The 72,089-nt window shown below is 33.0% G+C and overlaps 5 protein-coding genes across 24 annotated transcripts; 1 reads left to right on the plus strand and 4 right to left on the minus strand.

The window, feature by feature from the left end:
• Positions 1–14,431: 14,431 nt before the first annotated feature.
• LOC123895785 (secreted RxLR effector protein 161-like) lies at positions 14,432–15,151 on the minus strand. Its single transcript, XM_045946270.1, has one exon. The coding sequence runs from the start codon at positions 15,149–15,151 to the stop codon at positions 14,432–14,434; it is 720 nt and encodes a 239-aa protein (XP_045802226.1).
• Positions 15,152–26,514: 11,363 nt separating this feature from the next.
• LOC123895786 lies at positions 26,515–27,015 on the minus strand. The gene has a single exon (XM_045946271.1). The coding sequence runs from the start codon at positions 27,013–27,015 to the stop codon at positions 26,515–26,517; it is 501 nt and encodes a 166-aa protein (XP_045802227.1).
• Positions 27,016–28,626: 1,611 nt separating this feature from the next.
• On the plus strand, positions 28,627–31,705 carry LOC123898551. Its single transcript, XM_045949537.1, has 5 exons — positions 28,627–28,874; positions 30,190–30,304; positions 30,813–30,902; positions 30,985–31,083; positions 31,218–31,705. The coding sequence occupies exons 1-5, from the start codon at positions 28,807–28,809 to the stop codon at positions 31,317–31,319; spliced, it is 474 nt and encodes a 157-aa protein (XP_045805493.1). The 5' UTR covers positions 28,627–28,806; the 3' UTR covers positions 31,320–31,705.
• A 6,224-nt stretch (positions 31,706–37,929) lies between these two features.
• On the minus strand, positions 37,930–44,206 carry LOC123895284 (transcription factor EMB1444-like). Its single transcript, XM_045945539.1, has 10 exons — positions 42,897–44,206; positions 42,093–42,263; positions 41,886–42,009; positions 41,348–41,407; positions 40,606–40,725; positions 39,363–40,511; positions 39,156–39,263; positions 38,923–39,063; positions 38,707–38,835; positions 37,930–38,252 (listed from the first exon to the last, which is right to left on the minus strand). Exons 1-10 carry the CDS (start codon positions 42,989–42,991, stop codon positions 38,163–38,165), a joined length of 2,187 nt encoding a protein of 728 aa, XP_045801495.1. The 5' UTR covers positions 42,992–44,206; the 3' UTR covers positions 37,930–38,162.
• A 6,724-nt stretch (positions 44,207–50,930) lies between these two features.
• On the minus strand, positions 50,931–68,083 carry LOC123897764 (SCF E3 ubiquitin ligase complex F-box protein grrA-like). 20 transcript variants are annotated; one of them, XM_045948520.1, is made up of 7 exons: positions 66,196–68,083; positions 65,917–66,002; positions 64,864–64,990; positions 59,815–60,067; positions 58,067–58,860; positions 57,785–57,935; positions 50,931–56,441 (listed from the first exon to the last, which is right to left on the minus strand). In XM_045948520.1, exon 1 carries the CDS (start codon positions 67,981–67,983, stop codon positions 66,202–66,204), a length of 1,782 nt encoding a protein of 593 aa, XP_045804476.1. In that variant the 5' UTR covers positions 67,984–68,083; the 3' UTR covers positions 50,931–56,441; positions 57,785–57,935; positions 58,067–58,860; positions 59,815–60,067; positions 64,864–64,990; positions 65,917–66,002; positions 66,196–66,201. The 20 variants fall into 20 exon arrangements, with proteins under 20 accessions (XP_045804476.1, XP_045804481.1, XP_045804492.1 ...); XM_045948525.1 differs by lacking the exon at positions 65,917–66,002; XM_045948536.1 differs by having other exon boundaries at positions 57,785–59,890; positions 60,012–60,067; positions 64,908–64,990.
• Positions 68,084–72,089: the final 4,006 nt, after the last annotated feature.

Genomic DNA, 72,089 nt, shown 5'->3' on the forward strand with positions numbered 1-72,089 from the left:
TTAAATTTACAAAATAAAATGTAAATAGATTATCCATGACTTAACCGTGGGTAAAAAATAGTTAACTAAAAATAATAACTTCAATCTATTAAAACACTGCTAGCAGGGACGAATTTAAGGGGTGGCAAGGGTGGGCTTCGGCCCCTCCCTCCCACCCCCAATGGTGTATATATTATATCTTCAAAGTTGTTTTTTTTTTATATATAATTATTATTAATTTGTATGTATACTTATAGTGTAAATTAATTCCAATAAATAAATCAGTGTAAAATAATTTTATATCAGTATAATTTGATTCATATTCATAAATTACAATTAAATTTTATGTAATATTTATTAGAAATAATGGTCAGCCCCCCGTCCGATTAGTTTCTGGATCCGTCCCTGACTGCTAGCTAAAATAATTATGATACAATAGTTATCCAATGTTGGCCCGCATCGAATTCCCTCCTCAATCTTTTCATCTTATTTTTTAATTTCTCCATTCCCCCCAAATCAAAACGAAAAACACACTCAAACCTTAACTTTATAAAAAAAAGGCTTAACTACACATTTGGTCCCTTACGTTTATTTTAGGTTTCAATTTGGTCCCTTACGTTTAAAAAGTATCAATTTGGTCCCTTACGTTTATTTTAGGTTTCAATTTGGTCCTTTCCGTCAATTTTGTCACTAACACCGTTTGAACAGTACACGTGTCAGTGTGTCCAAGTGCCACGTGTCAGTCCACATGTGCAAATTGACTGCCACATGTGACAAAATTGACGGAAAGGACTAACTTGAAACCTAAAATAAACGTAAGGGACCAAATTGATACTTTTTAAACGTAAGGGACCAAATTGAAACCTAAAATAAACGTAAGGGACCAAATGTGTAGTTAAGCCAAAATAAAAAGAACAAATATGTACATTTTTAGAGCGGATCAGGTCCTGTCGGGTTAGCCCGCCATTTTTAACGAGGTGTGTTGACATTTTCAATCCACAAAAGCACGTAGCAGGCCGCACCCCGTCTGACCCGCAAAAAAGCGGGATGACGATGTGATGAGGCGGGTTGGCCCGCTGGGTCTAACCAATTTTTATTTTGAAAAAAATGTCTCGGCCCATTATAAATGACTCTTCTATTTTGCGTGCATATTAGAAAATACAAACTCAATTAACCTAATCTACATTTTTATTTATTGCTTACCTTTATTAGTGTAAATTTAGAGTCCGTTTGTTACAGATTAAAAAAATAGTGATTTTGATGTAAAATAATTTAGAGATTAATTTTTAGAGATTTTTAGAAAAGTTGAATTTACTTTGTGTTTGTTTATTATAATAAAAATCACTTTTTTAAATAAAATAATCTTTAGTTTGTTTGGATACAACTTATAAAAGTGATTTTTTTTAATTACAAATAACTTTCTTATTTTAACATTTCTTTTCTCTCTCCTCTAAAAAAAATCTATTATTTTATAAGCTACTCTTAGTAGCTTCTCATTTTCAGCTGTTTTTTGATTATTTTTAGCTTCTGATTATTTTAAAAATCTATAACAAACAGATGCAAAACAATTAAAAGTGATTATTTTTATAAAAAAAATGATTTTTTTCTAAAATAAGTTATAACAATCGGCCTCTTAACCATTGAATCCAATTGTGGATTTAGCATTTTAGTGGATTTAAATGAAATCCAAATTTTATTTGTTTTGGATTAAACTGAGTACTTTCTTTCTAATTAAGGTTTTATTGGTTTTATATTTTGACATTTTTGAATGATTATTAATTTTGTTCTTTTACAAATTTTTACGTTGCTTTTGCAAATTTATTGGTTTTTTATTTATTTTTTTGATGGGGCACCCCCGCGCCAACTCACAATCCACCATAAAAAGAGGCAAGTGAGATTTTCAACCCACCACCACTAGTTAGTCGATCGGCCCCACCCAACCCCTTTTTAGACGGATTAATAACAGGACGAGACGGATTGGACCGTTTTGTCATCTCTAATTTTTAAGGACAAAAATGATAGTGTTCACATTTTTAATGTCTATATATTCATATATCCGATATTTTTCTTTTGGAGCCGTATCCAATCATTATTTATGTATTAGGGAGTTAGAAATTATTTATGTACAATACAATTAAGTTTAAACTTTAAACAAATAATTACTCTGGCAGTCACTGTAAAAGCTCAATAATCTGGAGACACACTTTCCTCTTTGAGGGACTCTAGAGATAGTGGGGACTGATGTTTTCAGTGAACAGACACCAATTATATTTGTTAATATGAATTAAAATGATTAGAAATTAAATAATGATAAGTCCTATTGTTTGATTAAGGAAATAATAATTGTCCTGTAAGTACAGGTAATCAAAATGTAAAGCAAGACTATTCCAAAAAAAAAATGTATAACAAGCCAAATTAATTAAAGAATAAAAAGGACACACAAAAAAGATGATTATTCCAAAAATGAATGAAACAAACGATGGTGACAGTAGTTTAAATCATACACATGAATTAAGCTAAATGTAATTAATAGAGAGAATGGACCCTATGTTTTATTTTCCCTTTTCATATATACTTGAAATTGTTTAATCTTTGCAGGTCATTATTTGTCGAGCAATACTGAATATTACTTACTTTATAAATAATATTGTCTATATTATACATGTACTCTTTCAAAACTTTAGTTTTGTTGTGTTACATATTTGTGTCGAGTATAAGTACCAACATGTAGACCCGCCCAAATGTTGACATTCTAACAAAAACTCACAAAACTAAGATAAAATTATTGGATATCTTATTCATAAACATATATTACTTCAAAATAATGAGAAAAAATGAAGAAAAAAAATGAATATATTGGGAATGGAGATGATGCTACGACATGTTTTCTTACTGGTGGGGATTTTTTAATTTTACTACATAATATTTTAAAATAGAATCTAAAATTTTATAATATATGATAGTCAATTCTAATTTTTATCAAAAATGTTTTGATATCATACTAGGATTATTTGAATTTTGAAAAGATGAGTATGTTTGTTGCAGGTTTTTTATCAATAAAATATGTTTTCTAAATAATCACTATTTTTTTCAATGGCATATATATATATATATATATATATATATAAACAGAAATTAAGATCCCTACAAATATTTTGGAGTATAAACAATACATCAAAAATAAAAACTAACAAAGGTAAAAGATAAATTGAAAAGAGAACTTGACATCCAACGACGATGAAGGCTGACCCCTCCACACTATTTTATTGGCTCTAGCATTAAATAGGTTTCACTTCTCACTCATAAAGATACCAGGTGTGACCAAGATTCTTATCACAACCATTTTCAAGAGTATAGTTTAATCATATCCACATCAGCATTTCAGCAGAGGTTAACTGCCCAAAAAAGATAAAATCATTGCGAAATAATCATATGGACCACACAACATAAGTGCGAGTTGAGTCTCACATTAGATAGAAAAGTGAATGTTGAACACTTTATAAGTGAAATGACCTATGAACCTACTATGCCTTAGACCATTTACAATGGGCTAGTTGGTTCATTTGATTCGGACACAGAAAAAAAAAATTTCATTTTAATTTTTCTATTTAGCTTTCAATAAATTCTTATTTGTAACTTTAAACACCTTTTTAGTAAAATGAATCCTTGTTTGATGATTAAACTCAAATTATATACGTAAAGAGTATAGTTTAATTAATGCCCCAACAAAATTCTATGAATATGAGAACGCTCTATCTTTTTGTATGATCTTGTAATTAACAGCATTGGTTAACAATTTCTGGTTTATTTAATGTTTTGTCATTCTTAATTTCATATTTTATTTAACATATCATATCCAACCATGCATTATATATTTTAATTTCCTCAAATTAAGAGGAATGGTTATGTCCTCCATATACATATACATGTTTGTTTGCCACTTACGCATGAAGAGTGTTGTTAGTGTAGCACGCATGTGCATTCTTTTTTTTTTTTGTTAAATTATTATAAATAATTATAATTTTCTTAGTGATTTATCAAGGTGTTCAACAAATTAAATATGTTTTTAAAGATAACGTCGGTATATACAATTTCCTAGACATTTGACATTCGTATCAAGATTAAATAAAATTATAACGACCATTTGATATTGTTTATCTAGAAGCTTTTCAATGTTGTATTATTTATTTTCAATTAATTAATTAGTGTAGTATAATGCTTTAGCTTTTATTATATGATGATCTTGCGAAGCTCATCTTTATCATAACATTGTTTTTTGCTATGGATTTTATGGTCTTCCCATTCCAAGACACATGAATTCAAAATGATTGTCACAAAACATCACACTTTCTAACTGATTTTTCTGTTTCTTTCTTCACCGGGATCACATGATTCAAAGTGGATATATCACTACAAAAGCTATTTATTTGAATATTAAGTCATTCCATAAAATTTGTTCATGTTGTATAATTTAAGTTAGTGTAATTAATTAACTCTTTATTATGGAAACAACATCCCTAAACAAAGGGGAAATAAAACAGGCCATGAGATTTTGATTATAAAAAATTGCTTCATATGTTCACAAATCCTATCTTAACTGACAAAAATGTTTCAAATTATTGTTCTTCTTAAAAAAAAAACTGACAGAAATGTCGAAATTGCTAGTGTCGAATATCATGACCGGGGTTCGAACACTGATTACTCCACTTTGTGTGTATGAGTTTTCAATGACTTTGTCATTTCATCTATCAACAAAAAAAAAATTGCTTCATATCAATTGCACCAAAGTTGTTTTTTTTTGTTACACTAGCTCATATCCATTGCATTTGCACCAAAATTGTTGAAGTAAAAATGTACTCTAGCTCATATTCATTGCATTTGCACCAAAGTTAATTGTTTTTTAGGAAAACAAAAGTTTTTTTTGGGAAGGGCAATATTATATTAAAAAAGAGGTCAAACGACCAAAGTACAACGAGTACTAGAGATACTCAGAATAAATACAAAAAATAGAAAAAACAGTCACTAGGAATGAAAAGCAAAACAAGGAATAGAAAATGATAAGCAGGGCTAGAAAACAACCCAAGACTATCTGTACAAAACAACCAACCCCAAACTGAGAACTCAATCTTATCCATCAATTGATCCACATCCACTGTCTTGTCGAAAAAAATAAGATCATTTTGAGCCTTCTAGATAGACCGAACAACAGAATGCCAAACCAAAATCAAACTTATCCTAATCCTAGGTCTAACCCCTAAATCTATGGAAAATAACCTTATTAGATATAGAGGTAAAACTTGCTCCCAACCTAACCACCTATAAACCTTATACCATACTCTAGAAGCAAAATCACAAGTAACAAAAAGATGGTTAACAGATTCCACCAAGCTCCCACAAAACACACACGAAGTACCCGAAGGCTCCACAATAACATTACGCCTAAAGAGATTATGTCGGGTATGAACCTTATTTTGGAGAAGTTACCATGAAAAAACCAAAACTTTTAATGGGACATGGCTCTTCCAAAACTTAGCCAGAAGACTGATCTCATCCTCAGATTGATCTTCGTCACTATTGGTCTAACAAGAGAGAATAGAGTGTAACAATCTAACCGAATAAACCTCAACCAAGCAATGCTTCCACGACCGAAAATCCACATCCAATTTAAAGAGAGGTGGATATTCTGAAGAATCCAACACGCCTTGTTCCTAAAGAAATAAACCCCTTCTCCATTTGAAATCACACTCACCCATCACCCACCGGCCCATATTCCCCACTACGAAATCTTTTAGTCAGACACTAAATTCTAGGAAAGTGCACCCTTAAAGGACTTACCCTATCCAAATATCATTCCAAAAAGAGACACCCTCGCCACTCCTTCCGCAATATCATTTCCAAATATCATTTCCCTAGTCAGACCATTCTTGACCACCCTCACCACTCCCTCCGCAAACCAATCTGAAGTGGAATCTGGTCTGGTCTCGACTAAAGAGACACCACTCCACCAAGATGAGATCGTTCTAAGATCCCCATTGCGACGACTTAGAGGCAATAAAGACGATGATGTTCCATATCTCGCAAACCAAAGTTAATTGTTATTAACTCATTTTAGTTATGTAAAATTAAATTTTGTTAAGGTCTCAATACTATAGCACTTTAAAATATTGGCATGAAATGTCATCATTCATGTATCTTCTTCTTTTTCATATGTTTTTCTTAAATAGTTTAATAACTAAACTCATCATTCATCTCATATTATTTTTTTACCATTTAAGTATTGATGCATTTATTATATACACATTTACTACATATACTATATATAGTATATAATTTTGTCTCCATTGACTGAAATTTTTGGATCATTCCCTATAATGGTCCACTTCTTTAGTGATATATATTAACTTTTTTTTTTTACATAATGGATTTTTTTTGACAGAATTACATAATGAAGTTAATACTTGTTTGTTTTCTAACCCATTACAAAGCAGACTATTTTCTTTTTATTAATGTTATGATTTTTAGGAAGGAGTTTCAATAATTTAGAACTGTTTCCACCAAAAATGAAAATTTGAATTCTCTCGAACTATTCCTCCTAAAAAAACTCATTAATTACTTGAATCTGATTACTTGATTTTTTATATTTCTTTTTGTAATAATCTGATTACTTGATTTACTCCCTCCAATTATTTTTATCAAACTCCCTCCATTTTTTTATTATAAGTAAAAATTTATTTTTTAAATTCGTTTGAATAAACTAAAGAATATATACAATAAATATGAGAGAGGACTAATTAAATCTCTAAATTATTCCTTGCGTTTGTGTATAATTCGTATTCAAACAAGTTTCTGAGAATAAAGAAACAATAAGATGCTGGCTTTGCATATGGTTATTATCTCATAAATTAACACAAATCATTTCAGAATTGTGTAAGCAGAATAATCGCATAACGATAAAATAATGGTCAAGCTTCAATATACAAAACCAAACTAGAGATAACAAAAACGACAAAAGAAGCATCAAGAAAGAAAAAAAAGTATCCAATCACAATTATCGTCTTCCTAAATAAATAATTTTCATCTCACATTTAATTAAGCGGGGTTTCTCAATCTCATTTCCAAATAATTTACCTATGAACTATAAATAATAAATATACAAAAATAAAAATGAGCTATATGATTTTTACTTGCGGTAGGTCAATTTGCAGTTGTACATTAAGTAACAGACGTTATAAAAATGAATTTTTTTTTAAAAAAATTACGTAAATGTCGATCGTTGTTTAAGTAACGACGTTATATATAAAAAAATTGATAGGATATCTTCGAGGGGTATCCGCTACCTTAGTAGCGGACGAGGGTATTTTAGTAAATTTGTAGGATGCACGAGAAAATTAATAGGATGGCAAAAGAAATTCTTGTAGTATAATATGTTAGCTAGGATGATATTATTTCGGAGGCCAAAGTTCGATACAAGAGGCTCAAATGCTTTGAGTCTAGCACAATGTCCTTTTATTCTGACGACTATAGCTTCTTAAGTAAATTATTGGTGACAAACGCTACTGTTAAATTGATTTCAACGGCTCCTCTTGCTCTATATATGACAGTTGTTGGCTTGTTGCCAGCTATTACTTACTGTTATACCATCTCCCTCTATATAAGATGTAGACTTTGACATCAAGGTACACAATTTAAGCATTTTTCACTTAATATGAACTGCCGTTTCAAAGGCCTAACATTCATAACTTCCTTGTGTTTCACTCTAATATATATGTTAAGAACAATTACTAATTAAAAATTTAAAAGCATGTTCTTAATACTTTTTAGAACAGAAGAAGATTAATTAAATTGAACACACAATCGATGATATACCTCAAATAATTGAAAACATCAAGTTTAATTATATCCACGAATGGTAGGACAATGCAAGAGATTTGTTGTACGTGTGAGATTGAACTTAGAATTATTCCTTAACCAAAGAAATTAAAATAGTCTACAAGTCAAGATTCATATAGCGGAAGCTTAGGTCTAAGAGGAATATATTACAATCCATATATTTCTTAATTCAATCATGCTATCTAAGCCTAAAGTTTTAATTTTGAAAATTAAATTGTTGTCTTTATGTAGCACTCACCATCAGAAAGATAATGCTGACAATTGTCTTAGCAAGACCGGTCAACATAATTACATAAACAAACACCAAAGGTTTAATATAATTTTTAAAAATCAGATCGAATATCGTACCAATGACATTTTCGTATCATGGTTTAATATAATCTTTTAAAAATCAGACCGAATATATTGTACTCATATATATCCGTGTGGGTGGCGCATTTTTTCAAACCGTGAATATAGAGATGATGACTATAGTACCGTACTCATACGCTATATTCAGCGTCTTCGTCCTCCCTAATTTTTGCTTAGCACTTTAAAATTAATTATCATTCTTTTGTATCATTGTTGGCTGTAAATTAAATATTAAGATATATTCATACAATTACGGTACTATATATACACCATGGTTAACTTTTTAAGTTGTATTATTAACTAATTAAGGCAATTCTGAAAAGAAAAAAAAATTATAATAACATGAAATCTAGAAGCAAACTCCCTCTAGATCCGAATAATTCCAACTACCAAAGAACAAGATGTTGCTTAATGATTAAGACATATCTGCAGAAAAGCTAATTGATTTAAGATACACACATATATTCGTCACAAAAAAAAAAAAAATACACATATATATATATTGTAACTAATGTTAGTACCACATATATAAACTAATTTATTCACAAGTGTTTTTCATTTTTAAAATAAAATCAAATGTAGTTTGAATAGGGAGCAATTGTTCAAAACGGGGCCATTATGGGATTAATTGGTTGAATCTATTCATTAGTTTCAATGGAAGCTATAGCTTGAATTTTGTATATCATCATTAGTTTCAAAAGGTTTAATAATAATATATAATTTGTATTGTCCTCTTCTTTTTTTAATTTAACTAAGGGGGCAAGTCCCAAACCAAAAAGAAAGAAAGAAAAACTAAGCGTCCGTTTGGTTTGGCTTTTGAAAAGCCAAACGTGAGTCTACACTTCTAAATGTGATTCTAGGAATTTTTTGCTTGTTTGGCTCAAAGGAAAACGTGATTCTCTACCACACGATTAGCAACCAGACGTGAGTAATTCAAAAGCCAGGATTCATATATAGCTTTTACGTCTCAGAAACGCGATTCTTATTTTTTGTGGTAGGTATGCTTTTCATTACTACCCATAAATTCTTCTCAATTTTCCAATACAAATTATTACTACTGCAAAAACTACACGCTTCTTCTTCCTTCTTCATTACTACACATCAACTCAACTTCAATTTTTTTTCCTGAAAAATGATTTTTTTGCATTTGTTTTCAGATTTGGTGAATCTTCATATCTCCTTTTATTTATTTCTGTCATTACTCATGTTAGATTGGTGTTTGTTGGATGAATTTATTGCATATTGTTTTTTCTCTATATATATGATGTGTGTGAATTATTTGTGACATACTTCCTTTCATTGTTCATCCAAGTTTGAAGGTGAGAGAGGCAGATTTATCTTTGGGCTACAGGTTGTTTGAAAGGTTACATGTTGCAGACATTGTTGGACCATCTGGCAAAAAGTCTGGTGACACCTTGAGTAAGAAGCAGATGACAGTTGATCTTGAGGATAGGAAGTTGTCTGTTGATCGTGTGATTCATGCCTTAGAGGCTGAAGTTATTGAGGAAGGACGAATGGAAGGTGATGGTGCTGCTGGTGAGGATGTGCTAGTGGAGGACTCTGATGAAAGTGCCTCTATTTGATATGTTTTCCTTGTACTTTGTTAATTTTTTGGATTTCTGTGATCTATTCTGTGTGGGCTATGTAACACCCAAACCCATTATTGCCTTTATTATGGCTTTAAAATTTTTCTTTTTCAAAAATGACGCAGCAGATGAAATAAGGTTCTAGACTTAATTCAATTGATTGATAAATTGTTGGTTCGAGATATTACACTCCTCTTTACAAAAATAATACTAATTTGATTAATTTGTAAAACTCGCTTTATACAAAATAAATCTTCTTTATAAAGATACATTTTCCAAAGTAAATACAAATAGTCGTTAAAGACCCTATATACTAAATACAACCTTTTTCCGGTGTCACAATCAGAGCGGAGCTTCACCGACGACTCGACATCGATAACCACAAAACTTGTGAATCTGGACCCCCAACGGTCCAGCACATAACACATAAAAGAGAGTTAGATAACATACTCAAAATATACAAGTGTAAGTAACGATACTTAAACACTTCATCACACATCATGCATAATCTAACTCATGCATATACTTCATTAATCACATCTAATTAGGAGTTACAACCTAAATGTACTCACACTTCATTTATAAGCATACATTATTAATCTCATTTAATTATAAGCTACAAGAAGTTATAATCAAATATCAATCATAATTCACAAGATATTGAAGCCAATTACATTTATAATCATCGGACAATCAACACATACAACAAGTCTAACACACATAGACAATTATCATAAATTCCAAACATATGTGTCACATATCAAATATCAAATAATGTACACATATCCTAATGCAATCTAATGCCACAATATTCATGTTATGTCCCCTTGACATATCTAATGCATGTGGTACCATCTTCTTTATTAAAGTATCTCACCTCTAATATCCTTCTTTATCGGATAAATATAATCTGATATTCTTCTTTATTGGAATATCCAATATCACATATATTCATGAATGCATGTATGTATTTCATGAATTCACTCACAATCATTTTAATTAGCATTAAGCTCTTCCTTTACTAATGTTGAACACTATCCAACATTACTTCTTTATTAAGATAACACTATACCTTAATATCCTTCTTTATTAGAATAATATAATTCTAATATCCTTCTTTATTAAGTTGATTAACATCTTAATATACTTCTTTGACATTTTAACAAACATCATCAACACAATCAACAACAATCATATTCCACAAATATAATCAACAATTCATCAACAAGCAATTAATTATGGTTAAAAACACTTAATTGCATGTTAGGATACCATTAATCCATGTTACAAGTGCCTAATTACACTTTAAAACATCAACAAAATAAGTCAGTCCAGTACTGGTCGCTAAGCGAACAGCTACAGACAGCAATTGCTCTGTTCGTGATTTTGGACGTAAATCCACCCAAAAATCTCATTTTTGATGTTCCAGACCCAAAATAAGTTTGTTGCCAAGCGTAATAGACATATATAAACACAAAAGGACGGTTCATTTCACCGATCTACAACATATATGTAACAGCCCAGGCCCCACCACCTTAGGTGGTCCCGGCACTGTCACCTCACGATCTTCTCCACCCCCCTCTCTAGTGGAGTTTTTGTCTTCCATGGGAATCGAACCACGTACCCTGGGGTTCAAGTACGTGTTCAATCCATTCCTTAATGACATGTATCGAATTTTCAGTCAATGATTTATTAGAAATCTTCCTTTAATTTTTCTTATGCAGTTTAGAGATTTTTAATTTAGATTCCTCATATTTTAAATTAACTGTTCAAAGGGGTGTTTTAGGGGTGGCTATAGATCATGGTTCCTATCTAAATTTCAATTTACTAGCCAACTATATTCAATTTGCATTCAATGTTTTTAAATTTATTATGTTGAGATTTCAAATTAATTGTTCCCATTGTGATTTGATAAATATTGAGAATGATTTAGGTAGTGTAACATGCGGTAATCAAGGTGTAGTGTAGACATGAGGGGGATAAGCATTTATGGTTCTATTTTTTAGGGATGACTATAGATCATGACTCGATGGAGAGGTTTATAGTTTTTATGCGATATTTAGATAGATGTTTATAATTTTTACACGCTACTCATATAAAGTTTTGTAATTGTTGTACGATTTATAAACCTCCGAATATCAGTAGAGATTCGTAATTTTTGTATCCTTCTAATAGTAAGGTTTATAATTTATGCACGCTGCTAGAGTTTCTTAATTTTTGCGCTTTAGGTCAGCCTCTAATAGAGTGTTTCTTAATCTCCGCGTCATAGAGTTTCATGATACTACAATATTTTAGCATTCACATAGATTCGTAATTTTTATGCGTTCTTGATACAAAGGTTTGTAATTTCTGCGCGTCGCGGATATGATTTTTTAGTTTTTGCGCCACAAGTATCCAAAATGGTTCACAATTTTTTTGTGTGCTTACAATATAGACATTTATGATCTCTGCGCGCCACTTATAGAATTTCTTAATTGTTACGCTTTAGGTAACCTTTAATAGAGAGATTCTTGATCTCTGCATCATATGTCAACCTCTATATATCGATAGAGATTTATAATTTCTATTCGATATTTAGATAGATGTTTATAATTTTTATGCTTCATTCACTTGACTTCAACCTATTTGTATTGACATAAATGAGTGTATATATGTTTGTTATTTTTACACGATACTTATATGAAGTTTTGTAATTGTTGCACGATTTATAAACCTCCGAGTATCAGTAGATATTCGCAATTTTTATTTATTCATCCTCTGAGTATCGATATATATTCGTAATTTTTTTATCCTTCTAATAGATAGGTTTATAATTTATGCGCACGCTTATAGTGTTTCTTAATTTTTGCGCTTTAGGTCATCTTCTAATAGAGAGTTTCTTAATCTCTGCGTCGTTTAAGTTTCATGATACTTCGATATTTGAGCATTCACATAGATTCGTAATTTTTATGCGTTTCTGATACAAAGGTTTGTAATTTCTGCATGCCCATTATCTAAATTTTTAGTTTTCACGCCACAATTATCGACAATGGTTCGTACTTTTTTTGTGCTAACCTATCATAATTTGTACACTTTATTACACTACATGTTATATCCATATTGCACCATATCCTTTTCCTTTGTAAGTTGTTTTCCTCAATTGACTTCTTTATGCTAATTTCGTTGTGCTTATGCCTAACCCGCTTGATTAACAGGATCCATGATTGACATTGTAAGGAGTAATTGTGTTAGCTTGCATTGATACTATGGGAAGACCCCATTATATAGTGTTTTACAATTGTTAAGCCAAGCCAACCTTTACTTAAGGCGCAAGCAACAAGCTTAGCAAGGCCAGGCCCAATGATTCAAGCCCATAGGCGCGCCCTGAGCTTTACTTACTCCTAACATATGCTCCCCTAATCTGAGCATTGTCTAATCAGATTACAACATATCACAGCTAAAATCAATACACGATATAACAAGCTATAGCACACAAAAACTAAGTGTTGGAGTTGAAGACATCACACACTCCAAGTTTTGATCTCAACTTTGTGAATATATGCTTTGACAGGAACGTTGTGGTTTTTGATGATTGACAAAAGAAGTTTAAGAATGACAAAGAATGCAAAAAGCGGAAAAGTGGAGTAAACTTTCAAGACTTGGATTATAGAATTATTGGATTGTAATCCATCTATTTTTAGGATCCTTATGTGAGTAGTAGAAAAAGCTCTCTTGAAAATATATCACACACTCACAAATCACAATGATCTTGAAAATTGCATATTTTTCTTATCCATTAAAAATATTGTTGAGCATGATAATTACATTATACCAAAGGCATTGTTGAGTTGATATTACAACTAGTATAATAAATCTCAGGATCAGGATTTGCTGTTTCTTAACGTTTATGCATTAAATTGGTTTCATCAAGTTCTTCAAAAGAATGCATAATCCGATTATGCTATTTGGTATAATTAATCAATTATGATGCAAAATTAATTTCAGCATGCCAACATGTTTTTGAAGTTACCGTTGGTATATATTTGGAAACTCATAATAGGTATATCAAATCAAATTGCAACGGCTATTTTCTTTAAACACCTCACTCATATTTTACACGATAAATAGGTGCTTTGTTGCAGCATTTTAAAAAACAAAATTTTGCTTTGAAATTCTATTAACAAATAATACTTATCACTCTCATTATTTCTATACTTGATAATATATTTACTTGAGAGATTTTTTTATACTACATAGTTTACTTGTAGTACTTGTGCTTCAATTTGTTTTATCTACACATATGGTGTAATATCTTGTAACTTAATTTATTCCACTTGTATTGGGTGTGATCCCAAGGTTTTCAAGAGAGGTGATATCTCTTGGTTTAGAGGCTCTTGCACAAGGGAGGTGATATCCCATTGTTTGTGTTGAGAATTCTCGGTTGTAAAGGTTATTAGCTTATCCTGTTATAAAAGCTTGGTTTAGTGAAATCTCAAGGTGCTTTCCTTGGGGACTGGAGTAGGCCCTTTGTTTTTGGCCGAACCAGGATAATTTCTTTGTGTTTTTCTTCTTACCATTTCATCTCTTTTATTTCTCGCTACAAGTTATTTTTATTTGGTTAAAATATTTTAAGTGCTTATTTTTAATCATTTTTTGAGTACACAATTCACCCCCCCTCTTGTGTCGTTTGGAGTCACTTGACTAACAAACTTCACAAATGATTTCAGCTTGAGAGGTTTGGTCATAATGTCAGCAGTTTGTTCACCTGTGCTGCAATGAACCAGTTCTACTATACCTTGCTTTGTCAAATCTCTTGAGAAATGGTACCTCACATCAATATGCTTGCACCTGCCATGCAAGATTGGATTTTTTGACAGTTTAATTGAGGAACTGTTATCACAGAAGATTGTATTTGCATTTCTTTGCTCTTGCCCAAGTTGCTTCAATATTTTCCTCAGCCATACAGCTTGACAAGCACAGGAGGCTGCAGCTACATACTCTGCCTCAGTTGTGGACAAAGTAACAATTGGTTGTTTCTTTGATGAACATGAGATTGCACCAGAGCCAACCTTGAAAATGTAGCCAGATGTGCTTTTCCTGTCATCACTATCTCCTACATAATCAGAGTCAGTCCAACCTTCAAGCTTGATACTCACCTCTCCTTTTTCATAGAGAATTCCATACTTCATGGTTCCCTTAAGATATCTGAGAATCCTTTTTGCTGCAGCTAAATGGATCTCTGTTGGCCTCTCCATGTATCTTGCAATTAAGCACACTGAATAGCACAAGTCAGGTCTAGTGGCTGTAAGATACATCAAACAACCCACTATCTGTTTAAACTCGGTAGAATCAATACTTTTTTCCATTTTCATCTTTGATTAATTTGGTTCCAGGCACAATAGGGCTACACACAGAATTGCATGAATCCATGTTGAATCTAGTTAAGATTTCAGTAGCATACTTTTGCTGATTTATGAAGATTCCTCTGTTGTCTTGAATTACTTCCACACCAAGAAAGTACCTCATTTTGCCTAAGTCTGTCATGGCGAAATTGTCTTTCATGGAACTCTTGAATTCTCTGACCAAATCATCATTATTTCCAGTGTATATTAAGTCATCAACATACAAACTTACTATCAGTATCTTCCCTTCAAGTTGCTTAACAAACAAAGTATGTTCATGTGAGCACTTTTCAAAATTTTCTTTACTGAATTATGCTTCAATCTTGCTGTACCTGTTGAGGCAAAATCCATTTTAGTATTTTAATGACAACAAACCTTATGGAATAAATGTTAAGTTTTATGAATGGTGATCTACTGATGTTTGCACTTGAGTTTTTGTTGAAAGATAGATATTAGCAAATGGATGAGCTAGAGGCCACTCACATCAACAAGTGCATTTATATACTCAAACAATGAAAGAATTGGAGTATCATCAGATAATTACAACAATAGATCACACGCATCAAGAAGATTTTTAAAGACTGTTGTTTTGAATCATAAAAAGATTCATCGAATGATCAAGCAAGAAAGTGAGCTTCATGTTTAATTGTCTTCCTCATCACTCAAGGATCACAACAAGTATTGAATAATCAAGGAAGAATTTGAGGATCATAGTTGAAGAATCAGGATGGAAAAACCTGCATCACAAGCTACTCAAGAATATATTGATTTTATGTGACAAGGGTTACAATGAGTTTTTGAGTTATATGCTTTGAGGATTTACTACTACAATTAATATTAATGGGAATGATGCATTCATTGAGGATCTTCAAAACCTACTCAAAGTATCATTTTACTAAAGCTTCTCAAGATGACAACGTTTGAGAATGATGGTCCATGAGTTTTTCAAAGGAGCTTATGCATAAGGAATAAAAGTTTTAATCATTCTCAATGATGAGTACTCTCATGCCTCCACTAAAGAATCTTAAAGATCATCAATGAGCAAGCAACCATGTGTGCAAAACATCAAAGAGGAATTGTGGGAAGTTTTGCAGCAGCAAGATTTCAAGTTAATCGATCAAGATCACGTGTCTCACTCCTTGAAGAAAATCTTGAATGTTGGTTCAAGAATGCTCTGAGAACATTCTACAGTTTATGCTTCATTCTCTCCAAGAACGAGCTTCATAGCAAAAGTACTTATTTCTTTAAGTCAACTATGTTCAAGACAAAGAAGCACTTTTATCTTGGTTTTAACTCACAAGATCACAACAGTTTATGATCAATTAAGGCAAGGAATAATTGGAAGGAAAGTGACTTTCCTCTTTGGACAAAGTTAATGATCAAGCATGTGCAACATGATAATTTCTCAAGGCATCATCTAATCAGGTGTATCAAGAATATTTGGACAAGAATTACATAGACCAATAAGGATGAGACAACACACATTCAACTCATAGTTGTCATGTACCTTCAATGTCATTATTTAATGAACATTCTCCAAGAGATTAATTTTTAATCAAGAAAAGGAAGTACATGGAAAGGACAAGTGAATAGTTATGCAAGGACATCACAGCTGCATTCCCTTCACACTACAGCTGGCCACAGGTCTGCATCATTCTCCATTTGAAGATCAAGTGCAAAATTCGCCCAGATTGGAGAACGATCTCAGAATGATGCTGAGAATGACTGTCCTTTGCTTTTGAAGTTGCAAGCTCATCTACAGCTGTCCAAAACGTGCCTAAATGGTCTATAACGGATATACTTGGTGAGGAAGCAAGGAACAACTATCTACAGCCCATTGCAAGCTGTCATTATGGCCCTTTTATTTGAAAACATGAAGAACAGCAGGGAGAACGTTATGAGAAAGATCAGTTTGAACTTATCCACTCAACAATTCAGCATGAGCTGTCTATTTTGAAGCAACTAGCCGTTGGAAAACTTCCTTTGGGACCAAGGAACTGAAGACTCAAGGTTCAACTATAAAAGGAAGGCTTTGGCAACATTGAAGAGCAAGAGTTGAAGCTACAAATCATCAATCACTTGTTTTTGTCTACAAGTCATAAAACTCTTCTTTTATCACTCACACTCAAGATCTACATTCTCATTATACTTATGAGTTTAGAGTGTTTTTATTTGCTTCTCAAACTAACCTTTGAGTTTCTAAAAGCAAATAACTCAAGAGACCATTTTTCAACATAACCCATTTTTAAGTGGTTACATCTTTGTCTCTTTATTTAAATCTCTCTCACTCCAAACATTGTAATCTCAATACTAGGATCAGTATATCATTTGAGTGAACTGAGAGTTTTTTCCATTGTAACAAGCTTCTCAATTGTTTGAGTTTTTGTAAAAGCTTGAAGATCCAAACCATCATCATTTGTAAAAGATTGGCTCAAGTCAATACGTAACTATTGATTGAGTGACACCTTATAAAGTCTGGAGGACTTAGGTAGATCAAGCGAGTGAAGCTTGGAAGATTATGATCTTGGACTAGATCAAGGAAGAAGTGTAATTTGAGATCGGTAGTATCTCATAGTGGATAATCTCACAGGAGCGTGAGGACTGGAGTAGCCCATACTATTAGGGGGTGAACCAGGATAATTGTTTGTGTGTTGTTTCTCTTCCTTATTCTCTTTTATTTACTGTAAACACACATCACACAAAGCACTTCATTATATTTGAATTCTTACGCAGTAGAGAACGTTCTCGGAACAATCTATTTTATAGTAAAGAACGTTCTCAGACCAAGCTGTTGCACTCATGTGATCAAGAGGCAAAGGAAGGGAACGCACACTTTTTGACCGGTTCTTTGATTCGACCCAACCGTGAGGTATTGAGCCAAACACTCTCATTCTTTCTATGTGTGATATCCGCTCATGTATTGTCTCTCGATTTTGCTTGTCGTCTTTTTATTTGATTGGTACTTTTGTAGCACACACGAGGCATGTTCCTTGGTACCTTTGAGCCTTTCTATCCACCCTTACTTATAATTATCCTTTGCTTAACCAATTTGAGCTGAAAGAAAATGTTATTTTTTGCAAAACCTTAAGAAATTTTTGATGAAAAAAGGAATGACTTTCTTGGAGGTTAGGCACCTAATTAGTGGTTGATGCGCATTGCTCACCACTAAGTTTGGGGTTGCTCTTTGGAATTAGCAACAAATAAAGTTTGGGGTGAGGGTACTAGAGAACTTATAAAAGTTTTTGATTGAATACTTTTTCAAAAATTTCAAAAATTGCAAGGCAAAGAAGAAGAGAAAAGAAATGAAATAAAAAAAAAAAAAAAAAAAAAAGATGAATGAATGTGAAAAATCAAAAAAATAGAGAAAAGAAGTGATAGCCTTGAATTCAAAGAATTGCAAAACTTTGTTTGATGTTTTGAAAAAGTTCTCTAGTCCACTATATTTCAAAAAGGGGTTTGGTTTGTGAAATGTTCTTTGATTAATAGGGGGATCTAACTCCAAGTTTTTCTACTACTTATCCCAAAATGTCACCATCCACCCTAGCCAAGCCACGTTATAACCCTAAAAGACCTCTAATGTGTGTGCACAAAGTGAACCGAATGAATTCTTAGACTACTTGCAAAATTATTGTTGACTTGCATTGATGTGTTGATTTGAGTGAATTACCCAAACTGAAGAGTGCATGTGAGTAGTGTGATGAAATCCTAGAGCTTTGGTCGAAAAGTGTGAACTACTTGAAAGTGTCTTGCGGGAACGGTTGTGCAATTGAGCATTGTTTGCAGGTAGATCATTGATCATCAGGTGAGTCTCACGTATGTATGATTCGAGTGAATTTAAGGAGAATGCCAAGGTCTTGACACGAAAGCTTGAGGTAAAAGTTGTTTCCTTGAGGACAAGGAAAGGTTTAAGTTTGGGGTTGTGATGACGAATCGTCACACTCTCTAATCCATGCCTATTTTAGCAACATTAGATGCATTTTAGTAGGTTTTTAGCAATAAATATAAGAGAAATCTAACCATAAGCTTGATTACTTGATTTGCAAGAAAACAGGAAAAATTGCAGGAAATGGAGGATTTTCACTACGCTGGGGGCGTAGCCCATCACGCGCCGCGTGATGGAGCTCACAGGGAGCCATGATTTTTACTCTGATCACGCGCGGCGTGATGCCTTACCACGCGCGGCGTGAAGCTTTGTTGAAGATGAAGATTGCTCTCTGACTTAATCACGCGCCGCGTGATTCTGTTATCACGCGCGGCGTAGTTGATGGATTTGCAACCACGCGCGGCGTGATAGATCTGGCGCGCGGCGTGGTTGCATTCTGTATATATAGTTTCTGCATAATTCTGTTTTCGGGTGGGAAAACTTCTGCAACTTTTCACTACATTCTGGTTTTGGAACTTGAAGATCGTGATTCAACACTCCAGCGGAGAGCTCCAAGCACATCGAGAGCATGGATTCACAAGCCATGGCGATGAAGCGAGGAAGCGACCGAAGAACGATGAGGAGCTAAACTCCTTGGAGGTAGGATCTAGGATAGTTTAGGATGTAGTTCAGCTTAATGTAATCTGCTAATGTTGTAAGAATTTACTCTCTCTATAGTGTTCATCCAATGCAAATCTGTTTTTAATGCTTTATAATCCTTCATTAGTGTTATAATGATTTCGAGTTAAGTCACGTGCGAGAGTATTGATTTAATGTCTGAACTGAATTGCATTGAGCACTCGAGTGTCTCCGGTCGAGAGATTGAGGCATAGAGTGTAGCGAACGATTGACGCGCGTTAATATCATTCGTTGTAGGTAGCTTCCGCCCGAGAGATCGGGGGAGTATCGACAACGAATAGAGTGGATTTTGACAAGAGATTGCGATTCACTAATTTGTCGATCTAGTTGTGAACACTTGAGTAATTCTTATGACATTGTAGGTTGCATGCGGTTAGCTATAGACTAGATGATTCCGATGATTCTACCTCGTTTTTCCATTATTCTCTAAGCATTCGTTTTCTACCAATTGATCACTCAATCAACCCCCATACATGTTCTGTTTTTGCATAATGTCTATGAACACGATTCGACTAGTTTAATCACACAATCCCTGTGGATCGATATTTTTATTACTACGTGGTAATTCGTTCACTTGCGAAAATTATCCATCAGTTGCACATCTTGATTAACCTATAGTTTGCTTAATTGATGATTAAGTAGAACTTTTTGAACATGGCTTCTAAAAAAAATTGAGATTTTGTTATGACTTATGTAAAAGATCCTCCTTCAAAGGTTTTAAATTAATATCCATTTTTTGTTGGATTTATTATTTGAAGGATTTTAACAAGAGAACATATGATTGGTCTTCATGAGAATAATTTGTGTGTCCACTCTCCATAAAATTAGAATTTGGTCTAAGAATAATAGTTCTTGCACATTGTATTCTTGAACTCATATTTGACTTTTTATTAACATAAAAGTGTTGTTTCTACACTTGCGTGTTAAGTTGTCAAAATAGAATTGTGATCAAATTTTTTTTACAATGAAGTATTCTTTGAATATTTTGCTTTGAAACATAATCATCTTCTTTATGAGAATATTCAAAAAAAAAGAGAATTTGTTTTTGACAAGATGTCAATTAACTCTGATTTCGCAGCTTCCTCATATGCGCAATTTTCTCTCTAGTTTTAAAAATCATTGGAAGATTTTCAAAAGATATTTTAGTCTTGTCTATCATTTCCTTATTTTAAGAATGATCATGTTTTAAAAGAATGTCCATCTCATAAGACTTAGGGGGAGTTCTCTAAATTTGAGAATGTTTGACTTGCATTGTCATTGAGGTCAAAATCACCTTTTCTAAAAATTGAGTGTTTAGCATCAATTTTTAAAATCAAATTATTACAAATGTTTTAGTGTGATTTAATCATTATTCATGTTATGATTGCTATATTGAATGAAATGATTATTGATCGTCATACATGATTTGTGCTTTAATGTTTGATATATGAATGAACTTCTTAATTGCATGATTTGTATATGCAATACATTTCTTCTCTTGATTCCTATCATTGCACTTCATATTTCATATTTTCCCAATACTTTTTGATAGATGACAAAAGGGGGAGAGATATATATGATGGGAGAGAAATGTTAGATCAAACTAATTAATGAAGAATGTTATGAATTAACCTCTTGCATGTATTTAGGGGGAGTTTAATTAGAATGATATAAATTAAACTCTTGCATGTGTTTAGGGGGAGCTTAATTGTATATCTATGAACATTCTTGCATTTATTATTATTTCCATCCATAAAACATAAAATTTATTCAAAAGGTTTGTCATCATCAAAAAGGGGGAGATTGTTGAGGCAAAATCCATTTTAGTATTTTAATGACAACAAACCTTATGGAATAAATGTTAAGTTTTATGAATGGTGATCTACTGATGTTTGCACTTGAGTTTTTGTTGAAAGATAGATATTAGCAAATGGATGAGCTAGAGGCCACTCACATCAACAAGTGCATTTATATACTCAAACAATGAAAGAATTGGAGTATCATCAGATAATTACAACAATAGATCACACGCATCAAGAAGATTTTTAAAGACTGTTGTTTTGAATCATAAAAAGATTCATCGAATGATCAAGCAAGAAAGTGAGCTTCATGTTTAATTGTCTTCCTCATCACTCAAGGATCACAACAAGTATTGAATAATCAAGGAAGAATTTGAGGATCATAGTTGAAGAATCAGGATGGAAAAACCTGCATCACAAGCTACTCAAGAATATATTGATTTTATGTGACAAGGGTTACAATGAGTTTTTGAGTTATATGCTTTGAGGATTTACTACTACAATTAATATTAATGGGAATGATGCATTCATTGAGGATCTTCAAAACCTACTCAAAGTATCATTTTACTAAAGCTTCTCAAGATGACAACGTTTGAGAATGATGGTCCATGAGTTTTTCAAAGGAGCTTATGCATAAGGAATAAAAGTTTTAATCATTCTCAATGATGAGTACTCTCATGCCTCCACTAAAGAATCTTAAAGATCATCAATGAGCAAGCAACCATGTGTGCAAAACATCAAAGAGGAATTGTGGGAAGTTTTGCAGCAGCAAGATTTCAAGTTAATCGATCAAGATCACGTGTCTCACTCCTTGAAGAAAATCTTGAATGTTGGTTCAAGAATGCTCTGAGAACATTCTACAGTTTATGCTTCATTCTCTCCAAGAACGAGCTTCATAGCAAAAGTACTTATTTCTTTAAGTCAACTATGTTCAAGACAAAGAAGCACTTTTATCTTGGTTTTAACTCACAAGATCACAACAGTTTATGATCAATTAAGGCAAGGAATAATTGGAAGGAAAGTGACTTTCCTCTTTGGACAAAGTTAATGATCAAGCATGTGCAACATGATAATTTCTCAAGGCATCATCTAATCAGGTGTATCAAGAATATTTGGACAAGAATTACATAGACCAATAAGGATGAGACAACACACATTCAACTCATAGTTGTCATGTACCTTCAATGTCATTATTTAATGAACATTCTCCAAGAGATTAATTTTTAATCAAGAAAAGGAAGTACATGGAAAGGACAAGTGAATAGTTATGCAAGGACATCACAGCTGCATTCCCTTCACACTACAGCTGGCCACAGGTCTGCATCATTCTCCATTTGAAGATCAAGTGCAAAATTCGCCCAGATTGGAGAACGATCTCAGAATGATGCTGAGAATGACTGTCCTTTGCTTTTGAAGTTGCAAGCTCATCTACAGCTGTCCAAAACGTGCCTAAATGGTCTATAACGGATATACTTGGTGAGGAAGCAAGGAACAACTATCTACAGCCCATTGCAAGCTGTCATTATGGCCCTTTTATTTGAAAACATGAAGAACAGCAGGGAGAACGTTCTGAGAAAGATCAGTTTGAACTTATCCACTCAACAATTCAGCATGAGCTGTCTATTTTGAAGCAACTAGCCGTTGGAAAACTTCCTTTGGGACCAAGGAACTGAAGACTCAAGGTTCAACTATAAAAGGAAGGCTTTGGCAACATTGAAGAGCAAGAGTTGAAGCTACAAATCATCAATCACTTGTTTTTGTCTACAAGTCATAAAACTCTTCTTTTATCACTCACACTCAAGATCTACATTCTCATTATACTTATGAGTTTAGAGTGTTTTTATTTGCTTCTCAAACTAACCTTTGAGTTTCTAAAAGCAAATAACTCAAGAGACCATTTTTCAACATAACCCATTTTTAAGTGGTTACATCTTTGTCTCTTTATTTAAATCTCTCTCACTCCAAACATTGTAATCTCAATACTAGGATCAGTATATCATTTGAGTGAACTGAGAGTTTTTTCCATTGTAACAAGCTTCTCAATTGTTTGAGTTTTTGTAAAAGCTTGAAGATCCAAACCATCATCATTTGTAAAAGATTGGCTCAAGTCAATACGTAACTATTGATTGAGTGACACCTTATAAAGTCTGGAGGACTTAGGTAGATCAAGCGAGTGAAGCTTGGAAGATTATGATCTTGGACTAGATCAAGGAAGAAGTGTAATTTGAGATCGGTAGTATCTCATAGTGGATAATCTCACAGGAGCGTGAGGACTGGAGTAGCCCATACTATTAGGGGGTGAACCAGGATAATTGTTTGTGTGTTGTTTCTCTTCCTTATTCTCTTTTATTTACTGTAAACACACATCACACAAAGCACTTCATTATATTTGAATTCTTACGCAGTAGAGAACGTTCTCGGAACAATCTATTTTATAGTAAAGAACGTTCTCAGACCAAGCTGTTCTATAATTCACTAACATTTATCCAAGTATACACTTGAGATCAATTTTGTAGAATGCAGGATTAATTTTTAAAAAGGGTCACAATTCAAACCCCCCCTTTCTTGTGACTATTTCTTCCACTTCAGTACCATGCTCTTGGATCTTGCTTTAATCCATACAGGGCCTTTTTAAACTTGTACACTTGACTTTTCTGACAAACTTGATATCCTAAAGGCTGATCAACATATACATCTTCACTAAGTTCTCCATGTAGAAAAGCACTTTTGACATCAAGTTGATATACAATCCAACTTTTGGATGCTGCAATGGAGATTATAGTTCTTATGGTGTCCCATCTAGCTACAAGAGCAAAAACTTCTTTGAAATCTATTCTATATTGTTGAGAGTACCCTTTTGTCACAAGTCTTGCTTTATATTTTTCAATCTTTCCTTTCTCATTCAACTTTGTCTTGTATATCCATTTTACTCCAATTTTCTTACTTCTAGATGGTAACTCAGTTAGTTCCCATGTGTCATTCTTTTCTATGGATTCAATTTCTTGATCCATTGCCTTCCTCCATACATCATGTTTCACAGCTTCATCAAATGTTGCAGGGTCATCATTATTACAGAACACAGCTAGATTGTGTAGCTGATCTTCTTCAAGTTCTTGACCAGTTACATAATCATTAAGATATCCAGGTCTTCTGATTACCCTAGGGGGCAACTCCTCTTCTGATTCATATTGCTAATCACTTTCACTATCTGGAACAGTGGCATTTTGAGGATCTACTTCAGCATTTTCACCAGTAACTGGTTCTTCATTACTTTCAGAGGCTTCATTGTCACTATTGTCATAATGAGTTGCTTGAGCTTGAGACTTTTCACCCCAGTTACAACCCTTTGATTCATCAAATACTACATCTCTGCTGACTATGATCTTCTTGTCAGCTGGATTGTAAAGTTTGTAGGCCTTTGATTCTTCACTGACTCCCAAGTGAACACACTTGATGCTTTTGTTATCTAGCTTCTTCCTTTGTGCATCTGGAATGTGAACAAATGCCAAGCATCCAAATACTTTGAAGTGCTTCACAGAGGGTTTCATGTCACTCCATGCCTCTTCTGGAGTTATATCTTTTACTGACAATGTTGGACTTCTATTTAGTACATACACAGCCCATTTGACACTTTCTGGCCAGAATTTCTTTGGTACTTTCTTGTCACTTAACATGCACCTAACCATATTCATGATTGTTCTGTTTTTTCTCTCAGAAACACCATTCTGCTGAGGTGTGTAGGCTGTGGTAAGTTATCTTTTGATGCCTTGTTCTGTGCAAAATTTGTTGAATGCTTCATACATAAATTCTCCTCCTCTATCAGTCCTTAGAGTGAGAATTTGACAGCTAGATTCCTTCTATGCTACAGCTTTAAATCTTTTAAAACTTTCAAAAGCACTTGCCTTGCTTTGCAAGATATCAACCCAGGTCTTTCTTGTGAAGTCATTTGTGAATGTAATAAAGTACTTGTTGCCACCATTTGAAGCAGGATTGATTGGTCCACATATGTCAGAGTGAACCAATTCTAACCTTTTTTTTGCTCTCCAATTCACTTTCTTTTGTATTACTTCTCTATGTTGTTTGCCTGTCATGCAATCAGAGCAAACTTCAGTGTCTTCTTTCAAATTTGGTAGGCCTTTCACCATCTCTTTCTTAACCAAAGTGTTCAGCCCTTTGTAACTCAAGTGTCCATATCTCTTGTGCCAGAGTTGAGAATCTATTTCATTAGTAATTTTCATGCACATAGGGACAAGCACAGTTGCATTAATCACATACATTCTATTACCAAACATTTGAGTTGACATAATCAAGCCTCTTTCTTCATGAAAAACTTTTCAAGTATCCTTCTTAAAGACAATGGTTAAGTTTTTTTGCTGCAACTGACCTATACTTAGCAGATTATTTTTAAGCCCAGGTAGATAGTATACTTCAATGATGACTTGAGTGATCCCTCCAATATACAACTTCAATTTTCCTTTTCCCATAACATTCATTCTAGAATCATCTCCTAATCTTACAGATTCTTTAAAAGTATCATCAAATTCAAACAACCATTCCTTATTTCCTATCATGTGGTTGCTGCAACCAGAGTCAAGATACCATACCTCAGTTTTTGTCTGAATTGTTGAGTTTTGCTTAGCCATCAGAAGAACTTCTTCATGCTCATTGAATTCAGCAAAATTGGCATCAGACTCTTCCCAACTGGGACACTCACTCTGATAGTGACCCAATTTGTGGCACTTGTAGCATTCAACATTCTCTTTGTTGCTACTTTGCCTTCCTCTGCCCCGACCTCGTGTGCTACCACGACCACGGCCTCTTCTACGCTCACCACGCCCACCACCAGTTACTTTCAAAAGTTGCTCCTCATCTTTGTCACTTTGAAACTTCATTCTTTGTTCTTGAACAATTAAGATGCTTTGCAATTCATCAATTGAAAGCGTTGTCACATCACTGGATTGCTCAATTGAACAAACGCCATAGTTGAATCATGATGTCAGCGAACGCAAGATCTTTTCAACCACATCCGTTGATTCCATTTTATGACCTTGAGCCGTCATCTTGTTAACAAGGGAAAGAGTTCTTGCAAAATAATCATTGATTGATTCATTGTCTTTCATAGCAAGAATCTCAAAATCACGACGCTGAGCTTGTAATTGAGCACGTTTTACCTGTATTGAGCCTTGATACTTTGTACGCATTGCCTCCCAAATATCTCGTGGACTCCCTTTGTCAAGAATGGTCTCCATTATCGTGCGATCAATGGATTGAAACAGAAAGTTCTTGGCTTTGAGATCATGAAGCTTACTCTCGTCTGCAGCACGTTGTTGATTTGCAGATGCCATGGGAGGTGCGATTGTAACCCCATTCTCAACAACACTCCAAAATTCTTTTGATCGGAGAAGATTCTCCATTAGCATTGCCCAATGATCATAGTAGCCATCAAATTTTGGAACACTAGGCTGCATGTAATTGCTTGATTCAGCCATGAATGAAAGAAAGAAACAGATTTGGGAATGAAAAAGATGATGGAAGAAAGAAACTATGTAACGATTTTGTAACTAACTATCTTTCTTGAAAACTGCGTTTCAATGCTCAATAGGTCCTTGGATTAAGGCCTACTGATACCACTTGTAAGGAGTAATTTTGTTAGCTTGCATTGATACTATGGGAAGACCCCATTATATAGTGTTTTACAATTGTTAAGCCAAGTCAACCTTTACTTAAGGCGCAAGCAACAAGCTTAGCGAGGCCAGGCCCAATGATTTAAGCTCATAGACGCGCCCTGAGCTTTACTTACTCCTAACAGACATATATATTTTGATGCTTAACTCATTTGATTAACATCATCCATGATTGAAATATATTTGGCGTTATGGTGATGTATTTTATTTTAGTAATTTTGATGTCTTTTTCATGTGGGTATGTACTTTATTTTGATGTTCTTTGGATATGGAATTTCGATGTCTTTTTGCATACGGTTATGTACTTAATTTCGACGGCAAGTATTGCAATTAAATTGCTTAATTTCCATACGGTTATGACTAATTTCCTTGGCTCGTTGCATCCATGATTGATATATAAATGATGCTCCCCCAAAGTAATTTCCGTATGCTTATGACAAGCTTACTTGGCTCATAACATCCATGATTGATATATAAATGATGCTCCGCCGAACCCGTGCAATGCACGGGCAGCCGTCTAATTTGGGTAACAACTATATATAAAAGTGATTCTTTATCACAAAATTACCATAAAGGGCACAAAGTCTCAGCCCACCAAGCAAAGACACCGTGATTCCGTGAAGAGCTAAGTACACCCCTATACAAGCACAAGAATATTATTAGAATATAAAAATTTATACAAGGATATTTTTGTCTAAAACAAAATATATACTTTTTGACCATTATTTTCGCTTTCCTTTTAAAAAAATCTATTTTATAAGAAGATGAAGTACTATTTTTAACTTCTTATTTTAGCAGTTATTTTAAGATTTAGATTATTTTTAAAAGTTGTAATAAACCGTAACAAATAGATGTAATATTCTTAAAAGTTTATTATTTTTTTATAATAAATGTTTTTTTTTTAAAAAAATAACAATTAAGCTCTTAGGGTTCGTTTGGCCTAACTTTTTTTGAGTTTATGCAAATAGCTTATGCAATATAAATTAAGTTTTATGTTATTTTATAAGTTCACACCGGTGAAAATTGTAATTTTATAAGGTATTTTATCATAAACTACCTTGACAAACTTATAATAATATATAAAAATTGCATAAGTTGTTTGCATAAGCTCTAAATAAGAAAAAAAAAATCAGGTCAAACGATACTTTAGTCTAAATACTCTGAAACCCCACAAATTTTCAAACTATTAATTCATGTGATAGTAATCTTAACCATTGATTATTCTCTCTCTCTTTTCTTTTTTGCTCTTTATAATTTATCAAGAGAAAAAATCTCCTTAGAGCATATTGAGGGCTAAAGAGAATTTTTCGTAGTATACCAAGAAAAAAAAGAGAATTTTTCGTATACCAGGAAATAAAAATAGTAAGGTAATGAATTTCCTTATATTGATTGTAGATATAAAGACTATATTACCCTTTTAGATCTTTAGCGCACACACTCTCTCGTTCGTTTTCAATTTTCGCTGGCGCTCTCTCTTTTCTCTTTGGTCTTTGTTCTGTTTCTCTGACCGGGAAAAGAAAACACAACAAAGACCACACCAATTTTCACTCAACCCTAGATTCTCTCTCTCTCTCTCTCTCTCTCTCTCTCTCTCCAATGGCTTTCGCTTCTTTTCTCGGAAGAGTCCTCTTTGCCTCCGTTTTCATCCTCTCTGCTTACCAAGAGTTCGTTCTCATCCTTCTACAAATAAATTCATGCATTTTTTTTTTAATTGCTCAAACTTTATGGTTTTTATGTGATTTATTTTCTACTGAATTGTTTGTTGTGTTATTTTTTCTGTTGGATCTGTTGTGTTTAAGCTTTGAATCACTTGTCTGGAAAAAACGATTCAGTAGTAGATAGATCTATTTTAAGTGGATCTGTTTCGTTTTATTGCATTAAATCTCTAACTTAAGAAAAATTATGTGAAATTTGGAGCTAGTTTGGATAAGTTGAAATGATTTTATGATAGCTTCTCTCATTAATTTGAATCAACTTTGGTACTTAAGTTTTTCTAAAAGCTCTCATTTAAATTAGGTGAATTCTTCGATACACATCTTATTTGGATATGTACCGGTACACTGTTGAAGTGGATAATTCTTATAGGTTTATAAATAGTGTTTATTAATTTTTTAACCTATCAGAATTATCCACCTCAGTGGTGAACCCTGTATATATATCTAAATAAGATGTGTACGGGAGTGTTCACCTTTAAATTATCCATGAATGTTTATAATCTTATGCAGATTTCTTTATGAGTTAGTAGAAACTAAATACTATTTTCTTAATTATTGTAGTTTGAAATCTAATAATATAAGTTTGAAGCTAATCCAAACTGGACTTTCGTTTATTAACAACAGTTCAATACCATCACTGAATTTGCACCCGGTTTATTAGTGCGTAAGTGCAGCAAAGTGGTTCTTATGGTGATCCTGTGTGTAATAAGTCTTTAAAACTGAAAATGACTATCTTATGAGTGGGGTTTATTTGTACGGCAGTTTGTTAACAGTTGGTCTTCATTAGAAAATGTCCCCGACCCTAATATTTTTCCTGTTGATTGTTGGGGAACCCTTATGATGTATACCTTGTCTCGAGTTACTCCATAGTTCTAAGAGATAGAAATTGTATATCTTTTGTTCGATATGGAGGGGTAGATTGAGGAAGACAAATTTGTGATCTCTATATTACATTGAGTTACTCATCGGTCATTGCCATTGCTAGTGGACTGTGATTACTGATTGATGTGGAATGGTGTGAATATCTGATGTGTTTAATTTCTAATTAAGTTGGATAACTTGAATTTAGTAAGTTGTTTTAGGGATTTTTCCTTATACTTCTTGAGCAAATTGCTGGTTATTGCTTGCGCTCTCACTGTTTACATTTGATCAGAAATTTGGAGCTGGAACTTATTTTTTCATTTGACATTTGGATGGATTCTCGAAGCACTCATTTGCTAATTGATTCTCTTTATGCCTTTTCTTTATTTTTCCTCCCTCCCAGATTTAATGACTATGGAGTTGATGGGGGTCTTACAGCAAAAGCAATCAGACCGAAGTTTGATGCCTTTATACATAAAATAGATTCGCAAGTTAGCTTCCAACTTCCAGAAATCGATGTTAGTCTCTTTCATTCTCTTTCTCAGTATCAATTATGTTAGGACGAAGTATTAACATCTACTCTAAAAAAACGTATTAACTTGTACATGCTTGTCATTAATTATTTTGGCCATCCACGAGACTTATTTTTGCTTGACTGCTTGGCTGTACATAATTTTGGGCTCTGAGTAGGCAGTATGGTAGTTTTGGACATGAATCCTAAAAAAAGAAATAGAAATTTTTATAAAATATCATACTTCTGAAAACTGAAATGGGCGGAGGGCTGGAGGCTGGGGAAGTTATAAAACATCACAATTGAAAATAAACATCATTTTATCTGTTATGCATATATAGTCATCCTTTTATCTATTTTTTTTGGCATCGATTTGGTTTCAAGTTTTAACCTTATTTCTACATTTACCCGTGTTCAATGAGGCACTCCTTTTTGCATGCTTATTACTTTGCTTTGTATCTAGAATGTTTATGTTTATTTATTTATGTAATGTAATATAATGATTCCATGGGCAGATAAAATTCTTAGTTGCCGGGGCTATTGCTCTTAAGGGCCTTGGAGGGATTCTTTTCATACTTGGCAGTTCGTTCGGAGCTGTACTTTTGGTTTGTAGTTTGAATTCTCTCCATGCAATTTAGTTTATTTTCACCTCTCGTGTTCTGTTTAATGACTCTTTTCTCCTTGTAGCTTTTGCACCAGTTGATTGCCACTCCAATATTGTACGATTTCTACAATTACGACAGTGAGGACAGAGAATATATTCAACTTTTCATCAAATTTACACAGGTCAGAGCCTTGTGCTCTATTTTTTCAATTTATTTTCATATATTAGAATGTCTGATTTCAAGCCAATCTAAGAAATACCCTTCATTTATTGTTGCAATGATTTATTAAACGCGGTATGGTATTACTCCTTGCAGAATATGGCTCTCTTTGGGGCACTATTGTTTTTTATTGGGATGAAAAACTCCATTCCTAGAAGACTACCCAAGAAGAAGGTTGCCAAAACAAAAACCTATTAGTAGCTGTGATTCAAAGACTCATTTTGCAAGAAGGTTCGCTCGCTTGAGTGCTTGTCTGGCACAACACAAATCTCCCCACCGACGAGTATTGTAGGTGTAGCATCAGTCTCAAATGGATTACACATGATTTATGTATGCATATATATTTTTCATTTGCTTGACATTAGAAACTGTCTTTCAATTGCTAAACTTGTTCACAAGAGAAGTTTAAATGGTTAGATCCTGTTTGCTCAAACTTAGTGCTGATTTCATTCCTTATTGCAAACTTGATGTTAAAGGTCCTTGTTGGTGTACCAGTACTAGTACATTAGATTTTTCCATGTTGGCACATAAGTTTGTGTTCCCCTATTTTGATTTGTTAATTGGATTTGGAATGGATTATCTTATGCGAGCTTTTCACATGACATGGTTATGTTAAGAAAGATAAACATAAAGACAGTAAATAGGAGGACACTACAGATATTGATAGGGCAATCAATGGTTTTAGGGCAGGAAGTCTTGTCTTAATCTATTTGTAGATTCTTGATGAGTTTCACATGATGTGATATATTCTTGCCCGGATTGTGTCTAGAGAAGTACATAACAATTAATGATATGTATGATTTTAGGATTGGTATTGGTTGGAAAATATCAATCGTGGTTTTCAAGGTGAGGTTTGATTAACTTTATTATTATTATTATTTATTGCTACTTTGAATAATTGATGAAATACTAATGAATGAGTTACATGTGTGTGTCGTGTTCTCCATTGATGTGTCATATTCAATAGTAGGTAGGACTTCCAACGAAATTTTTGGCTTAACCGTTTGTCTGATTAAGATTGGTTTCATAATTGCCTCTATTAGTGTACTTTGATTAAGATTTGGCTTAACCATTCAATTCATCTTGTTACCATGAACTTGTTTGGTAAAAAATAGTGGATAGTTAATAAACTAGTTTATAGCAAATATTAGCTTATAAACTAGCTTTTAGTTTATAGCGAATAAGCTTATCGATTGAATTTGTAGTGTTTGGTAAAATTAACAGTTAAACTAGTTTATCAATATAAAATGACATAAGAAAATATGTTTAAGTATTTAATTTTTTTCAAGTAAGATGTCATCGATAAGCTGTAAGCTATAAACTTATAAGTTACTTGAAATAGCGTTTGAAAAATAAGTTATAAGCTGATAAAATAATTTTTTTTTAAAACATTATCAAACAGGATTTTTTTGGTCATATGAGCTTATAAGCTATAAGCTCAGGTGTCACCAAACATAAATAGAAAACCATTCACTCTAATATATACAAGCAAAAGAAAAATGTACTCAGTTTAATATAATTTTGCTTTTACAATATCAACCAATAACAAGCATGTTTTCTATCACTTAATCTCATTTTGTTAATATAACATGACAATTTGATAGTTTTTTTTTATCGAATGATCTTGTAAAATTATTTTATATTGGGAGTGCATCTCCATTAAACTTTATATATATTCCTTCAACTTTCCTTTCTCGCTGGACCCTCCTTTTTTTTTTGAAGAACTGGACCCTCTCCTTTGCCTCCATCAAGGTCGTTCCATCGCGAAGTATATGATCGAAGTATACGATCCTTGGTGGTATCGATGCCGATTGTATATTCCACCTTGTAACCTGTTTTGGAATATCAAGAAAAGAGATGCTCACACAACTACATCAAGTTCCTTCTCGTCATGGCGGTTTCCGGCGGACCTCCGGCGACTTTTCACGGCGGTCGGTGGTGGTGCTCCGGTGGCCGGCCACCACCACCAACCACCCATACTATTTTATTATTATTTTATTTTAAAAATCAGATTTTTAATAATTATTTTAAAAATAATTAAAAAATCAGTTTTTAATATTTTTAGTTTTTAAAAATAATTAAAAAATTCAGTTTTTTTAAATAATTAAAAAATCAGTTTTTAATGTTTTTAGTTTTTCAAAAATTTAGTATTTTAATTTTTTTCCTATTTATTAGTTTTTTTTTTATTTAAAAATCAGATTTTTTAATTTTAAAAATTACTCTTTTTTCAAATAATAAAAAATATTTTTAAAACAATATAAAAAACAAGTTTTCGGCTAAGTAAAAAATAATTTGGGTTTAAAAAAAATATTTTGTGGGTTGATTATAAACTAATCTACAATATATTAAAAGAAGATACATATGAAATCACCAATTTGCCCCTATTTCATTTTTTGACACATAATCAATTTCAAGGGTATTTTGTGTCTTTATTAAAAAAAGTTAGTAGAAAAATGCTAAAACATTTCTAACATTTCTCAGCAGGATTTGAACCCTTAACCTTTTAGTTACACTTCTTATTATATTTACTACTAAGCCATATGAATTAATTTGTTATATTTTTGGAACCAATATGAGTTAAATACCCAATTATAACCATAAAACTCCACTTTTTTTGTTACTTCTCCCATGATTTTTTTTTTTTTTTATCTAAAACTCCAATTTTTTGTATGTAACCCAAATTCAAATTACCTCATTTTATACAAATTCAATTTTTTTATTAAACAAAAATCAATTAACTGGGCATCGATAAATCCTATACAATCTACTATATAGGCGAATTAATATATGCGGTATTAATTTTCTTTTACTTACTCAATTTAAAATGTTTCTTTACCTTAAAAAATAAAATAAATAACATATAGAAATCCACATAAAATTAATAATTATGACCGATGAATGAATGTAATGACACATCTACGATATATGAAAAGAAGATACATATTTTTTTGAAGGAAAAAAGAAGATACATATCAATTAACTGGGCATCGATAAATCCTATACAATCTACTATATAGGCGAATTAATATATGCAGTATTAATTTTGTTTTGCTTACTCAATTTAAAACGTTTCTTTACCTTAAAAAAATAAAATAAATAACATATAGAAATCTGCATAAAATTAATAATTATGACCGATGAATGAATATAATGACACATCTACAATATATGAAAAGAAGATACATTTTTTTTTGAAGGAAAAAAGAAGATACATATGAAGTCACCAATTTGCCCTTAACCTTTTAGTTACACTCCTTATTATATTTATCACTAAGCCATATGAATTAATTTGTTATATTTTTGGAACCATCTACAATATATATCTACAATATATTAAAAGAAGATACATATGAAATCACCAATTTGCCCCTATTTCATTTTTTGACACATAATCAATTTCAAGTGTATTTTGTGTCTTTATTAAAAAAAGTTAGTAGAAAAATGCTAAAACATTTCTAACATTTCTCAGCAGGATTTGAACCCTTAACCTTTTAGTTACACTTCTTATTATATTTACTACTAAGCCATATGAATTAATTTGTTATATTTTTGGAACCAATATGAGTTAAATACCCAATTATAACCATAAAACTCCACTTTTTTTGTTACTTCTCCCATGATTTTTTTTTTTTATCTAAAACTCCAATTTTTTGTATGTAACCCAAATTCAAATTACCTCATTTTATACAAATTCAATTTTTTTATTAAACAAAAATCAATTAACTGGGCATCGATAAATCCTATACAATCTACTATATAGGCGAATTAATATATGCGGTATTAATTTTCTTTTACTTACTCAATTTAAAATGTTTCTTTACCTTAAAAAATAAAATAAATAACATATAGAAATCCACATAAAATTAATAATTATGACCGATGAATGAATATAATGACACATCTACAATATATGAAAACAAGATACATATTTTTTTGAAGGAAAAAAGAAGATACATATCAATTAACTGGGCATCGATAAATCCTATACAATCTACTATATAGGCGAATTAATATATGCAGTATTAATTTTGTTTTGCTTACTCAATTTAAAACGTTTCTTTACCTTAAAAAAAATAAAATAAATAACATATAGAAATCCGCATAAAATTAATAATTATGACCGATGAATGAATATAATGACACATCTATAATATATGAAAAGAAGATACATTTTTTTTTGAAGGAAAAAAGAAGATACATATGAAATCACAAATTTTCCCCTTTTCATTTTTTGACACATAATCATTTTCAAGGGTATTTTGTGTCATATTTGAAAGTTAATAACTAATTTCAATATTTTAATAATACAAGGATCTAATTTTTTGTGGGATTTCGGCGAGGCATATGTTTTTACTCTTATTAATGAAGTTTTCAGTTTTTTACTATTTTTTGTGAGACCTATATTTATACTCATATATTAATACGAAAATATACTATTTTTTGTGATTCTCAAAGAATTTGTGTTTTTACAAATATATTATGTTGTCTATTTTTTTTAATAATTTTACGGGCTATATTTATATTAATACGGGAACCTCTTTTTTTTTTTTGTTATATCTACGAGCCTTATATTTTTACTCCTATATTAATAAAGTTGTTTGTTTTTTTTATTTATAATTTTACGAGTTATACTCGTATATTTATACAGAGACATAATCTTTTGTGTGAATTATGCGGGACCTATATCTATCCTCTTATTAATAAGGTTTCCTGATCTTTAATAATTTATGTATAACTTAAATTTATACTCATATTTAATACGGTGACCTAATTATTTTGATGATTGTTGCAAGACCTATATTTTTACTAGCATATTAATAAGATTGCTTATTTTTTAATAATTTTTACGGGACTATATTCATACTCATATATATATTTATTACAAGGACCTAAGAAAATAAGATACATGTGAAAATCTCATGTTACCCCTACTTAATAATTTGACACATCATCACTTTCATGAATATTTTGTGTCATATTTGAAAGTTAGTAAATAATTTCAATATTTTAAAAATTTTCTTGAGGTGGTTAATTCCATCTTAATATTTTACTCCTTCCGTTTTTTTATAAGTGTTCAGTTAGAATGATAACACTTAATTAATAAAGTGGATTTTTGCACATTATCTTCCTATTATACCCTCATCTTAATCCAAGAATAAATTCCTATTTTTTTGCACTTTTTCAAATAAATTTTTGTTTTCAATTTTTTACTATTTTTTTTAGAGCTATATTTATAATCATATATTAATACGAGAACCTAATCTTTTGTGTGATTTTTGGGGACCTAAGTGTTTTTTTTTGGTACACGGGGACCTATGTGTTTTACTCATATTAATAAGCTTGCCCATCTTTTATAATATTTGCGGGACCTATATTTATACTCATATATTTATATGGAAACTTTTTTGTTTGTGTGATTTCTACGGGACTTATACTTTTAATTGTATATTAATTAAGTTGTTTGTAACAAAAATAAAATAAAAATTAAGTTGTCTATTTTTATTTTTTTTACAATTTTACAGGTTATACTCATATTTAATACGGTGACCTAATTATTTTTATGATTATTGTGAGACCTATATTTTCACATATGATTGCCTATTTTTTAATAATTTTTAGTGACTATATTTATACTCATATATTAATACATTGACATAAGTTTTTGGTGATTTTTCCAAGACCTATGTTTTTACTAATATATTAATAAGATAGCCTATTTTTTTTCATAATTTTTACATTATCCTTATTTATATTCCTATATTAATATGGAGACCTAAGGTTTTTTGGTAATGATTTTACCATTGTTCTTTTTCTATTTTTTTTACCAAATATTATATCCCTTCTATTTTTTTATATTTTAATCAACTTTCCAATAAATTTCATCTTACCAAATGAGGAGCGGCAACGCCGCGACTCCCGTGCGGACGCACGGGTGTCATGCTAGTTCAATCATAAAATTAATGAAAAATTATGTTTTTAAAATAATTAATAAATCTATTTTTTTAATCAACTATTAAAAAAAATTAGTTTAAGTAAAAAACCTATTTAAAATTGGATCATGTGAATAACTTAAATTTTATTACAAACCGGTTATAAATTGGTTCGATCCGGTTAATAACCAAATCCAAATTAGTTTTAAAAAATAACCGGTTTGTTATTGAAATGATTTTGGTTTAGAACCAAAACCATCAATTAGGTGTGGTGTGGTTTCCAAACCATGCACATCCCTACTTCTCGATGCAATTTTACCAAAAGCAAGCTTGTCCCCCTTCAACAAAATCGATTCTAGAGCGTAAAAAATCTCAAACAAACATGGATGTTGGTTCTACGGTGTGAAAAAATTATTTTAAGTGAATTAATTTTATAAAATTGAGTTGAATGTAAAGTAATTTATGAATAATCTATATGATACTCCCTCCGGTCATTTTTATAAGGAACACTTAGGGCAAAAAATTAGGTCCTTTTTATAAGAAACTTTGACCAATTTTCAAATGTTTTAAATGTTCAATTTCACTTATACCCTTATTTATTATTGGAGAAAATTTAAAAATAAGTAAATTAGTTGAATAAAGAGTAATTAAATAAGGGTATATATGGAATAAATTTAAATTTATAAGAGTATTAAATGAAAATAATTATGTTAAATGTGATTCCTTGATCTGTGTGATTTTTTCAAGTTATTCCTTATAAAAAGGACCGGAGGGAGTATACACTTTCAATTCAACGGTGAATTTTATAAAAAAAAATTATTGGTTGAAGCGTTATTTTGTAACAAATCATCAAAAGATAAGTCTCGAGCATCAAAAAGTGTCACTAAGAAGTTATCAACACATTGTATTACTTTCAATGTAAAACACAAACATACAATCAAATATTCCAAACAAACTTGAGAAAAACAACAATCGGAATCTTTTTCTCAAAAAAAAAAAAAATCGGAATCTTGAACACGACAAGGATAAGAAATTCTGATCATCATTTCAGAGATCAAGAATGCGTTCTGGCGACCAATAAAGGGCCATGAAGTTTCCACGAATCAACCAGTTACTGTTGATACACAACACTCTTGGATTGCAGTATCTGAACAAGCGGCCACAAGATGTCCAATCTGTGTACATTTCTGTTGTTTTCACCCTGGGAAACAATTTGGTCATCAACATCAATCATTTATAAGGCATAATAAAATCCATACAGCAGTTTCAATTGATATAGTATGTTGTTAATCGACAAATATCTTGTTTAATGTTAGTAACTTAGTAGTAGGCCTAATTCAGACTGAGCTAACACAACCCTACAAAATCGACTTGTAAGATGATAGATGTCTTCCATTTATAAATAACTTCATATTTAAGTCATATCTCATTCAATGTGAGACTCTTAAAATACACTGTCTCATGCACGGGAGTGAATATGAAGATGACCTTAGTGGTCTGTTAGCAGGTGACCCAACAGATCTTTAATAGTCTTTGATACCATCTTATAAGGTGATAGACAGACGTCTTCCACTTATAAACTCATTCAAGACATATTTAATCCAACATCGGACTCATAACAAACTCTAGAGAAAATAATCTTTTGTTTATCTTACCTCAACAATAAAGCATATACATATCTTCTCATCCCGACGAGCTTTTGTTACACCCTTCAAAATTGTAAGGCCTAAGCTTTTTATGGCTTCTGCTATTTCAAGAAAATGGCTGCATTCCTCGCATAACATCTATAACAAAACTCAGAATTAGAACAAAAAAAAGTATGCAATAGCTGATTATGAATTAATATCTTTTCAAGTCATACTCAAACATACCTCAACAAGCATCTGTCCGTTCTTGCTCAGATTCTCGACTAATATTGAATGAACTTTCAGATGACCCCCTACCTCCACTGCCCAACTTGAACCCTGCTCTGAACTAGAGGATCCAAGAATATCTGTTTGCATATGATGCAACTGCAAAATTGCACTAGTGTTAATCATAATCTTGTATGTATATGCACATCTTAAAGTGCAAATATTAATTCTTAAATTCCTTTAAACCTTACCTTTGATTTAGTATCAGCAAATTTAGTTAGCTTGTCAGCATGCTTAGCTATGCCTTGCAGAAAAAGCATGTGCTTTATCGAACGCTCCAGTAGTGAATCAATACTGCACTGTTGAAGTTAACATAAAATGTTTAAACACATGAACCTAAACTGCAACCATCATTCAAAACGTAAAAATACATACGAAAAAAGATTACAGCAAGATACCTTTGCTCCATTTGGCACCAGCTCTCTTAGCTCCTTAATTCGATCTTGGATCAGTTGTCTATCTCTTGGACGAGGTCTGCAACTTTCCCCAGGCCTAGCCCTCTTCTTACTGTTCTTAGACGGTTCTGAAGACCTTTCAAGTTGTTCACTAGAAGCACTAGGACATGTAGAAGAAACACCTTTAGATGACATCACACCGCATATCCCTGATGATGAACTCAAACAATGGTGTTTGTCCTCTCTGACAAGAGAAGGATGATCTATAGTATGCACATTGTGAATAGAAGCTTCAGGTGTTTTTCCAGAACTAATTGCAGATTGCATTGATCTACCAAAGGATAATTCACTATTAACATCATTATTACTACTGTGACTAATGTTGGCCACCATTGCTTCCAAAAGATGCTCTGGAAGAGATTCCGAAGTCAATTGACTAGTGTTAATCGCATCCGGCATATCCACAATGTTCATATCTTGATTAACCTGTGCTAGCAAATCAAAATATTTACTCCCTTTCAAAGAAGCTGGTCCAAGTGCTTCATATAGTTCACAGCCAGCCGGAAACTTCATCGGCTCAGGTTGAAAGTATGAGGTATCCTTGTCGCAAGAGCCAATTTGAAACTCCGACTTTTTGGTATGTTTATGCGAGTTAGCATCTAAAGGTTTGGAAATAAACACCCCTTTTTGGTGTGTATCCACATAATGCAACTTACCACTTTCACAAATATCTGCATTAATAGAAACAGTCGGAAAGCATGCAGAATCAACTCTGGCCTTTTCTGGTTGGTATATTAAATCATTAACGCCAACATTATTTATAGCAGAATTGTTCAAAAATGATGATAGAATTTGTTCCGATTCAAATCTCATATTTTTGCAGACACTACTAGACCCTTCCTGATGCTCCACATTAATCATATCGGACATTGACTGAAGCAAAATGGGACTCACATCACTATAGAGTTCGCGTCCTTCATGCTTGACCATATCATCACTCATTTCCCAATAAGCAGAATGAGTTGAATTGTTCCTCCCAAAACATTGAAGGGGCGTCAAAACATCCACTGTTTCATTCCTCATAGGTCTCTCGGTATCATGTAAGCACACATCCATAATATCTGAAGACAAATTTTCCTTCAAGACATCCGGCTGAAAAAAAATAAGACATATGAACCTCATGATAATGCTCAACAAATCTTGGTTATAAATAATGCTTGTGAAACTGGTGTACGAAGAAGCTTACCTGAGATGAAGAGCTCTTCAAATTACTTTCTACTTGACTAGGAATGTGGTCTATTGAATGACCTTGAGTAGAGAAAAAAAGATTTCTTATATGATTAATAACTCCTATATCTTCATTCACCTGCAGCAAGGGGTGGCAGAAACAATTCATATTACCAAATGTTTTACATAATAAATGAACTTCCACATAAGTGTATATCAAGGAAATATCCTACACTCCATCAAAATCATAGAACAACGCATGACAAGAGAATAAAATTGAATTAAATTTTATACCAAGGAGATTAAGAACAATACCTATTCATTTTCTAACTAAAGACTTGCATATTAAACTAATAAAAATATTCTAGGGAAAGAGAAGCAAAAAGGCACAATTCCATAATCAAAACTAATTAGCTACTCGTATATTATGTAGTTGACTTTCTACTAAGAGACATCAAAAGCGAGAGTTCAGCAGTATCTAAACTCACTAAATTGCATGTACACATTTATCTAGCACATATAATTAGGAATGTAGAAGTATTGAATCAATATCTAAATCAACAGCTAGCTATTACAGAAATAAGCTAGAAACAAATAAAACTAAGTCATGAAATCTGAGTGTTCATGATACATATCCAAGCAAAAGAATGCAAATAAATTTTAAAATCACAAAAAATAAAAGGTCTATTATGAACAGCATCATGGAGAGATAATATAGCGCTCAAGCAAAGGAAATAAACATAAAAAAGTATTCGTCTTACTTTTGTTAGAGAACCAAGCTGAACGACACCTAGTGGGACTACAGACACAACAACCATTGTCTACAAGGAAAAGTAAAAGCTTTGTCAATGTAAAACTTCAGTTCCAACAAAGTATATTGATGCAGACTTGGAAATTATTTTCTAGCAGAGAATCACCAAGTTTCTAGCCTAAAGTACGCTAAAATGGAATGCAACATTATATGATTTCAATAAAGTTTGGTAATCTTTCTTGTTAAATCCTATACTCACATAAACCATAGTTTTTCAAATATACCATCATCATTAAACTCTCCATTATCCTTGGTATAGGTGTTGTCAATTGCGGATCGTGGAAAATAGCAGTTTGTTCAAATTTTGCTATGTAACAGCACTATAGCTGCGATTGGATAATATTTTGTGCTACAAAACGTATCGCGGAACAATAGTGACAACACTGTTTGGTAATTGGAATTACTATTAGTATTGTGAGGTAATTCTAATTTTTATATAGACGTATGAAGTTCACGCTTCCACTTTTAATAACTCAGTTATAGCTTACCTTAATTCCAGCAGAAAATTGAGATTGCCACCCATCGGCAAACTGAGACAAACCAGAACTTGTAACTTGATTATCTGCACAGATCCACCGATGTTTTCCAGTAACAGCTACCTGTCCAACAATACTGTAAACAAAGAATCTTAGAACAAGAGCTACGTAAAAGAAAATAAAATTTTAACTAAAATGTTACATTTTGATAAATCATACCCTTCCCCTAATGAATATGCACTATATGACATCTTTGCCACAGCTAACCCAAGAGCATCATGTGAAAATTTCCCACCTGCAATCTGTTCCAAGTTCTTCTGACAGTACTTATTTTCTGAAGAGTCAACATAATCCAAATTGTCATAGTAAGCATCCTCCAATGTCAAGATCCTGCGAAAAAAAAGTACCATGTCCCGAAAAATTTCAGGTAATGCATTTGTGCCGAGTCTTAATACATGATCTTATATTACTTGCCAACTAGTCTTAATACATGATCTGAATATTATTAATAAAAACAATAAGATGTATACACTCTATACAACAAATTAAATTAACCAAACATGCTAAAAAGGCCAAATCAAATTTCATAACAAAGGATGCAATCATGCAAAACTATAACTTCACCTCATTTAACAACATATTCTAATTTGTCAACATCCAAACAAAATAGGCAATACATATGATGCAAAAAATAAAACAAAAAATACTTAATTGCATATTTGGTGCCCTACATTTATTTTAGGTTTCAATTTTGTCTCTTACATTTAAAAAGTTAGTCCTTTTAGTCAAATTTCTGTTTAAATCGTCCACGTGGCTAACAAATTTGCATGTGGACAACTTAAGAGGGTGTCATGTGAAAGTTTTAGACGAAATTAACTCAAAATCTAACGAAAAAGACGAACTTATGTTGACATTAGTAACGTAGGGGACCAAATTGAAACTTTTTAAAACCTAAAGAACCAAATATGCAATTGAACCAAAAATAAAGAATAAAAAGTTGCAGTAATAATAGTAATAACATACATTGGAGCACAATGTTTGAGCTTCCAAAAGATTGCATAATTCCAATGAGTATTGAAACAAAGACTTCTGAGTAGTTGGTGCAAATTGTTAACCATCTTCTTCTCCTCCTTATGAAAAGTTAGAAACTTTAACACCCCAAAAGCACCCTCAAGAAAAAGGGTCCTCAAATTAGTCCTCAAAAAACAAGAAAACCCCTCCAATCACACAAAACCTATCAATAACCTTTCTCTAGCTAGCTTCCTCTGTAAGACCCTCTTCCAGCTTGTTTCCTCCGCAACCCTGCTCGCCGTTTTAATGGCGGTTCTCTTCCAACTGTTTGCAGTACCACACAATCCCAGCCCATCACTCACACCACAAAATTCCCACCACCCCACCAAAAAAAGCTTCAAACTTTACTTCACAACAGTTAAATAAAACAAAACCAAACCCTCTACTACACTAGAAAACCAAAATTACAAGCACAACAAAATTTGCCACTAGCCATAACAATAAAGTGCATATAAACAAACACCTTTGCTTTTTAAGGTAGATTTCAAAGATTTAGCTTATATCTGATGACATATCAAAGTGTTTAAGGATGTTGGGATGTTGAATTTCTCTGAAATTGTGAAAGAATATGCAAAATTGAAGATTTTGTGATATTTAAGGTAAATTCAAAAGTTTTGCTTACCCTTTTCACAGAGAAAGAATGAGTTTGCAAATGTTGGCAATTGCTGAGAAGAAAGTGAAGAAGCAAGAGTGACCAAATGTCAATGATGTGAGATAAGAGTGTGTAAGTTCTTATATATTATAGTTTAAAATAAATTTGTAACTTTAACGCCAATTTTCAATTTTAACTGTCTTATCTAAATTGACGTAAAAAATTTTAAAACGGATTTTATTATTATCTAACATGAGTCGTCTGATTTCAAATCAATTTGATTTTCTTACCATATGATAATAAAAAAGAAATATATTTGACTTTGAAGACTAATATGGGGAAAAGTCCCAAAGGGAACTTCATGGAGGATTAGAGGCTAATTAGAGCTTAGTATTTAACATTAAGATCCTTCATTAGGACAAATCTAAAAAGGAACAATCTAATTGGGTTATGACTTATGAGTACACTTTATGATGGTGAATATGGATGGCCAACAACATGATATCAAATTGAGAACATGCTTCCTTATCTTTTTCTCAAGTTCTCAATACTTTCTTTGAAATTTTAGAAAACGGAGTCCCCTTCTTTAGGTGCTTTTCAACAATGATCTTATTGTGCCTTACTGGAAAAAGAAAACAATCATCTAATTGTCCTAAAGCGATGACACCTTCAACCTTCACATTTTTTTCATCATTTATATGCATCCCTTTCTCCTTGCATTATAATTTTATATTGAGAATTGCTCATTTTCATGAAAAATACCTATACCTCACCAAAAGACCAATTTGGATTTCATGTTGCACGCTTTTACGTAGCAACTATTTTAACGATCGTTGAATCAAGATTTAACGGTTTAGATTTCAATATAAATTTTAATTTAAATATAAAACACCGAACTTTATCTGAATTTTGATTCAATGGTCACTAACGTGGTGAGTGTGTGAAATCTCTATCTACATGAAATTCAAATCCAATTTGTGATGTTTCCAAAAAAACAAAAAATCCAATTGGTGATTTTCTTCACTCGTCTATTTTTTTTTTTCGGTAAAACATTTATATTCTCTAAGACCAAGGACGGATTCATGGGTGGCAAGGATGGGCTGCACCCCCTCCCTATCACCCTAATGATGTATATATTATATCTTTAAATTTGCTATTATTATTTTTTTTACAAATAAATTTGCTATTTCGTTGTTGTTATTATATATTAATATTATATTTTGTATATAATTATTATTAATAAACTAGTACATATAATTTATAAATTTAATTTATATCCACCATCGATGTAAAATTATTTTACATATGCGTCAAATAATATGTACATATTATCGTGAAAAAATGGTTTTATTATTATTATTTTTTGTCTAGAGTGAAAAATAGTTTTATATTGTGTAATTTAATATTTCTATATAAATTATAATTAAATTATATATGTAATATCTATTTGTTTTTCTTCTTAAAACATTAGCTCCTGTTTGATTGGTTTCGAACTGTCACTACCTACAACGTCTCAATTTAGAGTTAAGATCCTCTCAATTTCCTATTTTTTTCCATTATCTCCATTATTATATAATTTTGAGAATATAAATGCAAAAAAATGACATTAAATGAGTTCAAATATTGTTTATACACTCCAAAACATTTGGTAATGAAATAATAGGACCTAACTGCTCAATTCATACCATTGTGTATTTCATCTTCAAATACATTATACTTCTTTTTGGTCAAGTCTTCAAATACATTATTGTTATACACGAGTACACCTTATCTATATTAATTATTGTTATAGACATCATCTCTACTTTAATTCTACTAAGTCAATATTCCCTTTAGATTACTTCTTAGACAAGAGACATTTCAGTAGGTGGTGTTTAGGACAATCACGTTTCTAGAGGACTGGTTGCAAGCAAAGTAACTATTGCCCTCCACCCTTCCACTATATAGGTGGTGACTTCAAGTACTCCTCGGACAATCACTTGGACTAGACCACCTAATTGCCTTTCCACCCGTCCACTATGTCACTATCATAGATTAAGAGCACCTTCAAAAATAAATTTCCCTCAAAGGTATTTTGGAGTCTTATCAGAGTCACGTTATCTTGAAATAATTCACATTTTTTTATTTCAACGATATAACTTTAAAGAATATCAGATTAAAACGTTGACCTCGTTGGTGGTTCTGTTCTGATGAATGGAAGGAGAGTTGTGTAATGCAGGTTCTCTGACACTCAAGTTAGTGAGAGTGAAGCAAAGAGTTTTCAGTAAGAAATAGAATGTACCTGACTATATTGTACAAGTGGAGTATATATAGTCTCTAGCGTTGGACCAAGGTCGTTGGTGGTCATTAATGCCATCAATGGCTGTCGAAAAATGGATGGAGAGCCATGATGAACAGTTAATACCCATCATTCTGGTGGTCGAACGTTACAATACGCAAGGATATTGTGACCGTTGACCAGAGAGAAATCTTCGTGGGTTGCTCCGCAAATGGGCCTTGCTCGACGGTCCAGGAGAGAATTTCCCCGGCAATTGAACTTTGGGCTCAGTCCAGAACAGAACCCATATAGGGTCTCACTACTTCACATATTAATATTTTACTCTACTTATATGGTAAACTATACTATTAAGTCATGCAAAAAAAAAAATAATAACGATAGTAACATTATTGATCGTATACCTGGATCAGAGTTGACCTTGGTTAGTGATTCCTCTTCTATTCTGGTGAATGAGAGGGGGTTTTATACCTGCAGGTGCTCTGGCGCTCAAGTTAGCAAGAGGTGGAGTAAAATTTTAAGAATGAAATAGAATGCACCTAACTCTTCTGCATGAAAGGAGTATACATAGCCTCTTACGCTGGCCCAAGACCATTGATGGGAATATTAATGCCATCAATAACTGTCAAAACGGCTGAGGAGCCTTAATGGACAGTAAATGCACATCATTCCGATGTCGGACATTACAATACACACAATCTTGGGTTGCTTCGCAAGTTGGGCCTTTCTCGACGGTGGGAATTTTTTTTTCTACCCCTACATTTAACCTTTACCCCTACATACAACTTAATATTGTATTGTTTTTTCATTCTAATAATACTTTTGGTGAGATGGTAGAGGAGTGGTAGTGCATTGAGGTGCCAACATAGTTGGGATGTCGATGAATTACTATGATGTCATGCTTTCCATTTTTGAAAAAAAAAAAAAAAAAAACTTAATATTGTCATTTTACCCTTTTTATTATTTTACTTCAACTTTACATTTGGTCAAAATTACAAACTAAAAAACTTAAAAAATGAGTTCCAAAATTTTAACAAACCGGAGTAATTAGAAAATGCTTTCTGGTAAATTTTTTACAACATTAACAAACCGGAATTATTAGAAAATGTGTTCCGGTAAATTCCATATCCTTAAATTCTGCATCTTATAAGCTCGCAAAGTTCGGCAACTATCCTGCACCGCTTGGCCTTGCCTTCTGAATCAGATGATTGTGTTGTGGATCATTGATGTGCGGTGCAATTGTTTCTCATCATATTTTATTAATCATATGCATAGTTCATTATCGGAAACATTTCCTAACTATTAACAACCCGGAACACTTTTTTAATAGTGTTCCTGTGACAATTTGTAAAAGTCCCGAAAAATTAAACAAACCAGAACATTAGTTCCAAGTGTTCCGGTAACATTATTATAAAAAGTTCTAAAAATAGTTTGTAGAATTGTCCACTTTTTGAGAACTCCATACTAGCGGACTTGAACAAAATGATGCCGCTGGAGTTGCTCTAATATATCCGGTTGTTTTATAAACCCTAAAAAGTTATGTTTCCTATATTAGAGATTCAAAGTAGTATAATAAAAATTAGCTTTTTAGTTGAAAGGAATTAATGTATATTTTAAACTATTTTTTTTTTCAAACTTTAATTAGTATGAGTTTCTTTAAGAGATATGGTAATATACAAAAATAATTACCAAATGTTAGTTGGTTCAGTGGTGATTGACGCTGAACTTGGTAGGGAGGACCATATTTCGATCTCCCCGCAACTGCATTTGGGAGGGGACCGGAACCACTTGATGCCAGAACTTGTCCCGAACTCTGGACTACTAGGATCCCCTTCCCCTAGGAACCATAGAGGGAAAACAAAAAAAAAAGTATACAAAAATAATTAACACAATGACTACTAAAATCTAAATGGAATCCAATAAAAGAAACATTTTCATCATGTTATAACTTTCGTTGCTTAATTACTCCATTTTTGCTTAACATGGTTGGGAGCCAAAATGATCCCAAATAGATATTGTAGCTTAACTTTTAGCTAACACGTAATAATCTAATTAAGAAAGTGTTGACTCCTCAACCTCCAAAGTAATGAGTAGAGTGTTTGATTTCATAATGTCTTCACACTTGATCCTCTCTTTCATTTGGTCAATATTGATAGGCATATGAAGATGTAACACCCACCCGTAAGATATCAAATTTAATTTTAATTATGATGAATATACATAAATGACTCTAGCTAGTGGCCATTACCTAATTACTAATAAAAATATATATCTTTAAGCTATTGACAAAAAAATAAATCTTCAAGCTATGAGGATTTGGAGGATATAGATTTTGTTTTCATTATGTGGATGCTGATTAAGACACCCCAAAGGCAATGGTAAAACATGTGCAAGGAATCCAATGGAAAATTGGAAATCAATTTTGCCCATAACTCTCTTCTTTAATGGTAAAAAGATAAAGATTTTTTTTGTCATCCCGTGAACTTCCTTCGATTTTAAATATAAGTAAAAATTAAATCAATAAAAATTAATATATTTAGTTTAAATTGGCCAATTCTAATATGACCAAGTCTTCCAAGTTGTGCATGGTGCACAAGTGGCAACTTATATTATAACGAATACGAATACGAATTTTACAAAATCCACCGCTCGATTGATAGTTTATATCATATAGATCATCTATAAAAATTTTGAAATTTTTTGAAAATCATTTGATATGATTGAGACCCATCAAAATTAATGGTATTCAATAAAAACCCATAAATCGTTAATTTCGATGAGTCTCAATAACATAGAAAATGATTTTCAAAAAATTTCAAAATTTTTATAGATGATCTATATGATATAAACTTTCAATCCAACGGTGAATTTTGTAAAATTCGTATTCGTTATAATATAAATCGCCCACTTGGACACCATGCACAACTTGGAGGACTAGTTCATGTTAGAGAAAGCCTAAACTCATAACTTTTATTGAACCAATTTTTACTAATATTTAAGAGTGGAATAGCAGCAAGAAACAAAGTTATAAAAAGTCAAGCATTAAAATTACATACTATACCTACATAGTAATAACTGTAAAGTCAATATTGGTTTTATACAGTATATTGATTGGTATAATTTAGTTTATTCCTTTTATTTTGAGTGCATAAAAGGTCATTGATCATCCTTGTTTGTGTAGGACAAAAAAGATATGAACCTAATTAAATTGTGAATGACAATGCATGTCATTGTCTCTTTGTTAATTCAGTGGATCTGAACTGCTAATAATGAGATTCAGCTGTTTTGGTTTGTCCTCAAACTATTCAACATTCTTTATGTAAACAATCATGTAAATGGGAAAATGTTTACCACTACACAGCTGCAAAGTGCAAACCACTACAGCCGCCAATCTTGGATCATATATGTCATGTGATGATGGTAAAATTAGAATTCTTTGGACTTATTGCTATTTTTCTTAATTTTATTTATTCTAACTTAGTTAGAATTGTGTAAAGATTGAATTGGTTAACCCATGAGATAATAATTACTTTTAGTAAGAGAATTTCGAAAATATACTTGAAAGGTTGTAATAATTAATTTGAAACAGTGTTTTAGTTTTAGAACCTTTTGAGAATAAGGGTAAATCGTAACATTGTTTCATATTGACATTGCATGATGTCCTTCAAAGATTAGCAAGAAACAATGCAAGGTTCAAGGATAGAAGGCCTAACCGGAAATCTTCTATGTCTTGGGTTGCTGCAAATGTAGTTTTAGCAGGTAATCATACCAAAACCCTTTCTTCTTGTACCATTTCTGATTTTTCTATGCTCAAAGCATTCATGGTAACCATACATCCTACAAAGCCTATGAACTTGAAGGAGGTTATTTGGCAGCCACCTCCCCCTCAGTGGATTAAATGCAATACTGATGGTGCTTCAACACCTACGGCATCTGCGTGTGGAGGAATTTTTAGAAATAGCAATGCAGAGTTCTTGTGCGCGTTTGCTTCTAAAACAGACATGGCCTCTGCTTTCAGTGCAGAGCTTTGTGGTTTTATGACTGCAATTGAAATTGCATATGCTAGAGGATGGAGAAATATATGGATTGAGTCAGATTCAATGCTTGTAGTGAATGCCTACAAATCCTCAAATCTGGTGCCTTGGTCTTTAAGTAATCGTTGGTTCAACTGTATTAAGCTTGCAGGTCACATGAACATTATTGTATCTCATATTTTTAGAGAGGGTAACCATTGTGCAGATAGATTGGCTAATGTTGGTCTTAATTTAGATAGGCTCACCTTGTGGAATGATATCCCTTTTGTTATTAAAGATAGCTTTGAATCTAACGGGCTTGGTAAACCCTTCTATAGGGTTGTACTTAGTTAGGGAGGTTTTGGTCTAGTCCCCCTCCTTTTTTTTTGTATCTCTATCCTCATCTATCTATTTATATATCTTTTGAGGCAGTAGCACTTTGCTACTCCTCTTTTTTTTTTAAAAAAAAAAAAAAGAAAATGTCCTTCAAAGATTAATTCCTTTTATCAAATGGTATGAGTTTCTCTATAAATAGAGATACTCATGAGACAAAAAAAAATAAAAAAAATCAAAGAATCATATTCACGTGAGTAAATTCTGTCTAAAATATTTCTATGTCATTTGTTCATTTCTCTAGTGCACAAGAGTCGTTGAGAAAACTTTGTTCCGTAAACTATCATTGATCGATATGCAATTCATATGAGTGTGCAATTCATATCATGGTTTCTAAAGTATCACGAAGGAGATTCACGGATTAACTCATTTGCATTTGGTTTGCATAAACAGGTGGGAGCAAATCGAACCTAATGCTTGGTTTGCATAAAATCACTTGTTACTCTAACCCTTATTTTACTCATTCTTACTTTATCTCATCGTAATCATATTAATTGAATGCCACTAGTCCTAAGAGTTTGAAAAGCAATAGATAATAGTATTACTCTTCTGGTTCTTAATTTTAATTTGTAAAATAAAGTTTATTTTTTAGATATATTAAGTAACTAATGTATTTAAAAAGTAAATTTTATTTTATATTAAGAATCAGAGGTAGTATCGAAGATACTCCTATGGTCAATATAGACAATGAAAAAAAAAAGTAAAATGTTTCACCAATTTTCCTAAGACATCAGGTTCCTAAAACAACTAAACGCGCGGTCGAAACTCCCGCTATAGCAACATTATAGAACTGCATGATTTGCTCATGACACACATCAAAGACAGTGAACTCCTCCTTTGCATCAATCCTCAAAGTTGCAAGACCGTCCGCCCAAAAATTGTCTTTGCGATTAACATGTCTCATTTTGATTTCCCAATTAAGTTGCAACATCTGTCGAATTTTTTTAACGAGACGACAACTAAACATAGTACCACCTCCCGTATTAGTAATGCATAGAATAACTGCTTCCAAATCAACACAAAACTCAATATTACTTAATCCTCCAGCTCTCGCCAGTCTCAAACTTTCCAAAATACCCCACAACTCGGCTATGAAGCATTGCAAATACCAATATTTTTAGAGAATCCACCAAGCCATTCACCATCAGTTTCGTGTATCAGACCTATACTTACTTGCCCCGTCAGTGTTAAGCATGACCCAACCGTCGAAGGAGGAATCCACCATACCTGAACCTGACATCTACTTCTGTTATGTAAGATAGCATAATTTTTTACAGCTTGCCAATATTCTTGATAATGTTGTCAACTTCGGTACTGCAATTTAGATTGAGCTCAATCCATTGATGCAAATTACTATTGAAAAAACCAGTCCTTAAATTCATAGGCACATGCATCCAAAGAACCATTGCCAAAGGGAAATCTCTCATCACATGTAGAATAGCTTCAACCTGTAGCGCACACATTTGTGACAGTAAAGTTCTCCTAATTTCATTCTATGCTTCAATTATTTTTTTTTCACCGTAAATGGCTTATCTCATTTCATTCAATATAATATCAGAAATACATGTTGAAATAATATCAATAAAATTATGGAAACTAGCTAGAGATCTAGCCATCCGAGCAAGCCTATGGGCGACTTCATTCGCTTGTCTCCTAATGAACCTTACATGAGAGTTCACAAGATTTGTAGCTAGAATAGTCCTTCAATCTCCTAAGATATCGCCAAGATCATAGTTGTCAATTCTGCTACTGTGGAGACCGTCTACTACTCCTTTATGATCCATTTCAAAATCCATGTCTCTTATTTGCAATTCATCCACCCACCTCAAAGCTCTCATCAAGAATCCATTCGATTCTTGCATTCATAAAACTTCCATGAGCATCTCTTATGCACATACCAATTCCTACCTTGTTGCTATATAGGAGAGAAAGAAGCATCAATGTTGCATTTGTACCTTCTGGGACTAGGTTTCACCCAATGCATTTGCTGAGGTGCTGATTGTTGATTACTTACGTGAGAACGGATGTGTTGTGCTTGACGCCAACTTGTTATTAAATGCCGAGCTCGTTCACACACAATCCGGTTTGAGTCCGTAACATTGTCCCACACTTGATTATTTCGACGTTTCCAAATACTCCAGACCATAACACTAAACAACTCTTAATGTTACTGTTCATGTTCAAGCCTGCACTGATATGGTTCAATAAACCTGCTTGCTGCCAAAAGTCAATACTGTGCGGACATAAGAACAACACATGTAAACTATCTTCTACCCTGTCATTACAAATTGCACAATGCAAAGGACATTGCACGCCACGGCTGTTCAGTCTATCTCGCATAGTTAATACATTTCAGCCTATCCTCCACAGAAGGCTCTTCACTTTTGGTGGAATTTTAGCTTGCCAAATAATGTTCCAATTACATACGATACCAATTTTGTGCTGACTGCCATCATTATTCACGCAATACTTATAAGCGTGGTGCACCGAGTAAATGCCATTATGTTCAAATTTCCAAACTAATCTATCAACATGCACAGATTCAAAGAGGGGAGTATTTATAATTTGTCTATCAGTGCTGCTATTAAATATGCTACTGAATACTGATCTTATCCATGTCCCATGCCTTTGAATTTGTCATCAAAATATCTTTCACCTTCATAATGTTGCCAAGCATCTGCGTGTTTGGTGGAGTAGTAATGGACAAGCCTTTATTAATCCAATTTTGTTCCCAGATATTGATCTTTTCTCCTGTTCCAATGCTCCACTTGCAGCCTCCTTGGACAATAAACTTAGAGTTCCAAATACTCCTCCAAACATAACTTGGATTATTTCCAATATTTGCCTCAACAAAATCACAATTAGGAATAAGAAAAATACTCATTACATAAGTCGGGATGGATTGCAAGATCGATTTTATCATCACTTCTCTGCCGGCTTGAGAAAGATGTCTGCTACTCCAAGAGTTAATTTTTTTTCTCCATATTCTATCCTTTATGCATTTAAATGTAGCTTTTTTTCTCCTTCCTATCATAGATATTTACCAGTTCCGAGCACTTGAGTGTCACCGAGTTGATTTGCAATAGCTTCACGTACCTGTGCTGGGACATTTCTACTACAATAAAATTCTGACTTTTGGAGATTGATAGCTTGACCAGAAGCTGATTCATAAACAGAGAGAATGTTCTTTAGAGCATTCGCCCCGGTTACCGTTGCTTTGAAGAACAAAAAGCAATCATCTGCAAACATGAGATGGGAAATTATCGGAGCATTCCTACAAATCTTGACACCATGTAACTCCCCTCTATATTCCGCCTGTTTGATGAGCGCTGACAGTCCTTCTGCACGGATGATGAACAAATACGGTGAAAGCGGATCGCCTTGCCGTAATCCTCTACAGGGAACAATGGCCCAACCATATGGCCATTGACATTAATAGAGTAATCCACCGTTTCGACACATAGCATGATCCAATCAATCCACTTCTGAGAGAAACCCATTTTTATCATGTCTTTCAAGAAATCCCAATCCATGTGATCATAGGCCTTGCTAATGTCCAGTTTGAGAGCTGCTTCCCCCTTCTTACCTCTGGTTTTGGATTTCATGAAGTGAATGATTTCAATAGTTGTCATTGCGTTATCAAGGATAGATCTTCCAGAGACAAAAGGGGATTGATTGTGTGAGATGCACTTATCAAGCACTAGCTTGAGCCTATTTGCAAGAACTTTTGTAACAGTTTTCTAAAGAACATTGCACAGCGCGATTGGTCTCTAATCTTTCATTGTTTTTTGAGAATCACCTTTTGGAATAAGTGCAATATTTGTGGAATTTAGGTTCGGGGGGAAAAGAACCACATTCTAACCAAGAACAACCAGATTTGAAGATGTCATGACCACAAAGGTCCCAAAAATGTTGATAAAAGCCAGGATTGAAACCGTCGGGACCTGAACATTTATCTGCTTCCATCGAAAAAATAGCTTCCTTAAATTCAGCCATAGTAAAAGGGGCAGTGAGAGCATTGTTATCCTCCAGAGTCCAGAGTGATACTTGAATTAACCGCGTTGAGGACCATCTTGCATTCCCCCTTTGTTGCTGGAATAAATTCATGAAATAGTCTTTAGCTATCAATTTCATTCCTTCGGGAGAGTTACAGACATTGCCATGTGAGTCCTCTAATTGCACAATCTGATTCTTTTTCCTTGTTGTTGCATTAGCATGAAAGAACTGTGTATTGAGATCACCATTGCGATACCAAAAGGTTTTATCTCGTTGTTTCCAGAAGAGATCGTCCTTGACGAGTAGAAAATCAAGCTTCTTACGAATTTCATTGTAATAATGAAAATTGGTTTCGTCAACATTTCTATGCTTCAATTGATTAATTAATAATTTGCCATGACACTTTAACCAAATGAAGCACCTTACTCTTTGATGACTTTCTTCCTTCCACACATTCCTTCCACACATGCTTCCAATTAACATGCATACTCTCATTATCTACATCAGATTGTAGTAATTGATAAGCACTTGCGACAGTAAAATTGTCATTACCAGTCCCTGGCCACATACACCGATCCTCACCTAACTCAACGCTTGCCGGAAGGACAGCCCAGATCCGAAGTTGCACATCATCAGGAAGCCATTCAATTCGCTCTTCATTCAAATTACCATTCACCTCCACCAAGTCTGCCACTCTAGCGTGCTGTAAATAATGCATATATTCTCCAAGCCAACAACTTTCCCATGCATGTACATCACCAATAGACCAATATTGATATCTTTCAAATTTTGACCATAACTTCACCAATGCTTTCCAAAGAGCTGAATCACCAACTTTCGTAATCACCTCGTCTGTTGTCACATTACCCCTATCATACTTTCCACGCAGAAACAAACACCAAAGTGAGTTCTTCCCGGATCAGAGCTCCCAACCCAACTTCATAAGACACACAGTGTTCATATCAGCAAGATTCCTTAAGCCTACCTAAACCACCTACATTTTTAGGTTGAGTCATTGTATTCCAATTAACTGCATGAAATTTTCTTTTACCTTCCTCATCACCCCAAATAAATCCCCTCAGAATCTTTTGAATATCATTTGGACATGCTTTTGGAATTACTGCAGACATCATAGGAAACACCGGAATAGCTTCAATAACGGATTTAGCAAGTGTAATTCTACCTGCAAAAGACAACTGCTTTACCTTCCAAGCAACGAGTTTGGAACAAACTTGATCAATAAGGTACTGAAACTCTGCACACGCTTAAGTGATCGCCCTATCAAAGGTACCCCCAATTACTTACCCATGTCCATCATCTCCGGGAATCCAGAAATTTAAATAAGACACGTGTTCTTCTATCCACATTCTTTGAGACTATTATCCCACAATTTAGACACAACTACCCATTCACACAAGTTTGATAAGTATGATTTTTGCGACGAATTTCAATCATATCTGGTGTTACCACTTGTAGGCTTAAACTTGCTTTAGAACACACATTCCACAATATGGACAATATAATATGTGGAAATACATAGCTCCTCTATATTACAGCAGTGCACTAGTGTGCTACTGTTGAACAAAGCTTCTCTACATATATAAGAATATGGTAATACTCAAGTCTAAATAATGAAAAAAGCTTGAATTGCTGATCATCAGAGAATTTCATCTCATCAAGTTGAAGTAAACTACAAGCAATAGATTAAGCATCGTACACGGTACACCGAGATTCAGTTTTACCCGTCAATCACACACCATTGTTTTTTCTGATTTTCATAATAAGTAAAACATAAAAGATTAATCAGATTAAATTTTCATAATAAGTCTGCAAAAAAAAAAAAATTGACAGATGCATTGTCCATTATACAATGCTTTCCAAAAACAATAACCAAGACCATCCAACAATAACAAATAGGGTAATTCCTCATGTCCAGACCCAATTGGAAAAGTTAGCACTGACTAATGAGTACTTAACACATTTACAAGTAGATATTTACAGTTCAATTCCCATGCTATATGTGTATAGTAGTAACTAATGGTAGCTAGCATTACCATTAGGCCAAAAGGAAAAAACTGCTGAATTCCACCACTGCCAAGGTTAACAACAGTAAGCTGAAGATTACCACGGGGACTAGCAACAGCGGACATAAAGTTGTTGATTAAGTAAACGAGGATCGCCTGTCCAGTGAGAGGGAAGCAAACGATGACTTCAATCAATGTACATCACTGCATTTAATTTTTGTTTATCAAACATTTGCATTTAAATTTTGGATTTTGATTCTCTGCATTCACGTTTACAAGTAGATATATACAGTTCAATTCCCATGCTTTATAACTATGTCGTATGAGGTAAGAGCTAGCATTCATATTATTCAACAATACACCATAATTCTATACTCTGTCCTATATAACAAGCCCAACTCCCTCTCCTTCTCGTAACTAACTTCCCATATTAAACAGTTTTTTTAATGAAGCCTTGAATATGCATATACTAGTTTTAGTTAGTATTATCAGTCTATTTTAAGGTAACTATATACATAGCACTACGACCTTATTTATGCAGAAAATGCATGTATGCTGAAAGACACAAAATATGAAGGTTTAGGGTCTTGAAATTCTGAGCCATATTGCATCAACACCTATGGTTTTGTTAACTAACTATCCATATACTTCTATGATGATCTAAACCACTTGTCATTCTTGAAATGCTAATCCTTACAACCCCCTTTCAAAATCTAAAATCAACCTTAAATGTCATTAAGTACCAATTGTCATACGTCAAGTTTCATGTAATCAGTCAATTTACAAACAAGAATTCAAAGCATATTATAAAAGAGTCTCGTCATACAGAAACTGTTGTAATCATATTTATTTATGCACATATAATACTTGTTTGTGGTTACTTATAAGGCATAACACAAATCTTTGATGCAGAAAACCAAATCATGTAATCTCAATCAGGTTCATCACACATGCCTTTTACTCATGAATTCACATGTTGGCCATACTTGAATTTTGCCCTTTCAAATAGAGAATCAAGTCACACACAATCCTCGTTATGCAGAGAAAGGGATAGGAAACTAAATTGTTAGAAGATACAAGGTTAGAGTTATCTTTTCCTTTCTTCACTAGGTCTCATCTCATTCTACTTTTATAATTTTGCCAACAGTACCTACAAGAAACCTAATAAGTAAGCTAATCCAACACAAGCACACTCACTTAATCACTTTACATTTGCAAAATCACTTCATATTATAGTTGCAAAATTGCATTTAGGGACTAGGGTCATCAAAGCACAATAGATCTCGTTCATGCCGTTTTGTCTTTAAGGCAACAACTAGCTTTCACATTAGGCGTCATCCAAAATATTTGGGTCATCAAAACACTCGGGGCTCATTTGATATAGAGTAAAATAGAAGTTATTTTTATGTAAATAATACGGAACTCCATTATCATAACAAAGGAAAAAATTGTCTTTCAAAATATAAGGAAATTCAATAAAATGGAAAATCAAATACCAAAAAGAAACATAGAATGGCTAAACCGCTTCTTGTCAAAACCATACTTACAGTTATAGAAAAGGCAGCTGAAAGGATGACAACCAGCTATGAACTTCAATCCTACGTATGCTGGTGTTACCACTTGTATGCTAATCCTCAATGTCATCATTGTCCTTAACAAATAATTCAGGTCATGACAGAGAAAATAAATCTAGTACATCTGGTATGAGAAACAAAAAACTGGTTTTACAGAACTGTGGTAAGTAATTCAACCATGTTTAATAAAAAAGCTTGGAGAGTTCCATCTCATCAAGCTGAAGTAAACTACAAGCAACATATTGCACATCTTACCCCGAGACGAGGTTTTATAATTGTTTTCCTAGATTTTGCACCCCTTCAACAATCGCTGGTTATCTTTCAATCATATCTTGTGTTACCATTTGTAGGCTTAACAAGAACAATTTTTGCAACCATTATTCAAGAAAGATTAAACTTGCTTTAGCATATACACCTCTTTCTAAAATTTGAGAGATGAAACCCAAGCTAATAAAAGAATGTGAATTTTCTCAATAATTAGGCAATAAGGAGTAGTGTATAGCCTGGCCATAAGTCATAGCACAATTGCATGAACTGTCATACTAAAAATTGTCCAAAAGAAAGGTCATCATAACAAGTTTATATGCTGCACCACCTACATAATCAATTCATCAATTGCACTTTTTGTACCCACTTAATTATAAGAGATCATGTTCAGTAACTTAATCCAAGACTTGCATTTACGATTATCAGCACCAATCTAGTCCTATCTGATTGATATACCAACATCCGCCAAATTTTATCCGTCGATCACAAACCATCGTATTATCCGATTTTCATAATAAGTAAAACAAAAAAGATTAATCAGATTAAATTTAGCACTTAGTACTTAACACATTTACAAATAGATATTTACAGTTCAATTCCCATGCTATATGTGTAATTAATGGTAGCTAGCATTACCATTAGGCCAATAAGGAAAGAGCTGAATTCCAGTACTGCCAAGGTTAGTAGCAGTAAGCTGAAGATGACCAATGGTGACTAGCAACAGCGGACATAAAGTTGTTGATTAAGTAAACAAGGATAGCCTGTCCAATCCATGTACATTACTGCATTTAATTTTTGTTTATCAAACATTTGCATTTAAATTTTGGATTTTGATTCTCTACATTCACATTTACAAGTAGATATTTACAGTTCAATTCCCATGCTTTATAACTGTCATATGAGGTAAGAGCTAGCATTCGTATTGTTCAACGATGCCCCTAAAACTCTATCTTGTCCTAAATAACAAACTCAACTCCCTCTACTTCTCGTAATTAACTTTCCCCCACGCTCAAAATTTCGTCTTTGAATGACTCTACCTGGAAAGCACATCAGTATGCTAATCCAACACAAGCACACTCCACTTTGCATTTGCAAAATCATTTCATATTTTACATTGAAAGCACAATAGATACCATATTCATGCCTTACATGGAAATATAAAAAATAAAAAAATATTAAACAGTTTTTTTAATGAATGCCTCAAATATGCATATACTAGTTTTAGTTAGTATTATCGGTTTATTTTAAGGTAACTATATTTGCAGCAGCACTATGATCTTATTTGAGCAGAAAATGTTTGTATACTGAAGGACACAAAATCTGAAGGCTTACACGTCTTGAAATTTTAAACCATCTTGCAGCATCACCTATCACCTATGGTTTTGTTAACTAACTATCCATATACTAACTTCTATGATGATCTAAACCGCTTGTCGTTCTTGAAAATGATTCATTTTTAGTCTTATCAGAGCATAAAGCAATTAAAGTATCAGGTGCTAATCCTTACAACCCTCTTTCAAAATCCAAAATCAACCTTACATGTCATTAAGTACAGTTTACAAACAAGCATTCAAAGCATTATAAAAGAGTCTGGTCATACAACAACCATCATAATCATATTTATTTATGCACATATATCAATTGTTTGCGGTTACTTATTATAATGAGGCATACCAATTCTTTGATGCACAAAACCAAAGTATGTAATATCAATCATGTTCATCATTCACACATACCTTTTACTCATCATTTCACATGTTTGCCATGATACTTGTTTGTCCTTTCAAATAGAGAATCAAGTCACACACAATCCTGAATCCTCATTATGCAGAGAAAAGGAACGAAAACTAAATTGTTAGAAGATAGAAAGTTATCTTTCCCATTCTTCACTAGGTCTCATCTCATGCTACTTTTATAATTTTGATAACAGTACCTTTCAGCATCTTCTCTCCAAATACCAGTTGGCCCTTACAAGGACATATTATGTATCTACAGAGGAAAGTAATCAAGGATGAGAAAATTGGCAACCCATCATTGTTCCCAATAGGTTATCGACTATAAATCAGACGAGGCAAATACGATGCAATGAAAATTCCAAAAATGTGCAAAACTCCATTATCGTAATAAACAAAACAAAAAATGTCTTTGAAAACATTGGTGCCAAACATATTTGCTCAGTTAAGGTTCTTTTTTTCTTTTTTTATAAAAAAAGGTTCTCATTTTTTTCAAGCAGAAGATTGAATATTGTTGAATAATATAAAATGAAAAAACTGGTATCCCATCATGTTAACATATTGGAATGAAAGTTCTAAAATCAGTGTAGCAAACGAAAAGGTTAATCTTTCAAAATATTGGTACCAAGCAGGGTCTTGGGACTGCCTAAATGATCAAGTGCTTCAGTTCATCAATTGCAATCTATGTACCGCACTTATCGATTTTTCATAAAAGGTTTGCAGTCAAAAAATATGGACTGATGCAACCTCATTATGGTTTCCTCCATTGATCACAATGGAACATCCAAAGAGTTGGTTTGCATAATGCAATATATACCAGATAGATACTATTAGAAATAGTTCAGACTCCAAAGAGTTGGTTTATTTGTACTTTGCTTCACTTGACTTGTTCCTTCCTTAGAGAATTCCTTTGAAACCCTTGCCAGTAGGGTAATCCAACACAAGTCACAATCCATTTTGCATTTGCAAAATTGCATTTAGGGACTAAGGTCGTCAAAACAAAATAGATACCATCCAAGCCTTAAATTATGAATAAAATTTCATATTAAAATTGCATTTTAGGCAACAACTAGCTAGCTTTTGCATTAAGGCATCATCCAACGTTTTTGGGCTCATGTATATTTATCTTATTGTTGAAAGAGTGGGCTCATGTATACCACACCATCCTTCATAGATAATGAAAAATATATTTCATCTCGGCGACAATTTCACCATTAGGGTCATAAAAATATTCCATCTCAGGGACAATTTCACCATTAGGGTCATAAAAATATTTAATCTCAGCGACAATTTCACCATTAGGGTTTCCATGTCAGAGACAATTTCACCATTAGGGTCATAAAAATACTCCATCTCTCAGCAACAATTTCACCATTTTAGGGTCATAAAAATATTCGATTTCAGGGACAATTTCAACATTAGGGTCAAAAAATTATTCCATCTCAGCAACAATTTCACCATTAGGGTCATAAAAATATTCCATCTCAGCGACAATTTCACCATTAAGGTCATAAAAATATTCCATCTCAGGGACAATTTCACCATTAGGGTCATAAAAATATTCCATCTCAGGGACAATTTCCCCATTAGGGTCATAAAAACAACAAATTCATCATTAGGGTCATAAAAATATTCCATTTCAGGGACAATTTCAACATTAGGGTCATAAAAATATTCCATCTCAGCGACAATTTCACCATTAAGGTCATAAAAATATTCCATCTCAGGGACAATTTCACCATTAGGGTCATAAAAATATTCCATCTCAGGGACAATTTCACCATTAGGGTCATAAAAACAACAAATTCATCATTAGGGTCATAAAAATATTCCATCTTAGGGACAATTTCACCATTAGGGTCATAAAAATATTTCATCTCAGCGACAATTTCACCATTAGGGTCATAAAAATATTCCATCTCAGGGACAATTTCACCATTAGGGTCATAAAAACAACAAATTCATCATTAGGGTCATAAAAATATTCCATCTCAGGGACAATTTCACCATTAGGGTCAAAAAAACAACAAATTCATCATTACGGTCATAAAAATATTCCATCTCAGGGACAATTTCACCAATAGGGTCATACAAATATTCCGTCTCAGGGACAATTTCACCATTAGGGTCATAAAAATATTTATCTCAGCGACAATTTCACCATTAGGGTTTCCATCTCAGGGACAATTTCACCATTAGGGTCATAAAAATATTCCATCTCGGCAGTAATTTCATCAGTAGGGTCATAAAAATATTTCATCTATGCGACATTAGATACCATCCCTTAAATCATATGATTACAATTTCATATGAAAATTGCATTGAAGGCCAACATCCAACTTTTGCATTATGAATCAAAAGTTCAAAATGCAAATATGTTGGAATAAAAATTCCGAAAATGTGCAAAATTCCATTATGGTAGCAGCAAACAAAAAAATTGTCTTTCAAAATATATAGGGTCTTGGGACACAACATGTTTACTCAATTAAGGTTTTTTTCCATGCAGAAGATTGAATGTTCTTCAATTATCAAGAATGAAAAAAATCAGCATCGCAACATATGCATCTGAAAAAATTGTCTTTCAAAACATTGATGGAAAATAGGGTCTCGACACAGTACACATTTGTTCAATTTAAGGTTTTTTTATTTTTATTTCTCAGGCAGAAGATTGAATGTTCTTGAATATTCAAGAAAGAAAAAAAGCGTAAAAGATTATACCTTTTTTCTCAAGCAGAAGATTGAATATGTTCAAGAATGAGAAAGAATGGTAAAAGATTCAAACTTTTTTCTCAAGCAGAAGATTGAAATGTTCTTGAATATTCAAGAATGAGAAAAAGGGTAAAAGATTCTACATTTTTTTAAGCAGAAGATTGAATGAATAATGAAGAATTTGAAAAATAAGAAAATGAAACAAAAAAATTACCGTAAAAAACAAGAAAGAGTTTATATTTGAGTTTGTTGATGAAAACTCTTACGCTGCAAAAGATTGAAGGATCCAACATTGATTTATAAAAGTTTGATCAAGAAACAACAATGATGTTTCATTTTTTCTTGATGAATAAAGAACCGGAGGGACAATGAAACAAAGCAACACTGCGTAAAATATGTGTAACATAGAAAGAGTGAAGACGAGTGTTTATAGTCTAGGTTATGGGCTTTTAAAATGTATTGGACTAAGAGATTCGGCCAAATACCTAGTTAATCATGTTTTAGCTATTTTTATAAACAAAATAAAAGAAATTAAGGATTAAATTGAAATACATCAAGAATCCATTCAAGGTGCACAATACATTCAAACCTATATTTGCAAGTAATGAACTTCTCCACAAGCCACAAATGAGATTAAAGAAGAAACAAAACAGAATATGACGCATCAAATAGCACTTTGATAGTCAAAGGATGCAAAGTGTTGAGATCTATCTAGTGTGAGTAAAAAGTATCACATTGATTGGAAAAGTTGAGATTGAACAACATATAAGTGAAATGACCCATAAACCTAGGGGTGTACATGGGTTGGGCAAATCCGGTCGACCCAGTCAAACCCACCCAATCCAACCCAAAAAAGTGGGTTGGGTTGGGCAAGTGGGTGGATATGAATTTCAAAAATGAAAAACCGATTAAAAAAATCGGGTTTTGGGTAAAATCGGACCCAACCCAAAAAACCCACTAACCCACTAGTGCTATGTTTCTTGAAATTTTTTTATGAAAATACTAAAGATTTTTTCATTTGATTATTAAATATTTTTATATTGAAAATGAGTTATACTATTTTTTACGAAAATAAAAAAGATTGAATAATTTTTATAAACAAATATGATAATTTTTCGCCTTATTTTTTAAAAATTTTAAAAAATTGAATAATTTTCATAAACAAATATAGTGATTCATGGTTTAGTCATTTAATATTAAAAAAAACAAAAAAAAAATCATTTGGATAACACGCTATCCAACCCGTAAATTAGTATATTTACACAAAAAAAATGGGTGATTATTTTTTATAGTGAAAAAAGTTACCCTATTTTTCAAGAAGATACATTGATTGAGTTATTTTTTATGAGAAAATATGATGATTCAACATTTAGATATTTAATAAAAAAAATAGAAAAATAATTTGGGTAACCCATAACCCAAATTTGGAGGGGAGGGGAGATACAATGTTTAGAATTTTATTACATTTCTAAAATTATCCTCAACTTTAAAATTTCAAAATTATCCTTATTAAAAAAATTAATATTAAGCTACATTGCTGCCTGACTCAATCTTGTATTCAGAGACGTAATTTAATTGATTTAGGTTATAATGGAGACCCTTTTACTTGAACAAATAGCCAAATCTGACCACTTTCACATTAAAACTAAACTTGATATATTTCTTAGCACTAATGAATGGAATAATATGTTCCCCAATAACTATGTTAATCATCTCAATAGATATGCCTCTGATCAATAGCCTATTATGCGTGATTTTTTTTTCTACTTTTCCTAACAAACTGAAAAAAAGCCAAACTTAAAAGATTTGAACAAATCTGGCTTAAAAAAAATGATGTGTGGCAGGCTGGTCAAAGAAGCTTGGGCTAATCACAACAGCCTAGAAGCCCATCAGAAAGTCCAACTCTTCCTGGATAAACTTCACAGTTGGGGTGCATAAAACTTTTGGTAATATTCCCAGCAAAATTAAGGAAATTCAGAGAAAACTTAGTAAGCTTCATGCTATAACATTCCATAATAAAATAAATAGATATATTATTTAAGTTTTTTTTTTTTGAAACAAAATAGATTATTTAAGTTGATAGTAGAACAAATGTTAATTAATTGAATCAATTAATTAATTAGTTAAGTGTAATGGAGATGTGGTAAGTGGAACTTAAAAAATAAAATAAAAAGAACCACTGAGTAGAACAAGGAGCTTCTCATGCCAAAAGGAAGAATGCATAATGGACAGCAAACTTGGTCACTACATTTATCTTTTTTTTGAAAAAGGGTCACTACATTTATCTAACCTTGGGAAATGAAATTGATACATATATGCTGCGAGTGAATAGTTTAGCGGTACCTCTTGCTTCCTTATTTTCAAAGAAGAAGATCCCTTAGTGGTACCTCTTGCTTCCTTATTTTCAAAGAAGAAGATCCCTGAAGCACATTCATGTTCAAACCATAAGTAGGTACAAGACCTGTCTATCCTGAAAATAAGAGGAAACAATTAATTAATTGTCAAAGATATACAAGTAGACAACCATGTCTAAGATATCTACCAGAAGCAACTACGGAATATCATTCTATAGTTGGAATGTCATTTGAGCGAATGTGGTTATTGAAACATAACACTGTGAACTCAAAAACAAAATTTCAATTTCAGCTACAAAAAAGTTATGCACAAGGAAGCAAATTAGCACAAGTAGCTATCCTGATTATTTATACAAAAAAAAGGGGTGGGTTGTTGCTTTCCTTAAATCGACTCGAACACTTACTAAATAGTAAATGACAACTTTTCATCTAAAAGATGATTAGTTCGCTTTGCCGACACAATTCGAATAGGTTCTGGTTCAATGACAGTGGCCAAGTTTTAATTTCTAACACAAAGGATTGAGTCTTATATGTATTTTAATGCTAGAATAACAATGTAAACAAAAGCGGGCAATATATGGTGACAGAAAATGTTAGTGGTTGGTACTGTTGCAGAGGATGAATGTGTTTATGTGTAGATTATACAAGATTTCCTTCCTTGTACTTTTTGAATTACTCTGATGAAAATTGACGCTCACATACATGTATACAAAATTTGAAAAATCTATCACTGGCACTGCTTATAGGATAAAAGGGTGGGGAAAGAACACAGAGAGGCGATGCAAAAAGACAATCATTCCATGGTGGAATAATTGTGAAAATTGTAAAGGCTGACGAATTAAGATTTATCTAGATGACCGATCTGTATAAAACATGTACAAATGCACTTTTTTAAGCAAGGGTTATATTCTGTCAAAAAAAGAAAAAGAAAAGAATAATAATAAAAAAGAAAGACTTATTTAAAATATGGATAACCTACTGAGATTCAATCAATTTTTTAGTTTTTAACAATAGCTCACGAGTCAGAGGGAAACTCACTCACCGGCTCTAGCAAGTCAAATTATTCTGAATGCTGAGATTGTCATCCATAGATTTGTGTTGAGACCAAACAATGTGTTGAAAATGACACTGAAATCAAACAGCACCATTGTTTTTATAGTAAAACATAGAGAGTATAGCCAGCTTGAAGTGAAAGGAAAAGATGACTTCATGTGACATATATATAGAAGTAGTAGTTCATATTTTCTTTGTATCTAAGAAAAGTAACATATGAAACATAAAAATAGAAATAAAAAAGCTTAAGCTCAAACAGAGCACTTACAGAATACTAGAAAACAAGACATCGCTCAAAGAGGAGTTTCCTATCACAGTCGCGGGGATGAAAATGAGGGGGAGCAATTATTTTTCTCAATGATGGCCTAGTAAATATCATCCAGGAAACAATATCAGTAGACACTTTATGACAATGTTGCAAATTAATCTCTCTGAGGTGTGTGCAGTTCTCTACGGCCAGCTGCACTCCCTTCTCTGTGACATTGTGACAATGTTCTAGGTCTAGTTGCAAAAGCTGAGGGCAACTCTTTGAGATCTGATACAGTCCTTCATCATCAATTCTCGAGTGCAACAAGTTCAGCACCTCCAGATTGGAAGCTTCAAAGTTGATGGAACATAGCTTAGCGTGTGGGAAGCAGGCAAACTTCAAATGTCTGATCTTAGGACATCTCTTTAACAGTGCAGCAATACGATGTTGAAATATGTGATGGCAAAAGCTCAAATCAATAAGTTGCATATTAGGAAACATGAAACCAAAGTTGTTGATGTGATGGTCTTGCAAATGTGAATTGTAAGCCAAATGGAGGGACTTGACTTGAGGGTATACAAGCAAATCCACCATGGACGGTGTTGGACCGAGTCCAATATCTGTTGACTCCATTCTGATCTCTGAGAGCAAAGGACAGTTGGTAAGGAGTGCAAAGAAGGATGAATTGGTGAGCTTCTCACAGCCGCTGACATTAATAGACACCAAAACTGGAAGGAATGCACAGAGCTGGTTGAAAAGCTTATCATTCAAAAAGTTTGCACGTTGAAGATCTAGATGCTGCAGAGATGGACACTTGGACAAGAGATGAGAGATACCGGAATAGGTATAGTTGTAAGAATCTTGGAGGACAAGTTTGGTCAAAGGAAGGGCTTCGAGTGCTATAGCCTTAAGCATCAAATCAGTAATGCAGGAAAAGGAGAAATCAAGACAAGTTAAGCGCTTCAAACTGGTGAGTGAATCAATGAAGTAGGAGTCAACGTTTTCAAGTTCAAGTCCTTCCTTAAAGTTGGTAACAGAGATAGAATTCAAAGTGGGTCTGTGGTGGATTGCTTCGGCAATACCAGCATGTGTTATGAAAGGGCATCGTGATATAAGCACCTCTTGGAGAAACTCACAGTTGATACATAGTTGAAGAAACGATGAATTATTAATGTAGAAATTACCAGATAGATTAACACTGCCAAGAAGTTTAAGCTTTTGAGGGAGAAGATTCATGGCATTGTTATAATCGCCGTCAACGACCGACATTGATATTCCTTCGCTTCCTCCAGGGAAACTGAGATCCAAATGTTGGAGAAACGGAAAGGAATCTGCGATGAAGGTTATATCAGTAAATTTGAGAAAAGTAATATTGGAACAAATAAGAGAGGTCAATCTGAAATTAGGGTTTTTGTTGAGAATAGATCGTAACCCTAATATGGGGAAGGTTTGGTGGTTAGAGAGGTTGAGGGATGTGAGACGGGAAACAGAACTGGGAGGGATTCGAGAAAGTAGTGCGTTGATGTCACCGCCGCGGAAGGCCGAGAGATCGAGGGAGGTGAGGTTTGTGAACCTGTGGAAGAGGCGAGAGATGGGTGATGATGATGGATTTGAGATTAATTTAATGGAATTCACAAAAGTGCTGCTGATGGATAGTAGTTGTTTTGATACCATGGATAGTGTCTCTAAACAATGATTACTCTCCTCCACGTTATCAATCTCGAGTTTAGATATCACCAATTCCCAGCAATCGTTAGTTAAACCATCACCTGCCATTCTTTTTCTGCTTGATGTTGATGATGATGCCATAGGATAGGAGCCACTCTGTCTTCTTCCAGATCCTATCGATCGTTATTGATTTCTATATTTTCTATCTATTCTTTGCCGAGGGTTGCTTTTTTCCTTTTTCTTTTTTTAATTATAAGAACATATATATATATATATATATATATATATATATATATATATATATAGCTTTCATTTGAACAACAATAACCTAACTTTTCGTAAAAAAAAAAAACCTTAACTTTCTCTATTCAAGTCCTATATCTTTTAGGGTCATGCTAACTAGTGCCCCCGGGGTACTAGTTAAGGATACAAATAAAACAATTTTTGCATTGGAAATGACACTTTTTATACTTTACAAATATTGACTACACAAGTTTCAATGTAATTTTACTATAATTAGTATCCTTAACTAGTGCCCCGGGGGCACTAGTTAGCATTTTCCTATCTTTTATCTTTGTCAAACAAAAAAAATAGAGTATATTGCGATTTTGTCTAATAAAAAAAATTATTAATTTATTATATTATTATATCGAAAAAGCAAGATAAAGTGTATGATGTCGCGGAAAACATATTAATTCCTCACACACACCTAGTGCATGAGGTGTGTGTGAAGGATGGAGGTGCGGTTATTGTTGGGCCAGATATTGTTTAAGCGCCTGTCTAGATTTTTTGGGGTATGAATAGTAGAGTGGATGCAAGGAGTGAGAGTTTGGATTGTGTTGGGCTGTGTTTTGAAGACCCATAAAACGGGGTGTATGTGAAAGAGCGAGGTGTGGCAGCTAATAGAGGTGACCACGCTTCTAATGCATTTTTACCTAAGGGGTATGATTTATTTGACACTGAGTCAATGTGAAGGTGGGGCAAGGGGGCATATGTAAGTACTTGGTCTCTCTAAAGATATTTATGATGGATCTTTTAATTCTGAATGTGCTTCAATATTCAAGATAACTGCAGAAGATTCAGTAATTACAGGTTCTGATGTAGTTGCATGTTCTGAGTTCCTTTGTAAAATTCTGAAAAAGTCTCAACTAGCTCTGACATTTTGTCAAGCTCTTTGTCATCAAATTTGACATGCATAGACTCTTCAACTGTATGAGATTTAGAGTTATATAGTCTGTATGCTTTTGAACGTTCAGCATATCCAATAAAGATACACTTATAGGCTTTAACATCAAATTTCTTTAGATGAACCTTATTGTTTAGAACATAACAAGTACATCCAAACTGATGAAAATAAGAAATATTAGGTTTTATACCTTTGAAAAGTTCATATGATGTTTTGTTCAAAATAGGTCTGATATAGATTCTATTTTGTACATAACATGCAGTGTTTACAGTTTCTGCCCACAAAAATTTTGCAATTTTGGTTTCATGCATCATGGTTCTAGCCATTTCTCAATTTTGGTCCCCCCCGTCAATTTTGACATCAAATATTGACGATGTGAAAGTGTAATGATGATATGGCAAGGAGACATTATGCATAGTGTTGACGTGCGCCGATGAATCATCAAATATGTAGAGCTTATGTGGCATTTGGAAATATTGCAGGTGAAAAATGGGCTGCAAAAGACAATGTCGAGCCCGACCCTGTACGAACTGTCGGGCTTTCAGGTCAGCCCTTTTTTTTTCAACTCTTAGTGCTCGAAGTATTTTTCTACACTATGCATACCAAAAAGGGCAAATCAACAACATACATAAAAAAGGGCATATCAATAGAGGAACAAAGAAAAACATACAAAAAACAAATCAACGATTCATGTTTAAGTTCACACATAAATTCAACGGTTACTCATATTTAAGTTAGAAAAACAAAGAAATACAGTTGAGGAAAGTAACTTACGAGAACAAAGAAAAAGAGAGAGAGAGAGAGAGAGAGAGAGAGAGAGAGAGAGAGAGAGAGAGAGAGAGAGAGAGGGAGGGAGGACGGACAGACAAAGACAAGTCACGCGGATGACTAGTGCCGGACGGAGGCGGAGTCACGGTCTGCTTAGGGTTTTTCGTTTTCCTTTCTCACTTTCTATTTAGCTTTCTTCTCTTACCCTTGTTGCTTGAGTTGTGTTTGTGTGGACTTAATATGTATTGAATTGACCCAATTGAAAATAGAAAAATAAATCAACAACTGTATTGCTTTGCTTCACTTACTCATATTATTTTTTTATTATAATTTATTCGAGTTGCGGAAAGCTCGTGGCCCATTCGGACTAGCCCATATTTTAAACGAACTTTATCAAACTGGGCTAAAAAGTCCGGGAAAAATCCGAGCTGCAAATTTTAAGGCCCAAACCCTAAAAATTCGATTATTCGAACTAGCCCATTTCAATAGCTCGCTTTAATAGATACTTTGCAGTCACACAAAATGTAAGCTTGCCACTCAACCATCGATCTATTTAAATACTTTGTCAAAAATTTATAAACACTAAAACATTTGCAAAAATGTAAAAGGAACATATTTACAGACGCACTACAAAACTAAATGTAAAAGGAACATATTTAGAGGAAACTGTGTCAACATATCATCTTTAGTGGAGCAAATTGTTTATTTTTATTGGTTTTGGTTTATAGGCCGAACAGGGAACAATGTTAATTTAGTTTTCTCTGAATGGCGTAATAATTTTTTAGATTGTTTTCAAGTTTCAACGCATCTAAAGTGATCTATTCTGAATTGTAAGATTTGAGTACCCCTTGTACTCCTTATAATTTATTTTTTGCTTATAAAAAAAAATGTAAAAGGAACTATGAATGACTACTTCCTTCGGAAAATATATATAATTACTCTCCAAAATTTTTAAAACTTGGGTCCTTTGTGATTTTTTTTTAGACTATGTGATTTTTTAGACTATGTGATTTTTTTTTTTTATTACACTATGTGATGTGTAGTATTTGATAAAAAATAAATAAATTGGTTTTACCAAAACCAGCCGAATTGCAAATGATCGCATTGGAGATTTTATTTTGAAACATCTCAGAGTAAAAATGATTAAAGCAAGGATAGTGTGCAAGGTTTTTTTTTCCTTTCAGAAATGGTTTATAATTAAGTGTTGCAAGAATAGGACTAAAACAAAATTGTCATAGAAATTAATAGCTGTTGCAACCTTCAATTTAATTTAAAAAAAGAAGAAAAAAGAAACTTATACTATGCACGTATGAAACATCTTATGATAATTCATTCATATGGCATTTTCAGATAATAACAAGGAAGTAGTAGCAGCAAATTAAATTGAACATAATAATACAAATTTATACTTAATTATCAATTAACACCAACCCTGTGGCCACCTATTTTTATGGTCCAATCTTGGAAGCCATGTGACCTTCTTTGAATTTGAACCCAAGGTAGTTGTTTTGATCTTCTCTTTTCGCGTAAACAACAACTTGAATATTACTAGATTTTTGACCCGTGCGATGCTTCTGTTGTATGATCTCTTGACACTACGACCATGTTTGAGATAGTACAAGTTATCGTAATCGGCCGGAAAAATCTCGTCGCGAGTTTGGATTGTGTTGAGGTTTGCATACTTTTGTTCAAGTGATTCCTCAGGTATGTTTCTTGCTAATAAAGGTGATGCACCTCCCCAATTATTTGTGCCCAAAGATGGGTGTTGAGGTGTTCTAAATTCCCACATAACTTCTCTTTGTCTTTGCTTCATCGTTGAAGTGTCCACCATTGCATCCTTCACCTGTTTGTATTGGGCCCTTGGTATCTTCTTATACAATAAATAAATAAATAAATACTTATATACTAACGGTGAATTGATTCAAGTGATTAAAGTCTTGATTTCCTTAAGCATGAGCTCAAGAGTTTAAGTTCTAATTGACGTGTATTATATAATTTTAGCTATTTTAATGAAATATTAAATAATTTCAAATTTACTATAGTAACCAAAAAGTATGTGATAAAAATTATCGAATAATTAAGACATTTACTCTATATTATAAATTAAATATATTGGTTACAGTATTAAATCAACCTAAAACTACTATATGAAACTGAAGGGATTACTTTATATTAAACTAATTCTAATTATCATCAAACTATGTATAGCATATTCAAGTAATTTATATATATGAAATTGAAGGGACACCTTCTTATTAAACTAATTCTAATTATCATCCAACTATGTATAGCA

Source organism: Trifolium pratense, linkage group LG7 (assembly GCF_020283565.1).
Source record: "Trifolium pratense cultivar HEN17-A07 linkage group LG7, ARS_RC_1.1, whole genome shotgun sequence".
NCBI classification, from domain to species: Eukaryota; Viridiplantae; Streptophyta; class Magnoliopsida; order Fabales; family Fabaceae; genus Trifolium; species Trifolium pratense.

Bases quoted from the DNA above. Each gene is read 5' to 3' on its own strand.
- LOC123895785 (XM_045946270.1), bottom strand. From the start codon at position 15,151: ATGGAAAAAAGTATTGATTCTACCGAGTTTAAACAGATAGTGGGTTGT.
- LOC123895786 (XM_045946271.1), bottom strand. From the start codon at position 27,015: ATGGCTGAATCAAGCAATTACATGCAGCCTAGTGTTCCAAAATTTGAT.
- LOC123898551 (XM_045949537.1), top strand. From the start codon at position 28,807: ATGGCTTTCGCTTCTTTTCTCGGAAGAGTCCTCTTTGCCTCCGTTTTC. The intron at 30,903-30,984 runs GTTTGTAGTTTG...TTCTCCTTGTAG, and splicing joins CGTTCGGAGCTGTACTTTTG to CTTTTGCACCAGTTGATTGC. The intron at 31,084-31,217 runs GTCAGAGCCTTG...TACTCCTTGCAG, and splicing joins TTTTCATCAAATTTACACAG to AATATGGCTCTCTTTGGGGC.
- LOC123895284 (XM_045945539.1), bottom strand. From the start codon at position 42,991: ATGGTTAACAATTTGCACCAACTACTCAGAAGTCTTTGTTTCAATACT. The intron at 42,010-42,092 runs GTATGATTTATC...CTTTGTTTACAG, and splicing joins GCATATTCATTAGGGGAAGG to TATTGTTGGACAGGTAGCTG. The intron at 38,836-38,922 runs GTATGTTTGAGT...GTTTTGTTATAG, and splicing joins ACGGACAGATGCTTGTTGAG to ATGTTATGCGAGGAATGCAG.
- LOC123897764 (XM_045948538.1), bottom strand. From the start codon at position 67,983: ATGGCATCATCATCAACATCAAGCAGAAAAAGAATGGCAGGTGATGGT.